The sequence below is a fragment of the Rhamphochromis longiceps genome, linkage group LG14 (assembly GCF_057381845.1).
Source record: "Rhamphochromis longiceps isolate RC_006_pf linkage group LG14, R_longiceps_female_GT1.1, whole genome shotgun sequence".
Classification (NCBI taxonomy): Eukaryota; Metazoa; Chordata; class Actinopteri; order Cichliformes; family Cichlidae; genus Rhamphochromis; species Rhamphochromis longiceps.
In genome coordinates, this window is record NC_140570.1 from 24,569,018 (window position 1) to 24,641,106 (window position 72,089).

At 40.6% G+C, this 72,089-nt stretch overlaps 1 protein-coding gene and 1 long non-coding RNA gene across 2 annotated transcripts; one reads left to right on the plus strand and one right to left on the minus strand.

Annotated features, from left to right (window-relative positions):
- Nucleotides 1-29,451: 29,451 nt before the first annotated feature.
- LOC146654106 (uncharacterized) lies at nucleotides 29,452-35,447 on the plus strand. The gene is made up of 3 exons (XR_014907277.1): nucleotides 29,452-29,597; nucleotides 30,253-30,459; nucleotides 34,524-35,447. It is a non-coding gene; the product is annotated as an uncharacterized LOC146654106 (long non-coding RNA).
- A 1,797-nt stretch (nucleotides 35,448-37,244) lies between these two features.
- Nucleotides 37,245-57,547, minus strand: LOC146654107 (uncharacterized). Its single transcript, XM_085380540.1, has 12 exons — nucleotides 57,294-57,547; nucleotides 55,620-55,774; nucleotides 54,308-54,439; nucleotides 53,827-54,027; nucleotides 48,619-48,720; nucleotides 48,243-48,443; nucleotides 44,911-44,987; nucleotides 44,186-44,412; nucleotides 42,450-42,609; nucleotides 40,389-40,551; nucleotides 40,212-40,265; nucleotides 37,245-40,101 (listed from the first exon to the last, which is right to left on the minus strand). Exons 1-12 carry the CDS (start codon nucleotides 57,545-57,547, stop codon nucleotides 39,848-39,850), a joined length of 1,980 nt encoding a protein of 659 aa, XP_085236666.1. The 3' UTR covers nucleotides 37,245-39,847.
- Between the last annotated feature and the right edge of the window lie 14,542 nt (nucleotides 57,548-72,089).

A 72,089-nucleotide genomic window follows, 5' to 3' on the forward strand; every position in this document is an offset into this window, starting at 1 on the left:
AGTTTAACACTTACTGTGACCAGGCTGTCAACAACCTGAGGTTACTGTGCTTCAGGTAAAGATCCACCAGCAATATTTCCACAGTGCTGGTTGTTTTTGTAGTACTAGTTGGTAAAAACTGAAACACCAAATTTTTTATCCTAAACAAACAAATGCCATACATTATTCATTCTTTTCCCACTACAATATCTAAAGTTGAGTTAGATAATTATTACACCAATCTGTACAAACGACTCCAAAACATGAAGTCTCCATGGCAGAGGCAGGGCTCCATGCCGCAATGAGGCAGCCCCGGGAAGACTCTTTTCAGCTCAGAGGACACAGACAATGTGACTGAAAGTGACCTACATGGCGAAGCAAGTGGTGTGACAAAGTGGATGAGCAGTTGCAATGCTCTCCATTTGTCCCATATGTGTTGACCTTTTTTTGCACATTATACACATTATTCTGTTTCTAGGTATTTGCTATGATTTGCTATTTGTCAAGTAACATTGCTTCACTCACTATCCCGGGTTTGTTTGTGTAAGTGTTCTGTTGCCAGCAAATCAAACATTCTGCAAATTAAGGCAAATACTCAAGTTACGTTTCTTTATATTTTATTATGTTACAGATTAAGTAATTTGTTCATACTTTGTTTGTCTTTTCAGTCTTCAGCTTTCAAATTAGAAAGGATGAGAGGGGATGTGCACAATAATTGAAAAAAACTTTTTTAATTTCTTCGTGCATTCCCTCACATCACAAATATCTTTTTGTTTCAGGGAAGATAATGAAAAAAATGACCACAAAGAGTGGGAATCCAGCAGTGAAAAAAATCCCACAATTTTGTTTGTTTCTATTATCCTTGGCCTTACATACACACCAGAACATGACTACAAGGTAATTGACTAGGCATGAGCGTCAGTAATTTGGGTTGTGATGGTGTTGTGATCACTACAAAGAGTCACTGCATGAAAATGAAAGCAGTAATTTTTTTTGTCCTAGAAATGTGCAGGCAAGTTATAATTTTATGTGTTGACATCAATTGAATGTCTGCTGAGTTCAGTGTCTACCTTAGCTTTTGTGTAAAGGAGTAAACATAAGCTTCCATAGTAATTTTATACATACCACACAAGCATGGATCACCAAGTCCTTGTGCATATACTGAACGAAGACTGCAAGACTGACGGAGAGATTCCGCAGGTCTTTCCTTCCTACTGCTGTCAGACTCCACAACAAAGACTTTACAGATGACCAAACACACACATCCACAAATGTGCAATAACACTAAGTGCAATTCTCTTTTTCCTGATAATGTAGTATTTTATTCTATTGCATATAGCATCTTATTCTTAATATCTTATTCTATGCCAGTATTTGTATTAATTTTTGCTACTATAACTTTGCACTGTCCATTTTCTGCTGTGACACAACAAATTTCCCACGTGTGGGAATAATAAAGGTTATCATATCTTATCTTATCTTAAGAAAATTGTACAGGATAGCATAGTGACTTACTGAATAACTTCAATTTTACACTTTCATAGGACTACACAACTACTTTTTTAATATAACTTTTTTCTTTCTTAGTTTTTTTTTGTTTTTTCAAAACTATTTCTGGAACATACAAAGCTTCAGGAATGCCCTTGCTCAGCACAATACAAATTTGTAGACTAAGCTTAAGCTTGAACTGTGTCGGGAAACCAGCTAATGTGAATAAATTCCAGTTCCCAGAAACTTGCTGCTGACTAACAAAACCATCTGGTCAAAGTACAGTTTGCTAAAAGACATTTAACCAGATATTAGTGGAAGTCTGCATATACTTTTGACACTGTATGTACACTTTTATTGTATACTTTTAATTTTCTTTGCAGATTACATAAAATCAGGATATGAACAAAACTAAGCTGCAATGATAGCAAACCTGTGACTTGTAATACATTTTAAATAACCTTCAAGCCAGGGGTTGGCAACCCTAGGCACGCGTGTCACAGTTGGCACGTGAAGGGTTAACTGATGGCACGACTATAGCTGGACTGGCCATCGGGCATACCCGGCATTTGCTCGATGGCCCAATGATTTTTTTTATTTTTTTTTATTTTTTTGCAACAGTATAAACAATGAAAGGTGGTGGATTGGCCAGATGCTGGTTGGTGTGTAAAAATAACTTAGTTGTTTGGTGGTGGCTATGGTGTAGCTTCCACAGATTCAGTGACATTAGCAAGTGATGGGGGCCAGCAGGTGGATGAGGGAGAGGGGAGGCAGGAGGAGGAGAGACCCAAGGCAGTCGCCGGTCCGAGTGTCAGGTGAACTGAACTTCAGGTAAGAAGTTATAACCTGCAGTCTATCTGGGTCATATATAAACCAAGTTTAGGTGTAGTTTATTTTCGTTGTGCTGACTTTTTACAGTCAGTTACAATAACTAGCTAGCTAGCATGACAGAGTTTCTATACAGCTGGGTGGGTGCTATGATGTTACTGATAGTGAACTTTATTTTATTCATAAGGTTAGTTAGTAGAGTTGCCAACCGTCCGCGCTAAACAACAGCAGCACGTTTAAGCTTGATCAGCTGTTGTTAGCATGTATTTAATATTACTTTCTAGTGTCAGCTGATGTTTGCTGGAGCCACAGCTGTAAAAGCTGCTGGTCATGATGTCTGTTTGGTTATCTGGTGAGAGGGAAACATGAAGATTAAACCAGGAGATGTCCTTACTGAACAGGTGATGGAGAAACAGGTTTACCTGTACCTTAGGTGACATTAGGGTTGCCAACCGTCCCTTAAAAAACGGAATCGTCCCGTATTTAGAAACAAAAGTACACGTCCCGTATTGAGCTAATAAGGGACGCACTTTGTCCCGTAATACAGTGAGAATCAAAAGTAGTCTATAAATGTTTATGGAATTAACGCTTTGTTTGAAAACATAATTCCCAGCCCCTCTCCTGCTTTGTGACCAATGAGCTGACAGCACACTTATGACAATTCGAGTATGACAATTCAGATTACCGCTCATCTCATTGGTCGAGGAAAGGTCGCTTGCGGAGAAAATACCGGAAGACAACAGATGATCACAACAAGAAGCATGGCCAACAGGGAAACAAACGCTGACACTGCGGTGCAAGTCTCGGATGACAGTACACCTAAAGCTGGGCAGACACTGTGCGATTTTTTCAGTCACGTTATTCAGCTCCTGCTCAAACTGCACGATTGACTCGCAGGGGTTAGAAGTTGGAAGGTCACGATGCAGGGTCTCACACTATACCGCCCGATGCTCTGATGCGACCTGAGTGCTCACACTGTGCCTCCATAAAATGAAGGTTATAACAGAAAATCTGTCGCTCGCTCTCTCTGTCTTTCACTCACACAGACACACCACCACCATCAACTTTGCTAAATTGCTAATGAAGAATCAGAATCAGAATCAGAATACTTTATTGATCCCTGGGGGAAATTATTTTTTGTTACAGTGCTCCATTTTAAACCAACATTAAGACAAGACAGACAATACGCTAACTAAGAATAGTACAATATATACATATATATACATACATACATAAGTCACTTATAAATAAATATTTGGAAAAGAAACATGTGTAGCTGTAGCAGCAAACAGTGTGTTAAGTGGATGCGTTGTACAGGGAGATGGCCACAGGCAGGAATGATTTCCTGTGTCGTTCAGTGGTGCTTTTTGGTAATCTGAGTCTCTCACTGAACGTGCTCCTGTGACTGACCAACATGTCATGGAGTGGGTGGGAGGTGTTATCCAACATTGTCTTTATCTTGGACAACATCCGCCTCCACAACACCACCTTGAGGGAGTCCAGCTCCATCCCCACAACATTGCTGGCCTTACGGATCAGTTTATTAAGTCTGTTGGCATCTGCGACCCTCAGCCTGCTCCCCCAGCATGCAACAGCATAGAGGATCGCACTGGCCACCACAGACTCATAGAAAATCCTCAGCATTTTCTGGCAGATGTTGAAGGACCTCAGTCGCCTCAAAAAATAGAGACGACTCTGGCCCTTCCTGTAAAGTGCTGTGGTGTTTTTAGCCCAGTCCAGTTTATTGTCAATGTGTACTCCAAGGTATTTATAGTCCTCCACAATGTCAACACTGACCCCCTGAATTGAAACAGGGGTCAAGTGTTTCCTGGTCTTCCTGAAGTCCACGATCAGTTCCTTAGTCTTTGCCACGTTGAGCTGCAGATGATTCTGCTCACACCACGTGACAAAGGAGTCGACCACAGCCCGGTACTCTGTCTCATCATCCCTGCTGATGCATCCAACCACCGCAGAGTCATCAGAAAACTTCTGAAGATGGCAGGTCTCTGTGCAGTGGCTGAAGTCTGTGGTGTAGAGGGTGAAGAGGAAGGGGGAGAGGACAGTCCCCTGTGGTGCCCCTGTGTTGCTAATCACCTTGTCAGACACACACTGTGGGAGACGTACATATTGTGGTCTTCCTGTCAGGTAATCAACAATCCAGGACACCAGAGAAGCATCCACCTGCATCGCTGCTAACTTATCACCCAGGAGGGTCGGCCTGATGGTGTTGAAAGCACATTGATCAGGCAGCTGTGATTGAGCAGCAGTGTAGATCCAACTATTTTCACGGTTGTTGTGATCGTGATAATTTTGTGATGCCACATCGAAAAGGCTCGGATGAGCTTTCCAAAGTTCTACAAGTTGTGCCTCCATCGCTTGTGTCCGGATCACACGCTGCACAGCCGTGCTGCTCTGTCTTTTTCACCGACGTTTACATGTTTGCGCGTGGGCAGTGTGAGCGGCTGTGTTGACACCCTCACGAGCGATTGATGATCGGGAGCTGGTCGTGAGGTGTTAATCGTTTCTCGTTACCCCACGTATACTACACGATGCACGATGAAGGCCAAAATCGGGCCGATCACCAAATCGGTCACACGACTCAAAAATCGGCTCAAAATGGGCCTAAAACCGCACAGTGTAAGCCCAGCATTAGAGCAGCAATGTTAGTTCGCTCAGAGAAAGAAAAAAAGGCTGCAAAAGTACGGGGAGGAATGGGAAAAGGAAAACACCTGGCTGGGAAAATGCACGATAACACCTATAAAGCGCACTGCACTGTGTGCCGGCGCACTTTTTCCATAAGCATGCTTCTAATGGTGGGCACATGAAGAACATGAGGGGCGTGAAAGCTCGGGGAACCCTTTACCAATTTTTTGTCCACCAGGCCACGGCAGAAGCAGATATGGTATTTAAACACTGGTTTGTTTTTTTAAACCCTCTGGTTAAGGTTAATATGGGCATGTGCAGTGGATATCAGCGCTATGTGGCCAGAAGTGTGATAATATAATTTATTTTGTGTAATAAACAACTGCAAGGATAGATGATTACAACAAATAGATGACTAATACATAAAAGTAATACATAGATGAATAATGATGATGAGTTAAGATGCGTAATCATGGGAACAAGTGGGTTTACAAACAGGAGCAGCTGATTAGCATTAGAAAAGCTGAAATAATACTTCAACTGAAGCCAATTGTACTAAATGCACTATATGTGCACTGTTACAAGAATATTTTTCGTTCTATTGTTTTCTATTAATTTATATAATTTTAAGTTAGGCAGGACAGAGTTCTTTTAAAGAAAGATTTACTTATATTCTCAAAAGTTAAGCATGACAGGCTTCTGTTTAAGAAAGAGACCTGTTTTATCGTGTTAATGTTGTTATTTGTGAGCTAAAAATAAATGGCTAAATGATCATTTGTTTCCCATATGGTCATATCACAAAGAATATGCATCTGCTTAAATCAAATTCAAGTCAAATGGTTAAAAAATAATTTCACACACAAAAAAAAGAGCTACAAAATTCACCACACTGGGAAGGGTGAAGTGGGTTGCCCGGCCCTGGCCACGAGGTGTCCCTTATTTATTTTTCAGGGAGTTGGCAACCCTAGGTGACATGAATGAGTTGAAGGGAAGTTATGAACTGTTTCTGAGAGACAAATAACACCAGGATCCAGTTAACACCAGTTACCAGCTGACAGCTGGGAACTGTGCAGGGGCAGGTCTAGCAAAGTGTTGCCAAGGGGCCATGAAGGACATTAACAGGGAAAGGGGGGCACAAAGAAATACTTCTCTTTCTTATTCTCATTTAAAATGTCTGGTTGTTATTAAATAATTATCTGAAGCTTACAACCAAAGTTTTTATCTGACGTAAAATGTATAGAAATCATACATATACCAACAAGACACCGTACATCACTGTCACAACAGCATTTTCATTCAAAGGCTTTATGGCTGTAATACCTGGTGCTCAGCGCAGCATCAGCACCATGGAAATACACGGATACATCCGTAGGCTCGAGATAGAATGCACAATGCGTTTTTGGGACTTTCAGGTGTATGGACCAATGTTTTATTTTCTGATCAAACCAGAAATCTTTAATGAGCAGTTAGATTTGTCTCGTATTAACTGGCTGAGTTAATGCCAGTTAATGCAACATCGAAGCAGCTGGAATCCACAGCTGTGCGTGAGCTTGCATTTTCACCTGCTGGACATCACTACCTGACAAGTTTAACTGTCTTCAGAACATTGCAGAGGCCTTATTGACAGTATTTGGCTCTACATATCTGTATGAGGAGATTTTCTCTCACATGAAGAGAGTCCTCAGGTAGCCGTCTGAATGCTGGACACTCGGAGACCTGTGTCTCTGAGTGGGAGACCAGAGTGTCTTTTTTGTGTTTCAAAATAGCTAATAACCATTCACTGATAGCTGCTAACATCTGCAAACAAATAGAATTCTATAAAGTGGTTCTATATAGTGTGTAACTGTTAATATAGAGCGTTATTAAATTTATTGCTAATGCAATCATATGGCACACTGACCTCTGAGGAAATGTTAAATGGCACTCATCATCAGAAAGGTTGCCTATCCCTGCTTTAAGTTGCACAATGAGTGCTGTCTACTGGCAGATGACAGGATCATTGACAACTGTGAATCAGAAGAAGAATGCATATTTCAGTGTGCCGCACACTGACCTTCAGTATTTTTTTAACCAAATTGCAGTATAGCTAGACGCAGTGCTTTGACGTGCTACTTTGCTTCTTTATGTCTTTCTTGTTGCTTATTGCTGTGATCATAACAACTCTCCTTTTTAAGGGTACTTAAGGCCAGAGAAAGGTTAAACTCAAAGTAAACTTTATTGTCATCTCTGCTAGTGCCAGAGAGCTTTGTGTGTGTGTGTGTGTGTGTGTGTGTGTGTGTGTGTGTGTGTGTGTGTGTGTGTGTGTGTGTGTGTGTGTGTGTGTGTGTGGAGCTCTGTGCTCTATGGAGAGGAGTGTTTTAGTGACTAACCCTTTTTTGACTTACTTTTCAGTTTATTGACTAATGCCTGGGTTTGTTGTTTTCCTTCTCTAAAAGGTGGCAGTGGTTTGTCTGTCTCTCTTAGTTTAGTTAGTAATAGAAACATTAATAAAACCCTTTAATTAAACCATTTTGCCTCCCTATCTACTTTTTCAACCTGGACATCTTTTGTTACTTTCCCCTCATCCCCTGGACCTTTTTGAGCAGGCGTTGGCAACCTGCGTGCGGCTCTTTCAACCTTATACTAAGGCTCCGGGTGGCTTGGGAAAGTATATTACAAGTATTTAATTAAAGTGTATTGATTTGTGTTTGTTCTTTTATGAAAATTGTAGTTTTAAATTGGGAGATTACTGTGATCTAGAAATATTAAAATAAAATTATATTTTATTATTTTTTGTAGCTCAAAATAAGTGTCACACTTTACATCAGAAGGCCACTGTTGTTCAGAATCACAATTGGAGGGATATTGAGAACCCAAGACCGGACAAACTCGTATTTGAAACATGGAATGCCATCCCCGACACATAAACAGGAAGAAATATGTATTTGGAGTCATGTCGATCCTCTGATCCAAGTATGTATGCGAGCAGCTATTCTCCACCATGAACTATGTTAAAAACAAACATCGCTCACGCCTCTCAGATGACGGCTTACAGTCCTGCGGAAAGATGAAAGTGACTTCGTACAGCCCTGATTTGCAGATGCTGTGTGCAGAGGTTCAGGAGCAGACGTAACATTAACCAGGTAGAATATATATTTATGCCGATATTCTGCAAATATTTATTCTTCATTGTTTAGTGGCATAGTGCCTTTTTCCAGTTCATTTTTAAAATTCAGGTCATTGCTCCCCTACATACTGCAAAAGCCCAAAGGCGATATAAGGATGATGGCTCACAACAGCTTTTGTTTGCTACATGAATCATTTAAGTATAGCTTTTTAATTGTTTTTCTTTTTTGTTATTATTTATTAAAAGTACAAAATGTTCAAAATGTGTTTATTTCATAAATAAAATTCAATTTTCTCTGTAGCACTTCATGGATTTCATAAGCAACACGCTATAGTTGTTTATACAAAGTGTAAAGGTAAAAAAACAAAACAATATATAGTGTTACCTTCATTTTAGATGTCAAAAAGTGTTTGCTACTCCCAGTGGGGTTTTTTGGGCTTTTTTCGTGGAAACCGGGTCCAAATGGCTCTTTGGGTGTTAAAGGTTGGCGACCCCTGTTTTAGGAGATAGTAACAATCATGTTGGCCCAGGCATCTGCACTCAGGATGGGCACTGCAAACAAATACAGTTGAAATATAAGGACCCTGACAACACTGAAAAACTGAGCTACACTGTAATGATTCCAATTACTTTTATATTATTGCTTTTTAACAATTGTGGTAATGAAACATTCTCAACTGAAAACAAAACTGAAACCTTAAAATATGCATAAAGAACTGCCAAGCAAAGAACGAATTTTGGAGTGCCAGTTTGTTAAGCTCTTCCAGTTTGGATAATGGTAAATGGCCTGTATGGTAAATGGCCTGTATTTATATAGCGCTTTACTAGTCCCTAAGGACCCCAAAGCGCTTTACATATCCAGTCATCCACCCATTCACGCACACATTCACACATAATAATTATTTTACCATTGCACTTGACAAACAGAAGTCTTTCACATCTGTTTTGTGCTACACCTTTTCAGAATGTCTCAGCCTGCACTGGCATTCTTCATACGATGGATTCATTGTAGCAGGGTGTGATCTAAACAGCAGGTTCAAAATCGGCAGAGGAGGTAATAGTGAAGGGAGCCAACACCCACCGGATAGCCAAGCACTGTTTTACAGGTACTGCTGACGTTCCTGGGCCTGCAGCAAATTCTCCCATCATAACCTCCCCAATATTTGTAGCTTTGCTCTCAAGTCTTTTGAATTTCATTTTTACTTATGGGCTTGGACCTTCCTCCTAGTTTTTTTTTTAATTTTTTTATTAAGTCTAACACCCCCTGCGGCTTCCTGCCAAACAACAACTCAAAGGGGGGAAAAATCCAGTGGAGGCCTGGGGCACCTCCCACACTGCAAACAACAGATGGTCTAGAGCAGTGGTTCTTAACCTGGGTTCGATCGAACCCTAGGGGTTCGGTGAGTCGGTCTCAGGGGTTCGGCAGAGCCTCCACTGCGGAGGTCGCAGAGGTCCAGCCACGCCCGAATTATCGTGTAAATTTGTGATGACACGCCCCCTTCTGGCCATCACTGGCTGCAGACGATCATGCTACACTGCTTGGCCAATCAGGGCTGCGGGGAATGTAGCGCGCGCAGTAGTCAACATGTGAATGTCGTGGTAGTACTTCGCGTGATTTTTTTTTTAACATTTTAATCCATACTAACTATGTCGGGCAAAAAAAGAAAGTGGTTGGACGAATATGTACAATATGGATTTACATGTATCACGGAACGTGATGGGAGTGAGCGTCCTATCTGCATGATTTGCAACGCCAAGTTGAGCAACTCTAGTCTCGCACCGGCAAAACTAAAGGAACACTTCTTGAAGCTGCATGGAGACGGGGAATACAAGAACACAACACTTGCTGAATTCAAGGTGAAGAGAGCCAGATTCGATGAAAGGCCCACTCTGCCTGCTCTTGGATTTGTACCCGTTAACAAACCGATCCTCACAGCATCGTACGAAGTTGCTTACCTGATCGCAAAGCAGGGCAAGCCACACACCATTGGTGAAACACTCGTGAAACCAGCCGCGTTAAAGATGGCAAATCTGATACTCGGAACAGCGGCCGAAGGTAAATTATCACAAATTCCTCTTTCAAATGACACCGTCAGCGACAGAATAGAAGACATGAGTAAAGACATCTTGGCTCAAGTAGTCGCCGATCTGATTTCAAGCCCGGCAAAATTCAGTCTTCAGCTCGATGAGAGCACAGACGTTGCTAATCTAAGCCAGCTTACTGTTTTTGTGCGCTATGTGAAAGATGACATGATAAAAGAAGATTTTTTATTTTGTAAGCCTCTTACAACAACAACTAAGGCAGCCGATGTGAAGAAGCTTGTGGATGACTTCTTCGGAGACAACAATCTTTCATGGGACATGGTTTCTGCAGTTTGTACAGACGGAGCTCCCGTCATGCTGGGAAGAAACTCTGGTTTTGGTGCGCTAGTAAAAGCCGATGCACCACACATCATTGTGACTCATTGTATTTTGCACAGGCATGCATTGGCAACAAAAACCTTGCCTCCAAAAATGGCAGAAGTATTAAAAACCGTGGTGGAATGTGTGAACTATGTGCGAAATAGTGCTCTGAGGCACCGCATCTTCAGTGAGCTGTGTAAAGAAATGGGCTCTGAATTCGAGGTACTTCTGTACCATTCTAATGTTCGGTGGTTATCCCGGGGACAGGTGCTGAATCGTGTTTTTGCCATGCGTGTGGAATTAGCCCTGTTTTTGCAAGAGCACCAACACTGTCATGCAGATTGCTTCAAAAATCCTGAGTTCATTCTCATTTTAGCGTACATGGCTGATATATTCGCAGCTCTCAATCATCTCAATCAGCAGATGCAGGGTGGTGGAGTCAATATCATAGAAGCGGAAGAACACCTGAAGGCTTTTCAAAAAAAGCTAACGTTATGGAAACGACGAACAGAGAACAACAACTTTGCAAACTTCCCCCTTCTGGACAACTGTGTAAGTAAGGTCGAAGATGTGTCTGGAATCGGAGATGTTTCTGTATCCACGGAACTGAAGCAAACAATTGCAACGCACTTAGATGAGCTTGCAAAGTCTCTCGACAGATATTTCCCTACAAGAGAGTCATATCCAGCATGGGTGAGACAGCCGTTCACGTTTGCTGTTGAGACAGCAGATGTCAATGATGAATACCTTGACGAAATCATTGAAATTCAGCAGAGCCAGGTTCAACAGCAACTCTTCAGACCAACAACACTCTCAACGTTTTGGTGTCGACAAATGGACAAGTATCCAATTATTGCTAAGAAAGCCCTGGATTTTTTTATACCATTTGTTACAACATATCTTTGCGAGCAATCCTTTTCGACGATGCTGGACATAAAAACGAAGAAAAGGAACAGACTTTTCTGTGAAAATGACATGAGACTGGCACTTGCCAAGGTGAAGCCACGCATATCTGAACTGGTCTCTCAAAGGCAACAGCAGAAGTCACACTGATTTGCAGGTATGTAATTTGTTGTAAGTTTATGCATTGTGTTGGTTTTGTTCTTTGAACAAGGTGATGTTCTTGTACGGCTCATTTTGTGCACCAGTAAAAAAACATATCTATGTCTTGAATTTGAAAAAAAAAAAAAATTTCACTAAAGAGGGGTTCGGTGAATGCGCATATGAAACTGGTGGGGTTCGGTACCTCCAACAAGGTTAAGAACCACTGGTCTAGAGGATGAATTGTGTTCATCCTCACGAATTAACTTAGAAATCATGGGCTTTGATTAAAGTCTTATTCAGCCCACTCTATTAGGGAGTAATTCTCTGGTAGCCCAAGCAGAGGACCACCAGAAACAGCCAGATCCTTCCCTAGAGGTGTCCTTGAGAATTCACCCATTCACACCCATTCGCACAATCACGTTTTCCTAGGTGCTTTCTAACTGACATTCATAATAATAATAATAATGGATTGGATTTATATAGCGCTTTTCAAGGCACCCAAAGCGCTTTACAATGCCACTATTCATTCACTCTCACATTCACACACTGGTGGAGGCAAGCTACGGTTGTAGCCACAGCTGCCCTGGGGCAGACTGACAGAAGCGAGGCTGCCATATCGCGCCATCGGCCCCTCTGGCCAACACCAGTAGGCAAGTAGGTAAAGTGTCTTGCCCAAGGACACAACGACCAGGACAGAGAGCCCCGGGATCGAACCGGCGACCTTCCGGTTACAGATACGCTTCCCAACCCCCTGAGCCATGGTCGCCCACGGTCACACACATTCATACTCCGATGGATGCATCGGAGAGCAATTTGGGGTTACTTTATGTGTAAGTTCAATAAGGAAGAATTATGGTCTCACATCTGTCTGCTTCCAGGTGCTGCCGGCTAAATCTAAGCTTTATCACTCATGCTTTTCCATGATGTTAAAGACTGCAGCAGACTGCATCAGTGTGCTCTAAAATCATTGGCCTGCCTGTCAGAACTCTGGCACAGGTTTTCAGTCTACAGGCCCTTAGAAAGGCAGCCAAAAACATCAAAGACCCCTCTCACATTTCAATGGCTCCCCTCTGGCCTCCGGCTCCGCTGTATTTCCTGCAGGACTGAGAGAAGGAAAGCCACCTTTTCCCGAAAGCCTTTTTAACTCCAGCCAATAAGACCATCTCACACACCCATAAACGTAAACACTCTTTTTATACTGCCAACACTTTACTCACTTACAGTTATTTATTAACCTTTCACTCAACTTAAATTTAAAACTGTGTATATACTGTATATTCTGTGTATTTATTATCTCACTCTTATTGCCTGTTTATACCCTGTCCTTATCTTCAACGTCATGCTGCTCTGTTGTATCTTAATTGCCCCTTGGGGATAAATAAAGTCTTTCTGATTCTGATATAATTTAAATCACTCAGTGACCAGACGTGCAGAAAAATACAAGAACTTGTCTTTTGAATAGCTGCTCAAGGAGTCGGATGCTTTGCTAGCTAAACTGCAAAACCAACAAGAATTTTTTTTTACAAAACTACACACATCCAGGTTTGCAGCTGGCAAGTTATGTCATATCCCACAAAATCTTAAAAGAGGAATTGAACCATCTTCTGATGGAAAGTTTATTAAAGAGTGCTACGTGGATTCTGAAGTGTTAATTTGTCCAGATAAATCAGTGCACTTGTTGAAGCCCAAAACAGACTTTAGTTTTCGCACTGAATGAGGAAAAATAAACTTCAAGACTTCTTTATCACTTCTTTTATTAAGTTGATTAAATACTTACATTTTCAAAACAACTATTCATTTCTTGTTGTGTGTTAACTAAAAAGAAATACTGATATAATTATTGTTTTCCCGTTCATATCTTGTATTTTCGACTATATCCTTAGTCTTTTGATTACCAATAGCATAATTAAAATTACATAAATATATTAGTGCTATCAAAATTAGCGCTTTAACGCAAATGAATCCGCCATCACGGTGAATGCGATTAAAATTTTTAACGCATTTAACGCATCTGGAGTTCTGTCAACGCATTTTGGGCAGTTTGTCCAAGTAGAGTTAACTTCGCACATGCAAACGGGCAGTTGATCTGAAAGCGACGGGCAGCTGAACCAATCAACTGATGATGATAAATGCACTGGCCCTCTCGATGGGAAATTTGAGTATTAAAAAAATAATAAGACAGAACAATCAACTGACATAAAGTATTGCACATTGTGCAAGAAAGAATTTTCTTTTCACCGAAGCACTTCTAGCTTAAAATATCACACTGACGCCAAGCATACGTTAGTCGGGGATGCTGCTAGCAATTTGGCTAACGCGTCACCCAGCTTGCGACAAACCACTCACGGAGCATCAGGGACTCAGTAAGTCTACATCGGACATATTGACTGACACAATTGCCAAGTGGATTGCAACAAACTACTTAATTTCGTTGAGAACATGCGCTTTACATAGCTTCGGTTCCTCGTTTCAAGGACTTGAAGTGCCTCCCCAAGTGTGACAGAGAGAGACTGTATAAATGTTTACAGAGTTTTTTGTTAACATGAATGTTCAAGATGTTCAACAAACATGTTAAGGGCGTATATTTTTCTTTTTTTCTCGAGTCCGTTCGCTTATGCAAAATGAAATGCGATTAATATAGAATAAAAATAATTGATATTTAATCGTGATTAATCAGAATTAATCCACAGTAACCCTGTGATCAATCGGATTAAACGTTTTAATTGTTTGACAGCACTAATGAAAAAATGTAATTACAGCCAAGATATTGATCAACTAATTGCGATTAATTACAGAAAATTGTGAGATTAACTAGTTAATTTTTTAGTCTATTGACAGCACTGAAATATATAATTTACTGCACTTTCCAGTTCTCGCTTCATTCTTGAGTTATCACATTCACAAACTTGAGTATCCACATCACCGGTCCATCCAGCAGGGAACAACAATACCCCATGAACTTTATACGGCTGAAAGCCTGGCCTATAACCCTCTTTTAAATCATTACTGGGTTTTTATTTATTTTTTTGTCAAAGTGCAAATAATCACTGTTTGACAAACTTTCAATGGACTGATTACAATTAGTAGACTGCATCTCCTTTCTGCCATTCCCCCACCTGCATAATAAAATTTCCACTGGGAAAGATTTTATTTCTCACAGCTGTTTAAGTCATTTCCTGTTGCTGGTCAGCAAGATACTGTGCCTCCCACACATTGGGTGGCACATTAATAAAGGATAGCTGGATGTTTACAGTACACAGCATTTTTGTGATAAATAAGGGATCTGGAACCGTTTTAACAAGAATTTGTCCTAAACATAAGTAGAAAGTGCCTATTTAAAATGCATGTGTTTGGCCATTTGATGCTTTACAGTCCCCAAAAGTGTAATGTTTTCTTTTGCCCCTCCACCCACTCATTTGCTGCCTGCTCTGGAGCCTGATTGTGCAAGAGGTTTCTTCCTGCCAAGAACTAACTCACTGAGCATCTTGTGATCAGCAGTATAATGACATTCTGAGTCAGCTGTAGCAGACTCAGGAGCAGTGGGGCGAAAAGTAAGGTAGTGGGAACTTCAGGAAAGAACACATAATGTCATTTACAAATAGGAAGGTTGGTGGTTCTGTCCCTGGCTGTTCCAGTCTGTATGTCAAATATCCCTAGGCAAGATACTAATCCCATGTTGGATGGATCGGTGGGTGTGAGTGTCAGATAGAAAGTACTTACACAGAAGAATAGAATAGATCAAAGTGCTTGTGTGAAAAGGAAAATGTAGCAAGTTGTTTTGGGAGCTCTTCCTGAACAATCAAAGTCCAATAATATTAAGAAAAGTCCTATACAAGCACCATTCCTCTTTCTATAGAACCAAAAAGTATTTCCTTTGAATCTTTAGCTGTCGCCACCTCTCCAGTTGTCACTTGGTGTTCGGTCTCTCTGCGGTAGAGTATCACTTCCTGTTCCAACACACAGTGGTGTTTTAGCTCAGATAATTAGTGACACGGTTTTGTAGATGGACTCAGGCGCAGACCAGGAGACCTTTGCAAAAGCTGACAGTCAGTTTATTTACAGTGATTTCACCAGGTGATAATATATACAAAGTGCTCGGGAGAGGGGTCCGGGGCTCCAGGGTCCGAGGGGAAGGGTCCAAAAACACACTCCACTCTCTCAACAACAATCCCACTCAAAGATACAGGGACAGGTCCAGGGAGAATCTACACACACACAGAAAAATCCAATTAGTTCAAGATTGCAAGAAGACTTATAGACTCAGACTGATCACAGAGGAACTAACGCTGGTGGCTGAACGTTCTCGCGACGAGTAGCGTAGGTCTGCCATCTTAAGAAGCCCTTCTGAGTGTAGCAATCAGCGACAGGTGTGATGATGTGCACAGGTGCGTGGGCCAGGGGCGGGAGCCTGCAGTGAGCACCGCCACGGCACGGGGAAGAGGGAGAGAGAGAGAGAACAAGAACAAAAACATGTTGCCTAACACGGAGTGAGGCACGGGGACCGTGACAAATAGTTATTTTGGGTGATTTTAACATCCATGTAGATGCTAAAAAACACTGCATTTAATCTGTTATTAGACTCAATTGGCTTCTCTCAAAATGTAAAAGATCCCACTTCAGGTACACGACACTAGGCTGAAGACACTCAACACAAGTTGAGTTGCCTGAGATTCACAGAATTTACAGAAAATGCACTATTTTGTGATATATATGATTATAAGAATGAGAAATGTCTTATATTGGGATATGAGATTTTGGTCATATCGCACAGCCCTATTTTGTAATCACACAATCGAGTGAATAATTGTTTAGAAGCATTTGAAGATTCTCAAAATGCAGTCAGTAAAGTGGCAAGGTACTGCAAAACAACATCAGTCTCACCTAAAGAAATCACTTGGATATTTAGTGTTTTCTTGTAAATAATTACATAAGTACTGGTGGAACCGTGAGTCACACAGCTGCCGTGAGAACTCTGCAATCTCAGCAAAAATAAATAGTCTCCTTTTGGGCATTAAAACTGTGAAAGACTGTGAACAATCATGAAGTAGCTTAACTATAAGACCAAACAAGTACAGTTTAACACACAAAAAAATTCAGAATGCCACTCATTATCTTCAGCTTGTGTTTTTTCATGCTTTTACATCAACCAGAAAATCTAATAACCCTTTATTTCGCATGACAGCATCATAAGCAAAACAACTACAGACATTGTTTTAGCCATTGCATTAAAAAAAGGACCTCAGTCTCTACTCATATATGTTTGTATGAATAAAAGCCTTAAGTATATGAAAGAACTAAGCTTTTGTAGCACAGAATGTAATAGTATTGGCATGCTAATGAAGTTTAATTTTCCTGTAACAGGTTAGTCAAGTATCATAAACCACAACTGCCATTTGCTTTGACATATTGTCACGGCCGGGATGGCCAGTGTGTTTGCGGAGCAAAATCAAAAGCAGACACGGTAGAGAGAAAACTAGGGCATAACAAAAAGCGAGACGTTTATTTGGCTGATAAGGAAAAAGAAAAACAAAAAACAAAGGCAAGGCGAACTGGGGCAAAACTAAACTAGAAATTAAACTGGGAATATCTAAGACTAACTGTGAAAAATATGACATGAAAACGAGAATATATATATATATATGTGTGTGTGTGTGTGTATATATATATATATATATATATAATATTCTGTAACTCTGTAACTTCTGTCGGTGCTGTGCTTTTTTGGAAATCGAATTTCCCAGAGGAACCCACCCGAGGGATTAATAAAGTTCTATCTAATCTAAGAACATGAATCTGAACAGAACCATGAAAAAAAACAAGACTTGAGTAAAAAAAAAACATGAACACGAACCTGACGTGACATGAAGCAATACAAACAGATGACCCAACACTGAACAGAGGGAGACGTAGGACTTAAATACACAGGAGGATAATGAGGGAAGTGGTGGTGGTGTGTGTGTGTGTATGTGTGTGTGTGTGTGTGTGTGTGTGGGGGGGGGGGGGGGGGGGTACAGCTGACACAAATGAACATGATGCCACAGGGGAAGCAAAAGTGAACACACTGAACAGGGAAACAAGACTTTCAAAATAAAACAGGACACATGAAGCAACATGAACTGGGACAAGCAAGCTTGACACAAGAGACAGAGAGAGGGAGCGAGAGAGGAAAAGGAACAGAAAGGGGAGAGACACAAGGGGAACCTACATAGACAAGGTGATAAAACATGACGCACAGAAAAAGACTCATAAACAAGGAGACATAGACGATAACGTAAACTAGACTAAACTTCAACTAAGACAAACTAATAATAACCCCAGACCTTAACATTATCTCATAAGTAATCAAAAAATACAAAATAATTCAAAATGCTGGGTCACAGACCCGGCCCCCTGACACACTTACTGATCCATAACGATTCTTGTGCATGCGCTGCATATCCCCGATGTTCACATAGCTGATAAAAAAGAGCACACTAGGTAATTCATAAAAGAATACAAAGATAAACCAAAAAACAATCTCAAACACATCGCAAAGAGTGTCCTACTGTTATTGTGCACTGTGAGCATTTGTATTTGATTTTCTTTTTGCCTCTTGCAGACAGACGACTGCGAGGATGTTAAGAGGACTACATAGAATCCTATACAAATCTAAACACACACTCATTTTTCCACGGTTTCCCTGTCTGGAGCATTCAGGTAGATGTGTCTTTCCAGAAGACCCTACAAAACTCAGAGAAATTGAAAGAAAAAGGCTGAACATGTATGGCTTGTTTGGAAGGGTTATCAGGATAAAGCCTCTTCTCAGTATGACTTTTGTAATGACTTCCAAAACAGCTAGACAAAACTAAAATGGAGATGTTTGGGTAAGATGCACAGCGTTATATTTAGCAAAAACAAAACACAGCATATCAGCACAAACACCTCATACCAGCTGTCAAGCATGGTGGTAGAAGGGTGATGTTTGGGCACGTTTTGCACAGGACCAGGGCACCTTGCAGTCATTTCATCAACCATGAACTCCTTTGTATATCAAAGTAATCTGGATTAAAATGTAACGTCATCTGTAGCTTGCATCAGCTCTAAATTTAGCAGAGCATAAAAGCATACAATGAGAAAATTATATTTTATTTGTGCAATATTGCTAGACCCCTTTACTGGCCCTATAAATCTCACAGGTTCCATTTTTAACAAGTTTTTGTTTAAAAACATCTGTTAAAACCCCCTTAAACCTAAAAATCAAATATTTGTAAAGCATGCCAAATGTCATGTCAAAGGTCTGTGATCTAGTGCTTGTGTTTTTCTGGTTTAATTTATACTTTAATATTATTTATGGTTCAGTTTCCTTGTTTTTTCTAGTTTAGACAGTTGTATTTCTAGTTCTGAGTTTCTTGTTTCATTTAGTCTGTTTCCCTTTGTGTGCCTCAACAAGACAAGACAGGCTACACGTGAAGTTCTCCCTGGTTATTCATTTGTCTGCCAGTCATTTCTCTTGCTCCATCTGCTCCCCTTGTTCGGTTAGTCCATGTCTTCATGTGTGTCTTATGTTTCCTGTTTTACTTTGACAGTTTCACATCCTTCCTCCCTTGTCATAATGTTTGATCTCTCCCAGCTGTGTTCTGTGTTTCTGCATTCCTCATTAACCCTCTGTGTATTTAAGCTCTTTGTCTTCCTGTGCTCGTTGTCATGTCGTCCTATGTTGCTGTGTGTTTCCTCCATGCTACTTGTTTCCTAGTTGGCTTCTAGTTCCTGTTTCCTTGTCTCCCAGTTCTGAGTTCCTTGTTTTTAGTTTTCAGTTTGGGGCTTTGTTTACCCTTCAGTAATTTTTGTCACAGAAAATAAAAGCTGACAGAATAAGAGAATTTGATTAAAAAACAAAACAAAAACATATTCACTTTACAATTATTATTTTCACTACTTGTTGTTTTAGTATAGCAAATGCACACATAGCAAGTTTAGCAAAGGGAGCACATTAGAAGTCTGTGGCGAAGTCTGTGCGAAGTCTGTGGTCCCCACATGCTTCAAAAGATCCACCATCATCCCTGTGCCCAAGAACAGCAAACCCTCATCCCTGAACGATTACCGGCCAGTTGCACTGACCTCGGTAGTAATGAAGGTGTTTGAGAGGCTGCTGAAGAACATCATCTCCTCCTCCATCCCAGACACCACAGATCCGCTGCAGTTCGCCTACAGATCCAACAGATCCACAGAGGATGCCATCGCCCACGTCCTACACACCACTCTCAGCCACGTGGACAAGAAACAGGGTAACTATGTGCGAATGCTGTTTGTTGATTACAGTTCAGCGTTTAACACAATAGTGCCCTGCAGACTGTTCACAAAGCTGAGGGATCTGGGACTTAACAGCCGTCTGTGTGCATGGGTGTTGGACTTCCTCACTGGCAGAACTCAGGTGGTGAGGGTGGGCAGGTGCTTCTCCAACAGCATCACCATCAACACAGGAGCACCTCAGGGATGTGTCCTCTCGCCACTGCTCTACTCCCTCTACACTTCAGACTGTGTGGCCACCCATGGCTCCAACACCATTGTGAAGTTTGCTGACGACACAGTGGTGTTGGGTGCCATCTCCAACAACGATGAGGCGGCCTACATGGATGAAGTGAAGAATCTGGCATCGTGGTGCCAGGACAACCACCTCCAGCTGAACGTCAGCAAGACCAAGGAGCTGGTGGTGGACTTCAGAAGGGGTCAGCACAGAGACTACAAGCCCATTATCATCAATGGAGCTCCAGTGGAGAGGGTGCAGTCCTTCAAATATCTTGGTGTCCACATCTCCTCAGACCTGACATGGGCTGCCCACATTCAGGTCCAGACCAAAAAGGCTAGGCAGCGCCTGTATCACCTACGACAACTGAGGAAGTTCAGGGTCTCTCCAAAGATCCTCAGGATTTTCTATACAGGCGCTGTGGAGAGCATCCTCACACAGAACATGACATCGTGGTTTGGGAACAGCTGTGTGAAGGACCAAAAAGCTCTCCAGAGAGTGATCCGTACAGCAGAACGCTGCTGCAGGATTGCTCTCCCCCCGCTTCAGGACACCTACACCAGGAGATGCCGGACTAGAGCAGCGCAGATACTGAAGGACCCGTCCCATCCTGGCAACAAACTGTTCCAACTTCTGCAATCTGGTAGAAGGTTCCGCATCTTCCGGGCAAGGACAGAGAGACTCAAGAGGAGCTTCTATCCCCAAGCCATCCATGCTCTAAACACACACACCCGCCCTCTCACATCATCTATAATTGACTGAGTCAGGACTCTTCCAGACACTAAACCAAGGCTCAATGTACATTTCAATTCCTTTAATTTTAAATATGTTTATATTGTCTATCCTGTAAAATAGTCAGATGTCTATTCATATTAATGTACAGAATTCACCTGCTTGCTGCTACTACTGCACATTCACCCAATGTATATACTACATATATATATATATATATATATATATATATATATATATATATATATATATATATAACTACCAGAAGGCAACATTGCAGACATAGAGGACAGTTACAAGTACTTGGGGATCCCGCAGGCGAATGGGAACCATGAAGAGGCCGCTAGAAAAGCTGCAACCACCAAGTACCTGCAGAGGGTCAGGCAAGTCCTGAGGAGTCAGCTGAATGGTAAGAACAAGATCCGGGCCATCAACACGTACGCCCTGCCCGTGATCAGGTACCCTGCTGGGGTAATAGGCTGGCCAAAGGAGGAGATAGAAGCCACTGACATAAAGACAAGAAAGCTCCTTACCATGCATGGAGGGTTTCACCCCAAGTCCAGCACCCTGAGGCTGTACGCTAAGCGGAAGGAAGGGGGCCGGGGACTGGTGAGTGTCAGCACCACAGTCCAGGATGAGACAACGAACATCCAAGAATACATTGGGAAGATGGCCCCAACTGACCGAGTGCTCAGTGAATACCTCAGGCAGCAGAAACCCAAGAAAGAGGAGGGAGACGAGGAACCATCATGGAAGGACAGGCCCCTGCACGGTATGTACCACCGGCAGATAGAGGAGGTGGCTGATATCCAGAAATCCTACCAGTGGCTGGACAAAGCTGGACTGAAAGACAGCACAGAGGCACTAATCATGGCAGCACAAGAACAAGCTCTGAGCACAAGATCCATAGAGGCTGGGGTCTATCACACCAGGCAAGACCCCAGGTGCAGGCTGTGTAAAGATGCCCCAGAGACAATCCAGCACATAACAGCAGGGTGCAAGATGCTAGCAGGCAAGGCATACATGGAACGCCATAACCAAGTGGCCGGCATAGTGTACAGGAACATCTGTGCCGAGTATAACCTGGAAGTCCCGAGGTCAAAATGGGAGATGCCCCCAAGGGTGGTGGAGAATGACCGAGCTAAGATCCTGTGGGACTTCCAGATACAGACGGACAAAATGGTGGTGGCTAACCAACCGGACATAGTGGTGGTAGACAAACAGAAGAAGACGGCCGTAGTGATCGATGTAGCGGTTCCGAATGACAGCAATATCAGGAAGAAGGAACACGAGAAGCTGGAGAAATACCAAGGGCTCAGAGAAGAGCTCGAGAGGATGTGGAGGGTGAAGGTAACGGTGGTCCCCGTGGTAATCGGAGCACTAGGTGCGGTGACTCCCAAGCTAGGCGAGTGGCTCCAGCAGATCCCGGGAACAACATCGGAGATCTCTGTCCAGAAGAGCGCAGTCCTGGGAACAGCTAAGATACTGCGCAGGACCCTCAAGCTCCCAGGCCTCTGGTAGAGGACCCGAGCTTGAAGGATAAACCGCCCGCAGGGGCGTGCTGGGTGTTTTTTTTTTATATATATATATATATATATATATATATATATATATATATATATATATATATATATATATATATATATATAATGTTTTTCCTCTACATCCCCCCCAATTTTTTTGCAATTGTCGAGGAGCGTGTCAGGCTACATTTCACTGTGTGTTATACTTGTATAACTATGCATGTGACAAATAAAGAACCTTGAAACCTTGAAACCTTGAAGAATTAGGAAGCTTCTACCTTATTCACAAGGAGTAACCACAGCAGACAGCACCACATATATGATTTATCAGAATTTTCTTTTTAACACCAAATGCCTTTCCTGACAAACCACTAAAGGGATTTGTATCTTCTGCTGCCAGGAACTCTTCAAACCTTTTTAAGTTAACATGCTAGCACTACAGTTAGAGTCCATAGACTCCTTGGGTGGCAGCAACTTGGTGTGGTCTATTTCTTAAGTTTCTCTTTTCACATACCAGGCCAGATCAAGGGAATATCCTTTTAGACTTACTGGCTGTAAACAGTAAGGACCCAGGACACAGACAGCTGTAGTGAGAATTGTTTTGTTTTTCCTTAGTGTTTGGCTGAGTTTGCAGGTGGTGACTTTCCAACTGTCACCACCCACACTCTCTCCAGATCCCAGCGTCAATGAAATGGACGATTCAAGCCGCAGACTGTACCACCACAGGGGTTTTTTCCAGAACCAGAGGGGGGAAAAAATACTAACTACCACAATAAGTACAACTGGGACTAAAAACTCTGGCTGGGCATTTCTTTATTTTTATTTTTACTTGCAAATGATTACAAAAGCAGAACCAGATTGATGCTAAAGCAACGGGAAAGTGGATTTTGTTAGTGATGCTGTGGATGATGTTGCAGTAGAGTCTATAAGAAGAGAGATTGTAATCATTTTTACACATTAATTTCATCTTTATTGTGTGCTAGTTTGTGAAAACTATAGTTGGCAAAACTAAACTCATCAAAGTGGATGCATCAAATACAAAAAACAATCAGAGATCACTGCTATGCTATGCTATGTTATTACACCTCAGGGGTAATCAGAGATTAACATGATCGAAGCAGCAGCATTTATTGGACATTAGAATTGTTGGAGGTTATTAAATCTCAGGACCAGAGGTCACCACCATGCTTAGACACTAATCCTCACCAATAGTTATCAAAAACCAGCAGTATCAAGTTCAATTCACCTTAGCAGCAGGAGGTCACCACTGTGATGGACATTGAGCCTCTTGTGCAGTTGGTGTTGTCTAATCCAAGGAAAGACAGGAACAGGAAATGCGAAACTGGGGAAAGAAATACATTTTCAGTGCGCAAAGAAGAGAGAAGCTGAGTCAGTGGAAAATGGTAATGTATGCAGGGGAAGTGGTGAGGTTTCATTTCCTACCGATGGTGGAGGATGTGGTCTACCAAGACAGATTCTTTTTTCTTTTTTGTTATCTCTTCCAACCTCTGTTTTGTATTGTTAATTGCATTAATCAGGTTGGTTCTCCCAAGTTCATGAGAACATTGGATGGTGATTATTGGTCATACCGTCTAAGAGGGCACACAAAATTAATTATTAACTAATACTATTAACACAGCATTGGGGTAAAGACATTCTTCGTCTTTGGTTTTTATGCCCATCAGTTTGAAAAAGTATGCTTGGCTCCAAGTGACATAAGGTTTGCATCAGATGGTCAGCAGAGCTAATCTATAGGGTGGGCCATTTATATGGATACACCGTTATAACATGGGAATGGTTGGTGATATTAAAGTCCTGTTTGTGTCACATTAGTATATGTGAGGGGGCAAACGCCTCAAGATGGGTGGTGACCATGGTGGCCATTTAGAAGTCGGCCATCTTGGATACAACTTTTGTTTTTTCAATAGTAAGAGGGCCATGTGACACATCAAACTTATTGGTAATGTCACAAGAAAAACAATGGTGTGCTTGGTTTCAACGTAACTTTATTCTTTCATGAGTTATTTACAAGTTTCTGACCACTTATAAAATGTGTTCAATGTGCTGCCCATTGTGTTGGATTGTCAATGCAACCCTCTTCTCCCACTCTTCACACACTGATAGCAACACCGCAGGAGAAATGCCAGCACAGGCATCCAGTATCCGTAGTTTCAGGTGCTGCACATCTCGTATCTTCACACCATAGACAATTGCCTTCAGATGACCCCAAAGATAAAAGTCCAAGGGGGTCAGATTGGGAGACCTTGGGGGCCATTCAACTGGCCCACGACCACCAATCCACTTTCCAGGAAACTGTTCATCTAGGAATGCTCGGACCTGGCACCCATAATGTGGTGGTTCACCATCTTGCTGGAAAAACTCAGGGAACGTGCCAGCTTCAGTGCACAAAGAGGGAAACACATCATCATGTAGCAATTTCAAATATCCAGTGGCCTTGAGGTTTATATACCACATCAAACTATCACTTTTGTTGTTCCAACAGTCTTGGAGGGATCCATCCAATGTGGGTTAGTGTCAGACCAATAGCGGTGGTTTTGTTTATTAACTTCACCATTCCCATAAAAGTTTGCCTCATCACTGAACAAAATCATATGCGTGAACTGAGGGTCCTGTTCCAATTTTTGTTTTGCCCATTCTGCAAATTCTGTGCACCGATCTGGGTCATTCTCGTTGAGATGCTGCAGTAGCTGGAGTTTGTAAGGGTGCCATTTGTGAGTAGCTAATATCCGCCGAAGGGATGTTCGACTAATGCCACTCTCCAGTGACATGCGGCGAGTGCTACGCTGTGGGCTCTTGCTGAATGAAGCTAGGACAGCCACTGATGTTTCTTCATTAGTGACAGTTTTCTTGCGTCCACATTTTGGCAAATCCAACACTGAACCAGTTTCACGAAACTTAGCAAGCAGTTTGCTAACTGTAGCATGGGAGATGGGTGGTCTCGTAGGGTGTCTTGCATTGAAATCTACTGCAATGACCCGGTTACTGCGTTCGTCAGATATCAACACAATTTCGATTTTAACCTCTTCGACATGTCAATGGAAACTTGTAAATAACTCATGAAAGAATAAAGTTACGTTGAAACCAAGCACACCATTGTTTTTCTTGTGACATTACCAATAAGTTTGATGTCACATGGCCCTCTTACTGTTGAAAAAACAAAAGTTGTATCCAAGATGGCCGACTTCTAAATGGCCACCATGGTCACCACCCATCTTGAGGAGTTTGCCCCCTCACATATACTAATGTGCCACAAACAGGACTTTAATATCACCAACCATTCCCATGTTATAACGGTGTATCCATATAAATGGCCCGCCCTGTATAATCCACCAGGTTTCCTGTCTGATTATTTTAGTTCCCTTTCATCTCCAGTCTGCCCTAGTTTCATCTCTGGTTCTTGCCCCCACCATCTCCTGTGGAAATCAGTCTTGTCTCCATATTTGTTTACCTTCTGTCTCACCAGTCATGTTCTCTTGTCGGTCTGTTTGTGTGTCTCAATCTCTGTCTCAGTGTTAGTTTCCTGTTTTATTGTGATACCCCTTGTCTCAGGTGCATTATGTTTAGTTTTGCTTCCTGTGTCTTGTCAGTTAGATTCTGTTTAGCTGTGTTCTCTAGGTGTGTCCTTGCTTTCCTGATTCCCTGCTGTGTACATATTGTCTGGGTATCCCTCCGTTCTTTGTCACATCAACATAATTCATTCCCCGAGGTTATGTGCTCTGTGTTCATGGTGCCTCGACTTGTTTTTAGTCATAGGTCCTGATCCTGGCCATGCTCCTTCATAGTTTTGTATTTTGTTCTTAAGTTGATGAATTTCAGCAATAAAGCTGTGTTGGAGGTCATGTCAGCCTGCACGTGGGACGATCTTTCTGCTTCCACACAACCACCCCGGGACAATTTTATTCTTTGGAGCCTCGCAGGAATAATGCATGAGAAACAGTAAATCAGAGGGTGAACATGAAAACTTCACACAGATAGGCCCCAGCCTATCTAAGCCCAGGACCTTCTTGCCACAAACCAATAAACACACACAAACAGTAAAAAGCAGAAAGTTAAGACATTGCCATCTTAAATGAAAGAACCTGTGAATACTGTCACGGTTCTGGGTCTGTTGGACCCAGTATTTTGAGTTTATTATGTTTTGGTTTAATTTTGCATCATGGATTATTTTCTTGTTCTCTTGTTGTGGTTGTGATGATTATTATTTGAGTTTCATGTTTCTGTTATCCATGTTTTAGGAATTGTGGTTTCATGTATAGTTCAGTTCCAGGTGTCATTTTCTGTCTCTCTGTGTTGAGTCCGTGTCTCTGAGTTGTGATTCATGTTTCCTGTTTTATTGTGAAAGTCTTTGTCTTATGTTAGTGTGTGCAGCTTTGTTCCCCATGTCTCGTTAGCCCTGATCTCTCCCAGCTGTGTCTCCCTCCTGTTGCCGAGTCCCCCGTTACTACCCTGTGTATATAAGCCCTGTGTTTTCCCATGCTCGGTGTTGTGTCGTACCCTCAGATTATGCCTGTGTGTTCCTATTCTCCGGATTCAGTGGTCACTTCATGTTTTGTTTTCGTACCAGCAATAAAGCTGAGGTTTTTGAGTTTCACGTTAGTGTCTGAGTCCTGCATTTGGATCCTCCTCTCCGCCTGCCCGCACACAGAGCCCTGACAGATACTAAGGAATAGATTTTTGAAGAGTCATCCCATCATGGTTTGTATATCCAATGCGGGCGCAGAGGTACAAATTAGAGAACGGAGAAAAGCCCTTGGTTTTCTAAGGGGTCACTTCTGCTGGCCACAATTTTAATTTTTTGCCTGACCTTTGATTTTCTTTGAAATTTTAGTGTGAGGTTACTTTTACATTTGTTACATTTATGGCATTTGTTAAATAAAGCTTTTAACTTTGTTATTCTCCTGAGCATTTTCTTTTCCTGTTCTTTGAATTTTTTTGTTGTTGCTGTTAAAATAGCCATTTATTTTCTTAACTGTTTATTCAGTTAAAATGGTGCAGGATACTAGGTTCAGGTCATCAGTATATCACAGCGACAAGACACAGAGACAGGCAACCTTTTACACTTGCAACCATGCTGTTATATCTGTTGTGTAGTTCATGAGCACATACTGAGAAGGTTGACTGTACATTTAAAGCACCTGTAACACCTGTTAAGATGTAAAGCTGTAACACCCTCCCATCAAATTTGACCAATGTAAAAGTTTTATGTCTGAAAAATGTTGCGCATTTGACTAGACTGACCCAAGATTCCATGATTTTATCTACAAAGAGGATTTCAACACACAAAATAAATTGTATTAATTTTAACACAATTGCGTGTGTGTTTTATTCAACATTCGTACACCCTTGATGTTACTGTTGGCGAGGAGGAGAGAAACCAACTTAAAAAAGTAAAACATTCCTAAAAGTAAAAGTAAAATATTCCTCGTCAAAAGTGACACAAGAGGTGTTACTTCATTTCACTGTATAAACATTTTAAGTGGTTTCAAAACAAACGTTCTTAGTAACTTTCACCCAAAGTAGTATCTGATAAACAGTATACTATGGATCACCTCATTATTTCTTATTGTCAAATTAATCCAGAAATTAATTTGAATTAGAACTTGACTTCTAGGTGTATAAGCTCTGATCAATGAGACATACAGGTCATAAATAACAAACAGAAGTTCAAAAACAGCCAGTTTCACTGATCTGTAGTGCTTTATTGCCTAAATATAGAACAGTGTATCAATTATTTAATGGTAAATGGCCTGCATTTGTATAGCGCTTTAATTAGTCCCTAAGGACCCCAACGCGCTTTACACTACATTCAGTCATTCACCCATTCATGAGTGGCTGACCTGCTCTGCCACCTGAGCTACAGCCACCATATTTTATCACCAATGTGGCTATTGTTGTTTGATTGATTGATTGATACTACTTTATTTATCCTGAGGGAAATTGTTTTAAAGGCTGCCAGACGATCTGGCACCATCATAAGCACCCCTTCCGACCATACATAGAGTACACAAACATAACATTGGGAAGACAGGTCAGAGAGGTACGAAAAAACAATGGAAATACACAATACTTGAGGAAAGAGGAGGAGAAAAAAAGAAGTCCTCCCAGACTGAGCTCCTAGGGGAGAGCAGTTTGAGAACAGAAAAAAAACACCTCAGCACAGAAAGCACATAAATCTTCAAATTCAAATTCAAATTTTATTTGTCACATACACAGTCATACACAGTACAATATGCAGTGAAATGCTTACACAACTGCTCGTGACCTAAAGAAAAAAGAAAAGGCTATGAATAAGATAGGAAATGAATATGAAAATTAAAAAGGGTAAATTTAACTAGGAAGGAATAAAATAAAATAAAATATAAAAATTAAAGTTAAAAATGAAATAACTGTACAACACAAATTAGAATGAAGGGTAAATTTATCTGGAAAAGAATAAGATAAAATATATAAATTAAAGTTGAAAATAAAATAACTGTATAGAAATATATAAGAATGTAAGAAGAAATAAATATATATATAAATATATTTCTTATAAATATATATATACACAATAACAGCAGCTGTACAAGTATTAAATGGAAATGAAGAAATATAATGTCCAGTGTTGTGCAATCCACATTTGTAAGTGTCTTGTGCAGTGCAAATATGCTTAAAGTGATTTAAGTGATGAAGTGAAAACAATGTCCAGAATGTTCAGTGTGTGTGTAAGAACCATATGTGTGGGTCAGTACTGTGTGGTGGTGTGATTGAGAGACCGTATCGCCTGCGGGAAGAAGCTCCTCCTCAGTCTCTCTGTGTTGGTCTTCAGGGAGCGGAATCGCTTTCCTGACCTCAACAGAGAGAACAGTCTGTTGTTGGGATGGCTGAGGTCCTTCACGATCTTTTTGTTTGTTTGTTGGTCTGTTTGTTACCCATCTAGTGTCCACAGTTTTCAAGATCTCATTTTCAAATTTTGTGTGGTGATTGTCAAGGGCGGAAATTTGGCATGGACGGAAGGGACATGTCCCCACCAATATCCAGCGATTATTGAATTGTCCCCACCAATAATTTGATCTCTTCGAGTAAAGAAAGACAAACCCGATAGAAAGAAAAAAGAAAAACGATCTGTCTCATTCACCCAGCGGTGCAGAAAGAGTTAAATTACGTCCTCTAGTGGAGTTCTACCTCATGTGACAAATATGGCCAATGTGATTGGCTGTGCCTTTCAGGGAGCTCTGTTTAGTTTTAGCAGCGGCAAACCTGCGCTGCGAGGACCTGCAAGGAGGAGAGGACGATGGCAGCAAAAAGGAAGAACCTGGATATAAGAAAGTCGTTTTCAAAGAAACCTGTAAGTCACTTAAAGTCAAGTTCATTCATAAAATGTGTCCGTCATGTTACAGGCCATGCTAGGCCATACATGCCAACACTCCTGATTTTTCCGGGAGAATCCCCAATTTCAGTGCCCCTCCCGAAAATCTCCCAGAGCCACCATTCGCCCCAATTTCCCCCGATTTCCCACCTGGTCAACAAAATTGAAAAACCATATCCCAGACTGGCCCAGCCATTTCCAGTTTCCAACAATGGCTACTATTACTACAGCTACTTAGTTTTAATATTACTCTTATTACTCTTTCTGGGTCGCAAAATAAACTTTTAACGTATTTTCAAGCGAGAATGTAGCTGTGTAAACTTCAAATATCTGAGCCGACGAGAACAGCAAACTCCTGGCACATCGTTTTCAAACCCCCGCGGTCTTTCGCTAAAGTTACTTAAATAACTTAAACATGTTATTGTTTGGCCTTTTTCAGCGTTTTATTTGTTCGTGAGTAAATGGGTTTGGCTGAGATTAAAGTTATTAGATTAGATTAAATAAAACTTTATTAATCCCTCGGGAGGGTTTGTCCAGCGGTTTTCACACAGCTGAATAAACGTCAAACAGAAAACTGATTAAACAGAAGTGTGAGATGGTCGAGAATTTACGCCAGTGTCCTGTTATATTTTAGATAGCAAGGAGCAGACGGCAGAGGGTCACTCCACTGAGAGAGCTCGTGACGTAATTCTGAAGGCTGGATCATCGCAGTCGCTCACTTCCGGCCCACCCGGCTTTCGGAGGACCCGGCCCACTTAGACCGCGAAGGCTGGGTCCTCAGGTGGACGCAGCTTCTGAATTTGGACACCCCAGGCCTGTTTCCGGCCGGACAATAATAACGGTGACATTTTACTTATTTTATCCGATAAATAAACATTGTAAGATTAAAATTTTTGTACATATATATATATATACATATGTATATGTATACGACTCCCACCCCCCAACCCCCAACAGCCCTTTTGAATTTTGAGGTCTCAATGTTGGCAAGTATGTGCTAGGCTTGGCCCACATCAGTCTAAAATTGTATGTAACCATGTAACGTGACGCCATATCCACCAGGAGAGACTGGACAGTATAGATGTAAAACAAATATGCCAGCAGTTCATCTCAGCTAACGAGAGGAGAAGGCATGTGTTTGGATCCTTCACATAGTGGACATTGAGTTGTTGTGTGGGGCACCAGTAGTCCATGTCTTTTGCTGTAACAGTAGTTCATGTTTAGAATAAAAAGTCCCAGCTCACTGACTTGATAGGGGCAATAGTGTGCCTAAAATGTTGCATAATTTTGCTAATCTTTTACTTTGTGGTGATCTTAGATGAGTAGTTTTGTATAAGTAACTGAACTAATGTTGTTAAGTCCTTAAAGTCATATTCTTTTATTGTCATGACTGTATTTGAAGCTAGTTTTATTTTTGTATGATACCTATGGAATATGGCTGAAGTAAACTAAAGTCTAAAATACTTAGTCATTTGTTTAAAAGTAATTTAACATTATGTAATTCACATATAAAATTATGAATTGTAATTTTAAATGGTTTAAAAGCATGCTGAATAGGAGATGTAGGCAAGTGTATTTCTCCTCATTTTATTAAGAAGCAAAGACAAAAAGAAAAAAAAAAGAAACAGGGCAGGGTTCAGTGGTTGAATCATCCGTCCCCACCAATGCCAAAACCAAATCTACGCCCTTGGTGATTGTTATCAGTATATAACAACTCAAGCTGATTTAATTTAGGTAAAAAAATTGGATGAAGGTCAAGGTAACACCAAATCTTAAAATCGTTAACATTTTATATAACCCACGATGATCTGTAAAAACACAACAATTTTTATGTATCGTCCTTAAAATACAAAATAATATTACAGGCTTTTCGTGGACATGAGTAAGTATGTTGCCTAAACATATGACATTGACCTTCATTGACCCAAGGTCAAAGTTGACCTCGAAAAAAAATGTCAAGAAACCATATGAAGTATTATATAAAACACTTTTCATTTTTTCATTTTGACACCCTACAACGTCAAAGCGGTGCCATAAATTGTTGCAAAGTCACAAACTGCAAGAATATATCTTAAAATCTCAAGTTTTTTATAGTCTTTAGATGCCTATGTTGTCAACTAATTCTGCTCCAATCATATACACTCCTAGAAATTCCTGTAAATTGATGGCAGAATTCTAGCAGTAGCATGCTGTTTTTCCAAATTACGGTAGAATAATGTTAAGTCTAATGTTATTCTGTTGAATGATGACTGTTAAAAAACAAACAAACAAAATACAATTTCTTTTAGGGTACACTTTGTTTTGGCAATTGCAATTTTAGCAATCAGTGTTCATCCTCTGAATTTAAAGCATGTAAAGGGTAAAAAGATTCACACTTGAAAATGTAAATTGTGGTTTTGCATAGTATAAAGTCAATTTAGACCCGACTGTTATATATCATTTGTCATACAGTTTACTTATGACACATGACTTAGTAAATGAAATATGTCTTGGGCCATAGTCAGGTTAGGATTTTATGGTGGAAAGTTAAATATTGATTTTTACTGATTGGACACTTAAGCATTGTCTAATGCAAATGCCATGTAGGACCACATTTTTGTCTTTCATCTGTGAATAGTTGTAAACTCATGCTAGGGTTAGCATCTGAACTAGACCCCTGAGCCCACAATTCGCTTTATGGGGGTACTATATACACCCAATGCATGAAGTTATGTGTTACTTATGAGCCACTTGACCTTGCTCAAGTCACTTCAAAATAGTATTAGCTATGGGCCTCTGTGCCTTGCCAATGTGACAATGAGCTCCCTTAAATAAAGTAAAGATTAACAACATTTACAGAGTGGGACATATTACCCACTCTTAAAATGTTGAATCACATTTGCATCAGATCATTTAGCTGCCTTGATCAGTTAAGAGCCTGTCAGTTTCTTCTCATTACTATGTGTAAGTAATATGAGTTGATATTAAAATATGTAATATGCAATAGTGAAACAGTGGTATTGTTCATTTTTCTCTGAGTAGTTATACCTGTGATTTTAGAATATTTTTCCAAACATTTCTGCTTGCACGTAGATAAAAATCTTCAACACTATTAACCAGTGATGGGAATAATGGTGTTACAAGTAACGGTGTTGTTAACGGCGTTACTTTTTTCAGTAACGAGTAATCTAACTAATTACTATTTCTATTGTTTCAACGCCGTTACCGTTACTAACAAGAAAATGCAATGCGGTCATTTATATAAGTTTATAAATATGTAAACTTATACAAATATAACTTTTTCTACCCTAGAGGGCTAAACATTTTTTTCAAGGTAACTCAATAGTTACTTTTCAAATAATTAGTTACTTTTAGAATCTTGTAACTCAGTTACTTTTTTTGAAGAAGTAACTAGTAACTTTAATTAATTACTTTTTCAAAGTAACTTGCCTGCTAGTAACACTGCTATTAACAAAGAGTGTACTTTCTGTTTTTTCACATAATCATCTTACAGATAACAACATAGTAACATTATCTACAGCTACTTTCAGTATCATTGATATTTATTTTGAGTCTTTTTCTCCAGCTGACTTCAGTAATTATTTATTATATAATTGTATATAATATATAATTATAAGTAATTATATATTATTTTAGACCCCATTCCCACAAGACTCCTCGAGGAAGTCCTACCATTAATTACTGCTTCAGTCTTAAATATGATCAACCTGTCTCTAATAATTGGCTATGTACCACAGACCTTCAAGCTGGCAGTAGGTAAACTCTTGACCTAGCGGTCTTAGCTAATTATAGGCCAACCTTCCTTTCATCTCAAAAGTTTTTGAAAGAGTAGTTGTAAAACAGCTAACAGATCATCTACAGAGGAATGGCTTATATAATGTCACGGTTCTGGGTCAGTTTCCACCCAGTATTTTGAGTTTATTATGTTTTGGTTTAATTTTGCATCAGGGATTGTTTTCTTGTTCTCTTGTTGTGTTAATGATGATGATTATGATGGTTATTATTAGAGTTTCATGTTTCTGTTTGTGTTTAGGATTTGTTCTTCGGTTGTGTCTGCTTAGTATATGTCTAGTCCCATGTGTCATTTTCTGTCTGTCAATGTAGAGTCTGCGTCTTAGTGTGATGGCTTCTTGTTCCTGTTTTATTGTGAAGGTCTGCGTCTCATGTGAGTGTGTTCAGTTTTACCTCTCGTCTCGTTAATGACTCCAAGCTGTGTCTCCCACCTGTGTGTAATCTCCCTGTGATTCTCTGAGTGTATTTAAGTCGTGTCTTCTGTGTTTGTAGTTGCTGGTCCGTCTGTGTATCCACCATGTCTCACCCGTGTGGTCTCCCTACTGTCCATCTCCTCTGCTCGTTCTCATTCTTGTCCAGGTTTGTGCTCTGTAGTTTAGTTGTTTCCAGTCTAGTTTAGTTCGTGCTCCATTTGCTGTTTGTCCATATTTATTTCGTGTTCAATAAACCACCTTCACTTCTCCACTACTGCCTGCGATTGGATCCTCATTTATTATTTTCACACGGCTCTCCTCACCCGCCGTGACATATAAGGAGTTTCTCTCAGGTTTTAGAGCTCATCACAGCACAGAAACAGCTTTAGTGAAGGTTGCACATTATCTTCTTATGGCCTCTGACAGTGGACTCATCTCTGTGCTTGTCCTGCCAGATCTCAGTACAGCATTCAATAGCCTACTGTTGACCGTAATATTAGCGCGATGAGCACATGCTGTAGGTATTACAGGTACTGGAGTCATTTTTTCTTACCAGGATATGTTCTTCTAGGCTGGACTACTGTAATTCATTATTATCAGGGTGTCTTTCTTTTTCATTCACATTTCTCACTCACTATGTGTTAATAGACCTCTATGCATTGATTCTTACTTGTTATTAATCTCTGTCTCTCTTCCACAGCATGTGGTCATGGCAGATGACTGCCCCTCCCTGAGCCTGTTTCTGCTGGAGGTTTCTTCCTGTTAAAATGGAGTTTTAAGGGTCTATCTTATGATATAAGGTTTGAACAAGTAATAAAAGGCTTTTATGTAAGTGGGTTAGCGCCATTAAAAATACATCAATGCATCTATGACTCCTGAATAGTCAATGCAACACTTTAAAAATCAAGGCTACAAGTCCACAATTTAATCATACCTTGATAGCTCAATTTAAAATACATTATGGTAGTGGAAGACTGTTTGATTTACTTTTCTGTGGTTTTAAAATCTCCAGTTATTTTTTAGTTATTATTTATCAGGAGTTTAACTTCATAAGACCAAGACCTCGTCCGCTATACATTAATTGGTGGTGTGCTAGCCAAACATTACTCGTTTCCCCAACAAATTATATATAGATTTGTACAAAATCTGTGCATTTGTGGTAAATATTATTAGGCACCCAGTCAATGTTTTAGTTGCGTATTATCACTCATTGTACTCATGCTTCCTTGAATTATAACTCGACCTTGATTAAGAAATGCCACAGCATAGGCAGGCCTTCCTCTGTCCTTCCTTTTGTTTGCCTTTAATGACTTAATGATGAGACTGCATTGGAATTTCTGTACTCCCATAGGGAAAGAATACATGTTGATGTTGGAGTCCTTTTAACCTTTTGTCCCACTGACTAACAGCTCTACAGCATCAATCAATTATACAGTTGGTACAATTTTTTTTTTTTAATGTAAGATGTGAAATGGATTTTGAACATATTGGTGCTGGTTTAACTCACTGGGCCTAAGGCTAATGTGTCCCTAAAAGCTGCCAATTTTTTCTGTAATATGTTTGGTATTTTCCCTCTTGTATAAAATCCATCTCATGTAAATACTGTAACATTTTCCATTGGAAAATCTGGGACTAACTGGAATGTAACAAAATGAGCATGAGTGCCAAAATTAAACATAAAAGGCGCCAGGGTAGAGTCTCATACCATTGGCTTGGAGCCTTCCTGAATTCTCTTCTACACAGTCACTTACTTGCACCAATAACAATAACCAGAAAAACACCCCCAAACAAACAGAATACAACAAGAGAGAGCAATTTTCATCTTATTCTTTTTAAAAAAAAATTATTTTAGTAATTACTTCATGTCTGTTTGTTCTTGCAAGGCATGCTTTTTTTAAACCCAGCAACAACTATCTTTATATTTTGAATTCTAATTTAAAAACCTTTCCATAAGTGACCCTGAATGCACAAAAATGAAAATATTTAAACCGTTATGCTGTTGTAGCTACTGCACATTTTGTACATCTACTGAGGACTGTTGGCTTCCTCCGACAGTTAAAACATGTGCATGTTAGGTAATTGGTGATGCACATTTTGTACCTCGAGTCTTAATTATTATTGATAATTAATACTGATAACAGTAAAGTTTAGTGATGAGGATTTTTTTTATGATATATTAGTGAATAATTATTGAATAAGCGGAAGAACATGAGTGGATGGCTGTTTGTTTTTGTCAAGGTCCTGGGTCGGTGACCCATTGTTTAATATTTTGAATTATTATATCTTTGAGTTCATTTATTATTTCTAGTCTCTCAGTTTGTTCCTGTGTTATGTGTTCCTGTTTATCCTGTTATCCTGTTTATCTTTGCCAACCTGTGTCCTACGTTAATCCATTTTGTTTTGCTTCCTCCCTGTCTCGTCAAGTCTATTATGTTCATCTGTGTCTCCCTCCTGTTGTGCATTTCCTTACCTTGTGTGTGTGTGTATATATAGTGTGTGCTTTCCTCTGTGCCTTGTCAGATTGTCCATTTGTCATCCCCGATGCTTCATCTGCGTACCTCTGCTCTTCATCACGTGCGTATCCTCTCTTGTTCATCATCCACTGCTGTACTTCTTGTGTTTCTCTGGGTTTCAGGTTTCTATAATGTGCTTTCTGTTTATCTCATATGCTTATGTTTAGCTGTCCCCAATTTAAGTTTTTGTTAGTTTTTTTTCTCAATTCCCTTCAACTACACATTCCAAACATTGCCTGTGACAGTTTTCATGTCTTAGGTGAAATGGGAGATGGTCTTATTTGATAATAGATGTATTTGTTCACAAACAAGTATTGTAAAACCTAAAAAAATCCCCTTCTTTGCTCTCTGAAACACTAATGAAGGATTAATCCTCCATTAATGTCATTTGTTGTTAAGAAGTCAACGTAAACAACATGGACAACATGCAACACCTTAAATGAGAGATTTAGGAACAAAGTTTTGATGAAACACGTCCTCCCCATGAACTAAAAAATACAATAAACTTTGACTTGTCAGTATTATAATGACTCTAACTTAAACAATCCACTGAGTCCACTCAAGTACCTGAAACAAGGGGAATACAGCATGTTCTGTCAGACAGCTGTTACCTGGGGACAAGAGGCCAAAGATTTACAAGAGCATTAATACAGTTATAGCGGGTGAGCACATCTCTGTCATTCAGAGAGGCGACAAATCCAGTGTTAGATTTTTAAGCTCACATACTTTGAAATCTATATTTCAGGGGATTTTTGGCACAAGAGTCACAACTTTGAAAAAGTAGCATATTTCTGTATTCATTTCATCTCCAGCTGGAACTATCTTTTGAGCCATGAATAATCTCAAGACCAACCTTAAGACCATCAATTCAATAAGATAAAACACAACATGCTGTTATATTTATTTATTCAAAGCTTTATCCTTAAAAGAACAGTACCTCCTACAATTTCACTCAAACATGCAAAATGTAAAATTGTGTGCCTTCAACGTTTCCAGGGTTTCTCTGGGTTAAAGGTGTGTCTTATATATTGTGAAGAAACATACAGTGAAATACATGCCAAACATATTCCAAATAAAAGAAATGTAGCTTAAACCAAGGAGAACAAAAATTTGTAGTTACAAGTAAACAAACACAAGACATTTAAATGTGACCTCTGGGTGGTCTTTTGGGTCCTTAAAGCATATTTCATGATAAATGGCAAGTTGAGTACATCTAGTAGCTTAATCAATAAAAATAAAACAATGCCATTAATAGAACATGTATACATTCAGTTATATGGGTTAATGATGTGCAAACAGTCACCATTTATAATTTAGTTTAGTGCAAGAATCAGAAAATAAAAGCATAAAAATAATAATCCCCAATTTTTAAAAAGATAAACTATATTAGCTAATAGCTGCTTTGAGCACAGAGCTGCATGCTATTCTTGTGTGCTACCTGCTATAATGACTGCTAAGGTGTCAGCTACTGCTGATCACAGACTCGCACAAGCTTTGATATACTGTTTGCTTCTTTAGCTTCATGGGGTGGCTGTAGCTCAGGTGGCAGAGCAGGTCAGCCACTAATCAGAAGGTCGGTGGTTCGATCCCAGACTGCCTCCTGGCTGCATGCCAAATATCCTTGGGCAAGATACTAACCCCATGTTTGCCTACTGGTGGTGGTCAGAGGGACTAGAAAAGCGCTATACAAATACAGGCCATTTAGCTTTTTCTTTTTGTTTCAGACTTTGGCAGTTGGTGATCATATTTCATTATTGCATATATTACAGATTTAGATTTCAACAACACTGTGTACCAATTGGCTGTGTTACACTCAGTAATTACTTTAAGTTGTGTGACTGACTACAATATGAAGTTCAGTAAATATTACACTTTGAAGTACATTGTTCTTACTTAATGTACTCTAATACTGTAATGTTTTTGGAGATGCCTGTTACCAATTGGCTAATCCACCACCTTTTATTGTTTATACCGTTTTAAAAAAACAAACAAACATAAAAATGAAAAATCGCCATCGGCCCACCAGGCAAATGCCCGGTATGCCCAATGGCCAGTCCAGCTATGCGGTCAGCTGGTGGCTATCAGGAATCTCCAAAAACATTAGAGCACTTTTGTAAATATGTGAATGAATCGAGCAGATATTTGAAGTTTACACAGCACCATTCTCGCATGAAAATATCTTAAAAGTTTATTTTGTGACCCAGAAAGAGTAATATTTCAAACTCCGCCACTCTGTGTTCCTCCGCCACAGCCTCGTTTGAGTTTTGGACGAAATGGATTCTGGGATATTGCATTTCGACATTTCAAGCTGATTGGAGACCAAAACAGCCAATCAGATTTCGTTGCATCCAAGTCTGTGATTGGCTGGTTTTGTGGCACAAATATAACGGTGTACAGAAAGAGTTGAATGTGCACGGGCAGAAATGTTGAGAGCACAAGCAACACATTGAGAGCAAGCGCAAATGCAAAAACTGAGCGAGAGGGGCTGCTATAATAGCAAACACTGAAATGCATTTTTTGCATGCAGCAATTAAATTTTTTCACTCAAGTTTAGCTTTTCTCCACTCAAAATAAATTTCTCCTCAAAATGCAACACTTGCACCTGCATTTTTTTTTAACGTGCGCTCAGAATAGTGGCACAAAAATAACCCCATATTTTTGGGTCATCTTACACCAAAGAGGAACATGGTTTGGCTGAATACAGGCAGAGTAAAGTAAAAAGTGAAGCAATATTTGAAAAACAATGTATAATATATTGATAACAATGTATAACTAATATCACTAATAACTGATACTGCTGTTTTGGAAACACAATGTGATTTTCTTAATGAAATAAGTATGCAGTGTGGGTGTGATATAAAAAGTAATGCATTGTATACTTACATCACATTTGTCTGTATTGCAGTAATATTGTGCATCATAGTCTCTAAATAAGGTAAATGGTTGCCTGCTACTGGCAAATTAGCTTTGTTTTTCTTTTTACTCAAGTTACATAATCTGTATAATAGAAAATTTTAAAAGAAACAAACAAAAAACCTCCAACTGTTATTTGTGCAACAATAACTTATCTCACCTTGTAGAAAAAAAAGTGACTGGCCTAAAATTTTTGGCAGTGCAACACTGCTGCAAATGCAAACTCAAACCTATTCAAAAATCTGAAAAGGTAAAATAAAGATCAGTAAAGCTCATGAAGATCCGTGGGATCCAGAGCAATGTTCAAGGTGAGTGCATGCTAATCCAAGCAAACAGGTCATATTTTGAGCCTGAATGAGTAAGAAAAGCAATGATGAACTGAAAAGATCTCTTTGGGTTGGTTTTCACCAACTTTGCTGCTGGTATTGCTGGTAAAACGTCAGGTTTAATTTTTTTATGATGATGAGTACCTTTACGGTTGATTGTTTTAGAGGTAACAGACCGTTATGTGACAACGCATCTCTGTAATAGCTGTTGTGAAAAAATGTAAATCAGTGTGTGAGTAAGAAGTAATATGTATCCATCAGTGACTGGTGATCTAAGCTGAACACTTAGAAAAAATGAAGTGGAGTGACTGAAGAACAGTGTCATGGTTGGAATCGGTGAAAACATTAACTTTGTTAAAGAAGTAGGTCTTCCCAGGAATCAGTTTGGGTGAGCTGCAGTGATCATCTGTTTTCAAGATATAAGGGAAAGGCAACGCTTTCACTTTGGCCTTCTTTCCACGGATCTTCAGCACGCTCTTGAACACAATGCTATGCAGAGAGACACTTTCCACTGTCCCGATGCGCACTAAACAGAGACGCACACAAATACATTGCATTACAAACCCCCATAAATTCCTAAACAGCATTTGCTACAATGTTTTGTTTTTTAAATTTACATATAGACTGATGTCCTACTTTTTTTGCAAAGATCAGTTTTGTTCATATTATTCACTGATTGAAGTCTGGATTCTGTAAAAGAACATTATAGACACAGAACAGGTGAAATACATGATCTAAGCTGTGCTATTAAGTTCAAATGACACAAAATTTAGTTCTACTTTGTGAGAGGACTTTTAAGTAGAGATGACAGACCATTATTCATCTTTCTCCGATCCTGTCCTGGTTCATGGATTGATCTCAGCCGCTCAGCACAGCATGACCACAGGGTGGTGTTGAAGTAGAGGTGACCACAGCATCTGAATCCCGTCTTAGCAGAGTATAGCACTTCTCTGTCCTCACTTGAGCAGCAAATGTCCTGGATTTAAAAAGACAGTGTTCTTTATATACATAATTATACAATTATACATAAACATAATTGTTTGGAGTTTTTGAGGAATGTGTTAGTTAATGTCAAGTTCACCCAGTAATGTTGCTACATAAGCTAAAATCAGCTTTGTTTGTCTGTGTAGATTCACAATTCAGTCCATGTTAGTCTTAAGTGACTTCAATAACAGCAAATATGTGCAAATCTAGCAGTGTCATTATGGTAATTAAAGCCAAAGTGTGAATCTCTTATGAGACACTACCCCACCATGCAATCATGTGAGTTATTAAGATCACATGGTTCAAGGTGTGCTTCAAGTGTGGTTTGAAACACCAGGGAAGGGATTTCAAGACTGTCTGATAGTTGGTGTCATAGACCACCACCTCTATTCAGTGATCGTCATTGGACTGCTTTGCTCCTCTCTTAAACCAACTGTTTTTCTGGTGGGATTTTCAAATGAGTGTCTGTTCTCCTTTAGTTATAAATGTACAGCTGAGTCTTATCCTGATGACTTGGCTCTCCTGTGTTGTACCATGCATCTGGGGGATTTTTAGGTTTCTCCTATGTAACAATCTGAGCACTGTAATGCACAGCACATTTTTTAGCTTTTGTTTGGATGTTTTATCCCTAAACTATGGAGGAAATTCTTGTGAGGGAAGGAAGTCTGGTTGGCATAAAGACTATCACTGGTTTAAAGCCAACCAACGGCAGTGGAGTTGAAAGCAGTTTGGAGTGGGCCAATGAGCGAAGTCAATTTTTTTTTTTTACGTGTGACTCAATAACTCCTTTTCCATTAGTACCTACTCGGATCAACTCTCTACGAATCGAAACAACTTGACTCGGATTGACTGGTTTTCCATTACAACCCACTAGTTCCTTATTTGTGTGCTTGTTGTCATAGCAACATATCTGTGCATTGCACATTGCAATTGATATGCGACACGAATGCTCCAACAGGTGGACTTAGGTGAACTTCGAAGCAGACTATGGATTTTCGCAAACGAGATACTCTCATGACTCATTAAGTGTTGCTACCTACCACCCAATTCGTGGCAACCAGTCTGACGACGTCATATTTTAGTACCTGTTTGGATTGCTTGGAATCTGGGCTGAGCAGCTACTAAAAAAGCACCTGGACCTAATGGAAAATCCTGGAAACTGTGACAAACCATGCCAAGTCAATTAAAGTAGGTACTAATGGTAAAGGGGCTTATGGGTCCAGCTCACTGACACCATGAAACTTCTTGTTTGAAAGCTTTGGTTTATTATGGTCCATGTGTACTAGGAACATCTGCAGACAATGTACTGACTCATCATATACCCAGATGGGAGACATCAAGCGGACTTCAAAGATGTGTAAGAGGAATGACCACTATTAGGTCTCCAGGTATCCATGTCCATCTTTGTAACATATTATAATCAAGGCTTAAACCTGCAACAGCAACCACCCTTTCATCTCTCCCTCTCCTTCCTCACAGCAGCCAAGCCTCCTGTGAAAGTATTTTGCACATTTCCTCCCCCAAAGTGTCCTTGGATCATTGTCCACATGTCACAACATAGGAAAGACAGTACATCAGAACAAGACTCAGCGGTGCATTGGCACGCGCCTTCAAGGATGTTAATAGTTACATTTTTAGCTAAGAAGATAGATGGGTTGAGGACTGCATGGGAGCACATTTGCACTGGTTGGAAGCCCCTCTCCATATTTTGCATACCTCCTCCCACAGAGTGTGCTTGGATCATTGCATGTTGTAGGAGAGACAATAAAGTTGAATTCTATTCTATTCCATTCTCTTCTACTCTAAGATCTTATGACCTAATAAGGTGTAAGACATGATTACATAAACAAAGAGTAGATCTTGAGATAGCATCAGTAATATTAACTCTACCTGTTGCTTTTGCAGAAGGGATCCGCAACACTGTGCGTCCTGTCCATGCTCATCTAACAGTGTCAGATTGTACAGTGTTCCTGCACAGCACTTCATCTGTGGGTCTTTAATGTTGTAGGCTTTAATCCCACAGCAGTGAATATTTTCCAATCTGGAATGTCTGGGTGGAAAACAGAGGTAACCGTTATGATTCAATAAGGACAGTGATAAAGATGTATGCCAAAAAGATTCTGAATTAGATGACTCTTGTCTTATGTATTAACTGGATCTCACTCTGGAAGATACCTTCTTAACTTCTTCAACAGAGTGTTGGCAGGAAAAAAAAGATTTTCATCTATACTTAACTCAGATGAAAATACTGAAAATTTATAATGAATTATAATTTTATCTCCAACAATATTGATACCAAAAGTGCTGTCTGTGCCTCCTCCAGTGAATGTGCAACTTCAGACAGCACTGCTAAAGATAGGCTTACATAGATGCTCCCCTCATTAGCAGCTGAACATAAACTGTTGATAATGTTCACATCATGGAACATCAATTTATTTTGTGACATCAGTAATGCTTCCGTTTCATAAACATTAACATGCTATGGAGTTATCATATTAATGTCAGCCATTTAACTCTTAGCAGTTACCCTGCAGCTACATTAGCTGCTTGCTTAGTTATAATTAAGGTAGTGGCTGCTGGCTATGGCTATGTGTAATGCTGCCGCTGTTAGTAAGTAAAAGTAAAATGTACTTATTAAGCAATTTTACAGATGAAAATCAATTTATAATAAAACACAAAAAACAGACATAACAATGTAACAATCTAATGGATAATAGAATAAAACATAAAACCAGAAAATAACATAAAGGTGTTGTCACTTTGACAGCTACTCCAACTGGAAATAAGCTTGATTAGAGCAGCCAAGACTCAACCAGTTCATCTTGTAAAGAGCAAACTATAAAAAGAAAAAAACTGAAATCTTAATGCTATTTGCTGCTGAGTAGGGCGATAATTTAAATAATAACCTCTAAAAAGAAAGCCAAAGAACATAATTATGAAAAGACATGCACACATGAACATAGCCCTTAACAATAAACTTTAACTAAAACAGGGCCAAACCCAGTCAGAGACTACACAGACTGAGACAGAAATTCTCTGGCACAGTAGCTCAGTGCATTTTAAAGTGGGGATAGGGTTTGTGCACAGCTGGAGCATTTGCGTATCGCAGACACATATACATTCCATGAAAAGTAATTTTCCCATGCCACTCCTTTCTGAGTTTTCCTCCACCCTCTCTCAGAAAACATTAAATTAAGTGGTTCCCTTTAGCACAGCTGTCCTGAGAGACAAAATGCAATCCAGCGATACATACCAACTAAATTTAAAAAAAGAAAGAAGTTTGTTTCACCAGATTTCATCAGCAATACAATACAACTCGAAACAGATTTCTTCTTTCAGCTGATCCCTTTAGAAGTTCCCACACTGGATATTCCTTACCATCCTCTTTTTTTTTGCACCAAATCTTTGCATGTCCTCTTTAGTACATACATAAATCTTCATGTGAGAGTAATGTCTTTCTCTTGCCTGGCAGTTCCAGATTTAACATTCTTTGTCCAGTATATCGACAATCCCTCCTATGCACATGCCTAAACAGCCTCACCTCTCTAACTTTGTCTCAAAAATGCTTGACTTGAGCTGTCCCTCAGGACACACACACACACACACACACACACACACACAATCACCTGTGTCCGTTACAGCAGATCTCAGCATCAGGCTGGTAAATTTCTGTCCCACAGCAGTGTTGTCCCGGGCTGCCATGAAACTGAGAGCAACATATGGTCCCTTTAGTTGGGTCATAAGGAATACCCGTCTCTGAACATTCCTCTCCATCATTTCTGTTCTCATACAAGGTGTTATTACAACAGAGAACTCCACGTTGTGCTGAGCCAAACGGTGTGTCCCCACAGCACTTGAAGAATCAGAAATAAAACAGTAATGTGTGCAGCAATGCAGAAACATCCTATATATCAGATAGAAAACACCCTGAGTAACCATGTAAAAGGAGCGGGGTGGAGCTCCGAGCTTTCTCATCAAAGTGGTACAAAAACAGCTCTTTTTTTTCACTGGGATCACTGGGTTCGACTGCCGTTAACTCTACATTGTATTGTTCTTTGCAGCAATTGAATCCTGCTCAAATTTACCTTTAATTCTGGACCTGTGCTATCCAGAATGCTTTCTAATCAATTATCTCATTAAAAATCTTGCCAGAATGGACTTATTATATTCTTCCTTTTTCTGTAAGCAAAAGAAAAAGAGCTGAAAGCTGAAAACAGTGCTTATAGCTCATAGCCTTCACTGGAAACAATTAGATTTTTCTAGAGATTAAGCATTTTGACTTGCATTAATAGAAAAAAGTCAGCCAGCTGGGCAGGCCTGGGAAAAGCAAACAATGTATTGAGTGCATTACTTGATTGATCCAAGGCTTCTGCACAGATGAACAGCCATCACAGCAGACTTGGTTTCCCACCTTGGAATTGCTTTGACCTAAGAAGGGGTGTGAGGGTGGAAAGGGTAGATGGGAACATTTGGGGATGAATTATCTATGGAAAAGATGACTCAGAGGATTTGCGGTCTTTTGTTCTGTTTTTAAATTTGTTTTTGCCAAAATAACATAATAAACACATCCATCTTTGCCATTCTTGTGCACTGCATGTAGGAATTCAGTATAAATGAATCTGAAACCAAACCCAGCAAGAAACCACTGTGACTTCCCATCCCTAGTTTACACTATACACCCTTTGGATGGGTACCAGAAATTTTGACTGGGCCTTGTAAGTTAATGTTGGAATGCTACTGCTTCTATTTAAGTGGCTACATGCACATTTATAAATTAAGAAAACAGTATATGCCATATTATTGTTTTTACTGTGGTTTGTGAGGCCCAGTAAAGCCTATAGTAATAAAGACTATAAAACAATCAAATAAATCACATAAATGCTGTTATTTGGATGATTACTGTCACATAGATGACAAGGAAAGAGAAAGACTCTTGGATGAGGAATAATGACTCTCATAAACAGAAAAAGAAAGAGGTGCACTACACAGTAAATTCATTAACTTATCTCGATATAAAAAAAAAACACCTGTGCTATCAAGAAGAAAACAAATAAAGCTGAATTTTTCAGCTCTAACTCCCATCTTGACTATTGATCTATAAGATTTTCTGAGATAATGTATTTGGACCATTAAGTGACTTCAGCCTTATTCACTCTGGTGGTAGGAATGTATTTTTTTTTAAAAAAAAACAGTTTTTTCAAACATTACATTTGCTACTAAAAAGTTGAGTAAGCACAATTTTTTGACAGAACTAATTTTTAAGTTTTTAAAATGCAAGACCCATTTAGCTTTAGGTCTAAAACAGATTTCAAAGATTTAACTTTGTAAAATGCCTTCTCATCTGGTTTGTAACATTTTTTTTTCTTTTCTCCTGAATGCAACTTTTGTTTTAAATGAAGTGAGGAATGTCTTTCATTGACATGACACCCACTCCATCCTGCCTAACATCTGTTTTCCAGGACATAACTCCAAGTCTCCAGCCTCTTTTCCTCACTCTCTCACTACAGAGCACATATTTCACAGCACTGCCTGAACTCAGGCTGACCTGTTGTCCTGTCTATAACCATGGCCAGCAAGAAGGAGCTAAGAGCGGATCCCTGCTTTTTTTGGCACGAAGCAATAACTGCAGCTCACTGATCATCACCTCTCCTCTTAACCTCTTTTCCACAGCTAGATGATATAGCTCATCAACTTTATCCTTCTGTAGTTGCTATTTAATGGTTGTGGTTTACCTTTGTTCTTGAAAATTAGTGCCTATCCACTTCTTATCCTTTCCTCAGGCCTCCAATCACTCTCTAGGATCATACTGTCAGTCTGTTTAAAAAAACAAAACGCTGCCCTCTACCCTAGACACCTCCATACAACTAAAGGAGTTATGGCTCTGGGATGGTGGCCCAGTGTTCTGTGTTTTGTATTATTCTTGTTAATCTTTGATTTCCTCATGATTTATCATTGCTAGTCTCTCAGTTTCTGTGTTTCTAGTTCCTTAAGTCTCCCTGTCTCACCACGTCTAATTAGGTTCAGCTGTGTCTCCTATCTGTTGTGCATTTCCCTCATTACCTTGTGTGTATATTTAGGGTGTGCTTCCTTCAGTTCCTTTTCAGACTATCTGCTTGTCATCCTTTGTTTTACCTGAGCTCCCCTTCTTCATCCTCTTCATAGCTATCTTCACTTCCTCCTTACCAGTCTGCATTCCCTGGTTCACTAACTGCCCTCCATTCATCTTTATCTCTCATTTTCCATTTTAATCCTTAATACACTACTACCATTTAATCATTAGTAATTATTAAACTCTGGCTTTCTCTCTTCTCTATCCCCTCACCCCAACCAGTTGTGGCGGATGGGTGCCTCCCATGAGTCTGGCTCTGCTACAGAGCTCTTCCTGGTAAAAGTACCACTGTTGCCAAGTGCTTGCTTATAGGATAATGTGTAATTGTTTGGGGTTCTTTCTAATATTATAGGTTCTTTACCTTGCAATATAGCAACCTGATAACCCCAACCGATTGGACAGGCAAACCGCGAGTGGACATGGTGGACCCAACGTCACATTTTGCCATGATGGTGGGTTAAACATAACATGCCTTGAAACAAAGGTTGATATGAATTGATGCTATATAGAACACTGAACTGAATTGATGACCAAACCATTTTTCTGGTCATTGTAGACTGGTGGCAGTGACCACATCAAGAACCTGGAAAGACTCATCCTTGATCAGCTCCATATATGAACCTCTTTCAATTCGCTTACCAGCCCCGTCTTGGAGCTGATAACGCCGTCATCTACCTGCTCAACCATGTCTATGCCCATCTGAATCAGCCAGCAAGGACTGTGAAGGTCATGTTTTTTTTTTACTTCCTCAGTGCATTCAGTACCATCAGGCTGACCATCCTGTGTGAGAAGCTGACAGCAATGCAGGTAGATGCCTCTCTTGTGTCCTGGATTGCTGATTACCTGGCTGAAGGTTCATGTGTGTCTTCGAAACTGTGTCTGACGAGATGATCAACAACACTGGGGCTATTCACCCTCTACACCACTGATGGGAGACACTGCACAGAGACCTTTAGAAGTTTTCTGATGAGTCTCCGGTGGTTGAATGCATCAGTGAAGGTGATACATTGACGTAGAGTACCAGGTACTCGACCACACATGGACTCCTTTGTTATGTGGTGCAAGCAGAATTATCTGGAGCTCAACATTACAAAGACCAATGAATTGATTGTGGACTTTAGGAGGATTATGAAACCTGTGACCCCTGTTTCAATCCAGGGACTCCATGTGGACATAGTATGTATAAATACGTTAGAGTACACATTGACAATAAACTAGACTGGGCTAAACACCACTGCACTCTTCAGGAAGAGACAGAGGTGGCTGAAGTCTGTTAATAATTGCTGAACAATGCTCAGGATTTTTTATTGTTCTGGTTACTAGTTAATGACTTGGATCAACTGTGACCACATCATTTCCTCGAGCCGTCATAAAGTATTGTGATTCTGATTATTGGATTTAGCAGTCCATGCTGCCATCCCAAAATCACAACAACAGCTCCATATCATGGAGTAAATGTAGCCTTTTTCCACCAACTAGAATTTTGCAAAGATACAAAATGCCAACTGAAATTCAGTTGAATATCAAATGTAATTTCTAAGATGTGCATGAAATTGTATTAGACAAGTTCTGACCTTCAAGCACAGCTGACTCCTCTGAACAGCAAGATGAATTCTTCAATTGTACTTCAGCACTTTCCTTTTTCCAACAGCAGCACTCGGTCTTTGTGTTGAACTGGTCATGATAACAGCACTGGTGATCTGTAGAGTTCCTTTCAAGGATCTTCTTATCATTAATTGGACCACAACACAGCTGCTTTTCCACATCATATGTCTCTGTGGAAAAAGAACCAGATACTAGAAAATGAAATGCATATAGTGTACTTTATGCATAATTAAGTTAATGTTAAACTTTTTTAAGGAAACGGGTTTTATATGTTCCTCATACAACAGATCATTTAAATACTTTTTTTTATAGTGAAATACTTGTATTTTGATTAGCTCTGCTTACCTTTATCACAACATCTGTGTTGTGGTGAAGATTTGGCAACAACAGTTGACTGACAACATAAATGCTTATGTATGTTGAAGGTTGTATTTCCACATAAAGGAGCTGTAGAGTCAAAGACCAGGTCAAAATACACACATCATTCATAGTAACCAGCATAAATTTCCTTTAGAAGAAGAACAATAGGAGGCAGAGCCTTCAGCTTTCAGGACCCTCATATGTGGGGGACAGATTTGGGAGACAGACACCCTCCCTGCTTTCAAAGATTAGGTTGAAAACTTCGTTTTTGATAAAGCATATAGTTAGGGCTGGATCAGTTGACCTTGAATCTTGCCTTGAGTAGTTCTTCTTCAGTCACATTTTCCACTACAGGGAGTGCAGAATTATTAGGCAAATGAGTATTTTGTCCACATCATCCTCTTCATGCATGTTGTCTTACTCCAAGCTGTATAGGCTCGAAAGCCTACTACCAATTAAGCATATTAGGTGATGTGCATCTCTGTAATGAGAAGGGGTGTGGTCTAATGACATCAACACCCTATGTCAGGTGTGCATAATTATTAGGCAACGTCCTTTCCTTTGGCAAAATGGGTCAAAAGAAGGACTTGACAGGCTCAGAAAAGTCAAAAATAGTGAGATATCTTGGGGATGCAGCAGTCTCAACATTGCAAAGCTTCTGAAGCGTGATCATCGAACAATCAAGCGTTTCATTCAAAATAGTCAACAGGGTCGCAAGAAGCGTGTGGAAAAACCAAGGCGCAAAATAACTGCCCATGAACTGAGAAAAGTCAAGCGTGCAGCTGCCAAGATGCCACTTGCCACCAGTTTGGCCATATTTCAGAGCTGCAACATCACTGGAGTGCCCAAAAGCACAAGGTGTGCAATACTCAGAGACATGGCCAAGGTAAGAAAGGCTGAAAGACGACCACCACCGAACAAGACACACAAGCTGAAACGTCAAGACTGGGCCAAGAAATATCTCAAGACTGGTTTTTCTAAGGTTTTATGGACTGATGAAATGAGAGTGAGTCTTGATGGGCCAGATGGATGGGCCCGTGGCTGGATTGGTAAAGGGCAGAGAGCTCCAGTCCGACTCAGACGCCAGCAAGGTGGAGGTGGAGTACTGGTTTGGGCTGGTATCATCAAAGATGAGCTTGTGGGGCCTTTTCGGGTTGAGGATGAAGTCAAGCTCAACTCCCAGTCCTACTGCCAGTTTCTGGAAGACACCTTCTTCAAGCAGTGGGACAGGAAGAAGTCTGCATCCTTCAAGAAAAACATGATTTTCATGCAGGACAATGCTCCATCACACACGTCCAAGTACTCCACAGCGTGGCTGGCAAGAAAGGGTATAAAAGAAGAAAAACTAATGACATGGCCTCCTTGTTCACCTGATCTGAACCCCATTGAGAACCTGTGGTCCATCATCAAATGTGAGATTTACAAGGAAGGAAAACAGTACACCTCTCTGAACAGTGTCTGAGAGGCTGTGGTTGCTGCTGCACGCAATGTTGATGGTGAACAGATCAAAACACTGACAGAATCCATGGATGGCAGGCTTTTGAGTGTCCTTGCAAAGAAAGGTGGCTATATTGGTCGCTGATTTGTTTTTGTTTTGTTAATGTCAGAAATGTATATTTGTGAATGTGGAGATGTTATATTGGTTTCACTGGTAAAAATAAATAATTGAAATGGGTATATATTTGTTTTTTGTTAAGTTGCCTAATAATTATGCACAGTAATAGTCACCTGCACACACAGATATCCCCCTAAAATAGCTAAAACTAAAAACTACTTCCAAAAACATTCAGCTTTGATATTAATGAGTTTTTTGGGTTCATTGAGAACATGGTTGTTGTTCAATAATAAAATTATTCCTCAAAAATACAACTTGCCTAATAATTCTGCATTCCCTGTAATGTATTTATATTCTACTCTGCTTTCGTTATTATTAACGGCTCTTTTCCACATCATGTTGTTACGATTCGGTGTTGTCAGTGTTTTGTTTTAGACGTGACGGTTGTGTTTCCTGCTTTACTTTGAAAGTCTGTCTTATCTCAGTGTGTTCAATTTACGCTTCCTTGTCTCGTCAGTTCTGATTTGCCCCAGCTGTGTTTCCCTCCTGTTGTCCATTCCCTGATTGCTCCCTCTATGTATTTAAGCCCTGTGTTTCAGTTTGTCATGTTTGCGATCTCCCCCCCCCCCCCCCCCGGTTGTAAATAGTTTGGTGGTTTGATGTAAATAAATGTCTTATTTTGCTTTGATGTAAGTAAATGTCTTATTTTGCTTTGATGTAAGTAGTTGTTGATACTTTCGTTTTGGGACTTTTTTTGTGGAGACCCGTAGTAGTTTGTTTGTTTTGTTTTTTTTCCTTATTTTTATTTTTCGTGTGTTGCACGCCGGTTGCCTAGGCCGGGGTGTAACAATGTGTTTTGTCCTGTCTTCCTCTCCTCACCCCATATGGTCACGCCAGATGGCCACCCTTCCCTGAACCTGGCTCTTATGGACGTTTCTTCCTGTTAAAGCAAAGTTTTTAATTCCCAGTGTTGCCAAAGCACTTGCTCATAGGGGGTTATATGACTGTTAGGGTTCTCTCTGTTTTCTTTTAATTATTTTAGGGTTTCACCTAACAATTTAAGCACCTTGAGGAAACCGTTGTTGTGATTTAGTGCTAAATAAATAAAACCTAATTTAAAATTAAATCGAATGAGTCCGAATAGAATAAGACACAGACCCTCTAAAAATTTGGTTAAAAACTTTTCTTTTTAAATGAAGCATATAATTAGGGCTGGATCAGGTGACCTGAATTCTTTTGTTGTGCTGTTATCTGCCTCTTAAGTCTGATGTCATTAGCCATTTCCTTGTCCATCCATCCATCCATTTTCATCCGCTTTGTCCGGGGCCGGGTCGCGGGGGCAGCAGCCTAAGCAAAGAGGCCCAGACCTCCCTCTCCCCAGCCACCTCCTCCAGCTTATCCGGGGGAATACCAAGGCGTTCCCAGGCCAGCCGAGAGATATAATCTCTCCAGCGTGTCCTGGGTCTGCCCCGGGGCCTCCTCCCGGTGGGACATGCCTGGAACACCTCACCCAGGAGGCGCCCAGGGGGCATCCTTGTCAGATGCCCGAACCACCTCAGCTGGCTCCTTTCGATGTGGAGCAGCAGCTGCTCTACTCTGAGCCCCTCCCGGATGGCCGAACTTCTCACCCTATCTCTAAGGGAGAGGCCAGCCACCCTTCGGAGGAAGCTCATTTCTGCCGCTTGTATCCGCGATCTCGTTCTTTCGGTCACTACCCACAGCTCGTGGCCATAGGTGAGGGTAGGGACGTAGATCGACCGGTAAATTGAGAGCTTCGCTTTTACACTCAGCTCCCTCTTCACCACGACGGACCGGTGCAGCATCCTCATTACTGCAGCTGCAGCCCCAATCCGTCTGTCGATCTCCGGCTCCCTTCTCCCATCACTCGCGAACAAGACCCCGAGATACTTGAACTCCTCCACTTGGGGCAGGAACTCATCCCCGACCCGGAGTGGGCACTCCACCCTTTTCCGGCTGAGAACCATGGCCTCAGATTTGGAGGTGCTGATCCTCATTCCCGCTGCTTCACACTCGGCTGCGAACCGCTCCAGTGCGAGCTGGAGGCCCTCACCCGATGAAGCCAACAGAACCACATCATCTGCAAAAATCAGAGATGAGATTCTGAGGCCACCAAAGCGAAAGCCCTCCGCCACTTGGCTGCGCCTAGAAATCCTGTCCATAAAAATTATGAACAGAACCGGAGACAAAGGGCAGCCCTGGCGGAGCCCATCACCCACCGGGCCATTTCCTTGTACAAATTCTATTTCAGTTCCCAAACTTAAACAAATTTCTTCTGTGGAATGTGAGGAATGTGCATATTTGATCTGTCTCCAAGAAACGGTACAACTTATTTGAGGGAATAATTTGCTCCCATGCTCCCCGTTTCTCATGAAAGAAATGTCAATGCTTTGGAGGGAGAGATGAGTAAGTACATGCATATTTGGCATTTAATGACAAAGAACAAAGGACACTTTTTAAACCGTGTGAAACACTGCTAAAATCACAGCGAATGTCACAGTCTGACGAGGGCAGACTGTAGGGGTTGACAAAAGGACCCAAAACGCAGACTCCAAGGAACAGGGAACAGAACTTGAAATGTTAACAAAAAGCGAGCCGTTTAATATGGCTGGTAAAAAAGGTACAAACAAAGGGCAAGGCAAACTGAAGCAAAATTAACACAAACCTAAACTGGGAAATCTAAACAAACAATAAGAAAAACCTAGACAAGAAACTTGGAAGCGAAGCATGGCATAGGAAACATGGCGTGGACAACAGACGACCTGACAATGACACACTGAAAACGGAGGACTTAAATACACACAGGAGGATAATGAGGGAAGTGGGAACACATGAAGAAACAGCTGACACATATGAACATAATGACGTCACAAGGAGAGAGTAACACTAAAAACATTGAATATAGGAACACAGGACCCCTTCAAAATAAAACAGGAAATATAATGAGACGCAGACATGACAACATAAGACACACAGACATGAAACACACGAAGGGCAAGGGAGACTTCACAGGGGTTGAAAACACAAGGGGGAACTAATAAGCAAATGAACATAGGAAACCTAATAAGCATAAACATACTATAAACATCAAAAGAACTAAAACTCAAAACACTGGGTCATAAGACCCAGGATCGTGACAGCGAACTTTTACACTTTGTATTTTAGTCATAGTTTACTACAATCTCGTGATGTTTAGTTGACTAAAAATAGGCTTCCAAATTCTTTTACTTTTAGTCTAACTTATAACTAAACGTAAATGACAAGACAACAGACTGATTAAAACAAAGTCAAGATTTGCTGTCAAAATTAACACTGGACTTCCAGTGTTAATGACCCATAGAGCTTTTGGTTTAACATAACTACTGTATAATAACTTGCATGAGGGAAAACAGAAAATAACACATTGCTCAGGAAACGGTTCTGTTTGTTTGTTTGTTCTTGAATTGCAAGTTAGGTTGGGGCAGGTTTACTAATTTGTCTTTGCTTGCATACTTTCTAGTCAATCATCCCCCCCCCAAGACTGCCCCCCTTAAGATTGATTTGTACAGTGACTCAAACTGCATCAACTTTCATTAGACTGGTCCCACACAGTGTTACATGCAGTTAAGTCCTGAACTGACCTGCAGATACACCAAAGTCCTTGAAACAACAGGATGAATCCTTCGATTGTATCTCCACGCTTTCCTCATTTGAACAGCAGCACTGAGTCTCTGTGTCATACTGGTTGTGACCACAGCACTGGTGGTGACTGGAATTCCTCATCAGAATCATCTTGCTCTCATTCGGACCACAGCACAACTGCTTGTCCTTATCATAAGCCTCTGTGGAAAAGACCATGGTGATTCATTATATTTCTACCTCCTACAAATGTTGTACTACTGAATTATTCTACTGAATAAGCAATTGCACTACATTAAAAGAAAAATTTTCTGCTGTTTTCCAGAAAATTCTGTGATAAAACCACATTTATTATATATTATATTTAAGCTTCTCCAAAACAATTTGTATATTTTCATAGGTTTCTTTTAACTGGACAGTTAACTTTCCTTGGTATAGGGTTATAATGTGATGTTTTTCATCAATGTGTTCAGTTCTGCTCACCTTTACCACAGCATTCAGCCATTGGTCCAGGTTTTGCTACGATGGTTGATTGACAGCATATTTCATTGACTGGGTTGTACGCCTTCAGGTCACAGCACTTGGACACCTTTTCACTTAGACCCTGTGTAACAGCTGGAAGTGTGTCATGGTAAGTGCATTAACTCAGTACTAGAAGGTTCACAAGTTCCATGAGTCACAAAGCTCAATCTAAAAATAGCTAGGGGGTGTTTCACTTTTACGTAAACCAACCACAACAAACACAACCACAACTCTTGAGGGTTTAAAATATGTTTTTGATGAAGACTGTGGTGGTTTTGCACCAGTGTTTTTCGCAGTGTTTAGTCATGCACTGGAGCCATTAACTCTTGGGAGAAGTGAATGACTCAGAGAAAATTTCCTCACTGACATTTTTTAAAAGCCCTTCATCTGCTTACTGCGCAGAATGTCAGTGTGAGTGACGTACACAGAGCAGTAAAAAAGGACTGTTGCAGCAGCTTTGAATAAATGAAAATACCTAACTTAGTTTAAGTGCTAACAGATGAATCCATGGACGAATCATATTTATTAGCATGGTCTTTTTAAAAGCTCTTTTTTAAAGTTTTGTTTTAATCTTTTGTATGTGGCTGTTTCTAATCTCCATGAGGCACTTTGTAACCCCAAGGAAATTCAAAGCATGATCATTGCACATGGTTTATTTATGTTAGAAGGAGAGTAGCTGCAATAATTTTTAAGTTTCCAGTTTATTCGGTTAAGTATTAAGTTTTCTAGTCCAATACAGTTCAAATGTTCCACAAACTGCAGTTCCAACATTGGAGTAATATCTTGTTCCATAAATGGTAAATGGCCTGTATTTGTATAGCGCTTTACTAGTCCCTAAGGACCCCAGTCATCCACCCATTCACACGCTGGTGATGGCAAGCTACATTGTAGCCACAGCTGCCCGGGGGTGCACTGACAGAGGCGAGGCTGCCAAACACTGGCGCCACCGGGCCCTCTGACCACCACCAGTAGGCAACGGGTGAAGTGTCTTGCTCAAGGACACAATGACCAAGACAGAGACTGTCGAAGCCGGGGTTCCAACCGGCAACCTTCCGATTACAAGGCGAACTCCCAACTCTTGAGCCACATCGCCCCATAAGTGAAGCTGCTGCTTTAAACCTTTTTATGCTCATCACACCATTAACTAATACTTACATTATTAAATTCTCATTTTCACCTTGTTAAGGTGCCCAATTTCTTGCAAGATCACAAAGTCAAATTTCCACTTTGAATTTTAATTATTCTTTTGTTAGTTGTTTTACAAGTTGATTACCTGTGGTGCTGTGTCCATGTTGTATTTTACAACAAGTGGCTGTTCCAGGATTGTAAGGCTCCTTTCCACAGCAAAATAGACTTACACCAGGGTGAAGCTTATTTTCACAGCAAACAGCCTCTTGGATGTCATACTGTATTCCATTGCAGTCTCTTCTGAAAAGCATAGAAGACAAAATCCAGGACATTATCCCTGACACTCATTTGTATTCATCTGACATAAAAGTACATAAATTACGTATAAATATGAAAAACATTTTACAGCTAGACCTATGCGTTCCTTCATAGTCCCATGCAATACTGATCTCTGATGGACTGATATGAAAACACTGTAGTTGGACAGAACAGTTGGGTCCAGGTTTTGTTTTTTAAGAAGAGGCTGAACTACAGCTTGTTTAAAGCATGATGGGACGCAGCCTGTAGCAAGGGACGTATTAATTAATCTCAGGATAAAAGGCCCAACAGTATTAAAAGTGCTTTTAAGCAAGCTCGGGGGGAGTGTGATGATCTTAGGTTACTAACTACCGCGGTCAAGTCCTTAAGGGAGACGGGATCAAACTGCTCTAAGACAGCTGAGCACACAGGAGAAGGACTCTGATCTGAGGCAGCAGACAACGAGACAAGGGCCCTAATCTATAGGATCTTGTCATTAAAAAATGCTAAAAAATCATCGCACATACTTGGTGAAGAAGTGACTCCAGAATTATCACATAAACTAAGAAAGCGATTAAGAACATTAAAAAGTACCTGAGGCCTGTGACTGTTTACTGACACTAAGTTTGAGACAAACTGTGTCTTTGCAGTTTTTACAGCTTCTTGGTAAGCAGAAAGACGAGTCCTTAAAATCTGTAGGGAAACATGCAATCTGTCCTTTTTCCATCTCCTTTCAGCGCGTCTGTAGTCACGTCTGAGGGAGCGTGTATGTTCATTCAACCACGGCTCTGATAAATGCTTAGCGCGCACAGTCCTGAGCGGAGCAATAGAGTCTAAGATATCAGTGCAGGTAGAATGAAGAATGTCCGAAAGGTCCTCAACACTTTTACAGTTGGAGTTCATTATTCCAGAGTCCATAAAGGCAGCAGAAAAAGCGGGCGCTGTTAGTGCATTAAGCGCTCGCTTTTTGCGCGCTGGGACGTATGGCTTATCCACCGAGCAGCGCAGGATTAGAGTGAACAACACAGGAAGATGATGAGATGCGCAACTCGGATATTTCCGTGATGCACACCTCCAACCCGTGGGAGCGCACCAAGTCCAGTGTGTGACCTTTTTCATGCGTGGGACCAGTAACCCACTGGGTCAAGTTAAAAGAGTCAATAATATTTAAAAAGTCCTTAACCAAAGGTTTAGAGTCACAGCAGACATGGATGTTAAAATCACCAAGGATTAAAAAACTGTCAAATTTAAGAACGATTCCAGCCATAAAACCTGAAAACTCTTTGATAAAATCCTTGTTAAACTTGGGAGGGCGATATATGAGGGCACACAGCAAAGGCGCAGCAGAATTCAGGTGTAACTCAAACAGCTGGAGTTCAAAACTAGAAAATGAGTCGTGCTGTAATGTTTGATGGCAATGAAATCGAATGTTGAACACGGTGGCTAATAAAATGCTGAGAGCGGGGGATCAAGTGTCGTGGGAGCTCCAGGGACAACAGGCAGGATCCATCTAAAGATGCACTCTGCTGGTCCAGTAGTTCCACGAGAAGCACGGAGAAGAGATCGGACTTTGATGAGTGTACCAGCCCGCTTTCCTCGTTTCCTCGGGCGCTTCTTCCAGGAAGTGGTGTAGGAGTGTTGGCACAGATAAACCAGGATACAGGGCTCAAAAAGTGGTGGAGGAGGCCCATAATCATCTCCTGTCTCAGTTTGCTTAAGAGCCAGGTCATACGATGCTTTGATTTCTAAGAGTAACTGGCGATTGTACACACGCATGTTAAGATGTTGTTAAAATGAACGTCTTACCAAAATGTTTCTTTTTATTTCAGTCAATTCCCTTATTTTTGCCAAAACATTTTTTGTTATATTTTTTGTTACAAACATTATTTGTTCTTTCATTTGGGGAGGGAAGCCACCTAGGGTTTCTAAAACTTTGCTGCAGCGATGCAGATTTAGTGGAGGACTTGCATTACCTAATTTTCTAGCCTACTACTGGGCCGCTCACATCCATAAACTTTGCTACTGGCTAAAATCTTCTGGTTCCTCGTGGTGTAAATTGGAGCTATCATCATGTAAGGGCTCTTCTTTACCAGCTTTGCTCTATTCCTCTTTACCCGTAAAACCCTCTCTGTATACTGATAATCAGGTGGTTCTTAACACACTCAAAATCTGGTTTCAGTTTAGACGTCACTTTAAATTTGTAATGCCATCTTCCTCGGGTCCTATAAGCGACAACCATTTGTTTCCCCCATCACTTTTTGACTCAACATTCTCAGTGTGGTGTGACAAGGGTATAAAACAGTTCAAACATTTATATGTGGATGGTGTTTTCGATAGTTTTCCCAATTTGTCTTCTCATCTCTTACCCATTTGTTTCGCTATTTTCAAATTCGAAATTTTGTTGCCAAGTGTTTCCCAAATTTCCCCTCTTTACCTCCAGAACAGCAGTGGGAAACTACATTATCATTTGGTCCTCATCACAGAGGAACCATTTCGAAACTCTATGATACTATCCTGTCTTTTAGTAACCACTCTAATGTTAAGCTTAAGTGTACATGGGAAGGAGAACTAGGAATTCAAATACATGAGGAGTCTTGGGAACAGGCTATAGCGAGGGTACGATCTTCCACCTCCTGTGCTCGTCTTGGATTTATTCAATTTAAGGTCATACACAGGGTGCATTTCTCTAAGTCTAGACTTTCTGAATTGTATCCAGAAAATAAATGTGATAAATGCCACGGTTCTCCTTGTCACCTTAGCCACATGTTCTTTCTGTGTCCTGAGCTAGAAGGTTTCTGGACAGGGTATTTTGCTATTATGTCAACTGTTCTTGGGGTAACTCTTCATCCTTGTCCTCTGATTGCTGTATTCGGGATTCCTGATTGCTCACTTACACTTGATTCTACACAAAAGGATATTATAGCCGTCTAATATTGTTGCATTGGAAGTCTGTTAAGTATCCTACTATTTCCCGGTGGCTTAAAGATGTCATGTTTTTTTTAAACTTGAAAAAATTAAATACACGTTGAGAGGTTGCACAGCCAAGGAAAGGTCAATTGTATTTCAGTAACTGCAAGTACTGTGTTGTTTTCATTTTTCAATAAAAATATTTGCAAAAAAATAAAAAATTTGTTTCAATGTCCAAATATATATGGACCTATTTGTATCATTGGAAATGTGCACTGTAGCAGCAAACAGTTTGCAACCACGTGACATTGCGATATGATAGCTTTGTTGTATGTACAAGTCAGAAATAAACCAGGACAGATCACATTAACAAGTGGAAGAAATATTTTTTCAAATCTTGGGAGACAAATTTGCCACTACAGGTTTATTTGGAGCAGCGGTTTTGTCTTTGGAGCTCCACCATGGATGCCACTTTTTCACCCAATTTCTTTTTTATTGTTGGATCATGAGCACCAAACTTAAGCGAGTCAAGTGAATCCTGTGGGTCTTTAAATGTTGTCTTTTATTTGTTGTGACCACCAGATATGCTCTAGGAATCATTTTGGTAGGCCAGCCACTCCTGGGAAGGTACACCACTGTTTTGTCCTTTTGTTCATAATGGCTCTCACCATAGTTTGGCGGAGTCCCAAAACCTGAGAAATTGCTTTTTAACCCTCTCCAGACTGATAGACTACTCAGTTGCTTTATTTTGCCTCTGTTCTTGAGTTTCTTTAAGTCTGACATTAAACAGGTTGTGTGTGGCTAGTGAAACTGAATTGAGCATTCTAAAAAAGAAAAAAAATATCTTACTGAGAACCAGCCTAATTTATGTCCTATGTAATGGACATTTGTTTTTAGTCAATGTCTTTTGATTTATTTGAGCTACCCTACTAAGTCCTGTTGTACTAAATAGAGGACATCCTGGGCTTTCCATTGATATACTGTGTGTCTGGGTGGATTTCCAAAAAGGCAGGAAATCCCAAAACACTTTCAATGGGAAGTTCCTTTTTTCCTCGGGGCTCAGGCATTTTTTCCCCATTATAAAAGGAGAACACCTCTGCACATGCACACAGTGAGTGAAGAGGGAGTGACCTACCGATTACAGTCCCTTCTGGAGGTTGCATTAGCTCCCACTGCAGGCTCTGTCAGCAAGCACAAGATCAAAAGTGTGAGTCACTGGAAATTTAATTAGAGTAAACTCTGTTCACATTTCAACAATCATATTTCATATTTCAACAATCATCTAGATTGATAGTAATTTTGTTAATCTGAAAGTAACACTGGGATTGCTTAAATATTGTATAGTTCATTGGTTACAGATGATTCACTGTGCTTTAATGAACAGCACAAGAGTGAGCTGGGGTTTCTTCACATGCGAGCATTAGCCAAGCGCCTCCACCCACATGTCACCCTAACAAAAGGATTGCCCTTTTTCTTTCCCAAAGCATCATCACTGTAAAATTCTACGTCAGGGCAAAATGCACACCAGAGACATTAGGAGGAGGGTTTCAGGCAAGAGAAGAAAATAATACCAAAGGCACAGTTTCCACGAACTTGGAGTTGTTCTTCAATAAATTAGTAGATAAAAGTATCATGCACGTGACAGTGCTTATTGCGTCATCACGCACATGAGACTTAAAACCACTTATCTGCTCTTAAAAACAATGATGCCAAATTGACATGGCGCATTATGTATAAATACATGCAGCCTTAGAACCTATAACTCGTATACAGTACTTATATAACTCCATCCACCGTCTGCCTCTTAAACACAAACATATATATGCACAGACGTACAACAAAGCAGTCGTGGAAATTGAAAAAAATAAATAAAAGAATCTATATCAGCTGTGTGGAAATAGTGATCAAGTGACCCTTCAATCAAACTCTCTCTCTCTCTCTCTCTCTCTCTCTCTCTCTCTCTCTCTCACACACACACACACACACACACACACACACACACACACACACACACACACACACACGAAAAACAAGAGAAAAAGAAAGAAAAACTCACCAGAATTAGTGGTTAAGCCAAAAACCAGCCAGGCTGAAATGGACATATAAGCATTATTAAAAGTATATATATATATATGTAAGTAGAGAATCAAATAAATTAAGAATTTATCTCAAATAATCCTAAAGTCATTTTGTAAACGATTTCAACCTACCAAATCCTAGACCCCAAAGAGGAAACATTTGGAAGCCTTTTAGTAGAATCTGAATGCCTGAATATGAGAATGAAATTCAAGCAGGGAAAAAACTGAAGAATTTAAGCTGTTTTAAAGCCACACCCCCACGTGATATAGTCTAAAAATATGACATGTATAAAGACACAATCAGCGTGCTTGCCCAACACGTTTAGACCCAACAAGCGCTTCGTCAGCAAGAGGTGTACGATAGACACGCCATCGTGACTTTAATATTTTTGCTCAGGTGAAACTTAAAAAGAATTTAAAACTGGATCACCAGATTTCAAAACTGGTTCCAGCACTGACTTTTCCCTTACCTGAAATAGTTGACGATGTTTTTCACCGACTCTGATTAGTGGCTGACCTGCTCTGCCACCTGAGCTACAGCCACCCCGATATATGTTATTTATTTATATATTATTCTTGATGTTGCCCTTAAGACACCCGTGGGAGTTAGCTTGACATTTTTTGGAAAGTGTTTGTGAAGGACATCTCTTATAGTTAACATGCCATACAAATATGGTCCATATTTTGCCGACAAGAGCTTGTTCCCACCTGCAGTCCTCCGACCGCTCTGCCTCTCCTAAGAGAATATATTAAATAGCTTAAAAACAAACGAACAGCATAAACACATCGTTAAAAGAAACAGAATCTCCATTCCACATTGTCCAGTTTCAGTTAATATCTTTGTCGACAGATTTGTGCTTTTCTCGTTTTGCTCGTCCTCAGGGCACAATTGAAAATTAGTTTGTTAAAAATTTTAGTGAAGCAAATTTTCTAGTACTTATGGGACTTTGAAGTGGTTTTCTGGTGAAGATATCGTCATCGTTAACACCATTTAGAAATCAAACTACCATATCTTATTTCGTGGGTGCTTAGTTAAAGAGCCTCAAAAACCTCTATAGCAAATTGCAAACAAGTGGAAGTACACATAAAAAGTGCAAGAAACGCAGTCTATCTATCTATCTATCTATCTATCTATCTATCTATCTATCTATCTATCTATCTATCTATCTATCTATCCAACCTGTGAAGACACAATGAAGAACGAGGCTTCAAAACGCCCAATATCATTATCAATAGCGTAAAATAAAATTTAAAGAGTTACAACGATTTTTCATGATGATTATCCGAGCTGGATAAGCAGAAATGATGTCTGCAGAGATAAACTGGGCATGGGGGGTACGCCGAAATTTCCCGGTGGCTTGCGGGTCGTTTTGGCGTGTTATGATCTGTCACATTGACCAGCAAACACATTCAGAACCACGGAGAATTCAAGCTGCAGGTACGGCTCTCACAGCCAGATTTACCAAGTGGTAGTAAGTTAGATACATTTGCATGAGGCAGCAATCACAAAAATGCTAAATGGGAGGGTAAAGTTATTCAGTTGATCTACAAACAATGCGCTACTTTATGTGTTACAGCCAGGGTATAACTTGTTTTAATGCTTTATGCTGTCTTTCATTGGTTTGGTTTTATGGATCTTTGTATATAGTTTGCATGCTTTTATTTTGAAGTTATTGTTTTTTTTTTACTTCCTTCCCACACCTTGATCAAAGCAACTCTCCACAATTGCTCACACACTCACACATAAAAGATGGGAGGTGAGGGCAGTCAGAGGGAGAAGAGTCACAGAGCATGTACAGAAGTGAAGCATGCATTAAGACTGCATAGTGCATAGAGCAACAGGATAGAAAAGCCACACAGATTCCAAGGACACTGGCCCTTGAACAGGCAGACATGAGCAACCATCAACCTACCAAAAAAAACCAACCCCACTCTGGTTTTACCCATGTATTTTCCTCCCAAAGCAGCTATATATATGGTAATATTAGCAATTAGTAATTATGAATTACTCTGGGCTTTTTGGCTTTGAAGAACACACAACACTCTTTATTCCATATCCTGAAGAGTTCTCGTGTTACTAAAGATGATTGGGTACCAACCGAAAATAATAACATCATCACATTAATATGTGCATTTTTAAAAAAGAGATAAGAAGATAAGATAAGATAGAACTTTATTAATCCCTCGGGTGGGTTCCTCTGGGAAATTCGGTTTCCAAATAGCACAGCACCAATAGAAGTTACAGAATGTGAGCAGAATACCATATATACACATATAAAAATACAGAGACATATATAAATAAAGCGTATACAAAAGGGATAAATAGAATAAATAGGAATAAGAATACAAGGGAATTGCACATTTCAAGTATTGAAGTCTATTGCACCGTTGGTTATTAACAAAAAGTATTGCACAGTGAAAAGGCACTACAGCTTAGTTGTTCCCCCCTCCTTTGTCCTCCTGTTTCTCCTCCCTCTCTCCTCCAGAGAGGAGTTAAACAGTTTGATGGCGTGTGGGACAAAGGAGTTTTTAAGTCTGTTAGTTCTTGTCTTTGGGAGAAGCAACCTGTCACTGAACAGACTCCTCTGGTTGTTTATGGCCGTGTGCAGAGGATGCCCAGCATTGTCCATAAAAGTATATATCAGCCAACATGACATGTGGCAGCACAGTAGAAAAAAACAAGCCCTCCATACAAAGCCCTACATTAAATTCAGTCAAGGACATTCCATGGCTGGCCTCTAGCGAGGTTGGCTGCTTGGTCCTCTGGGACTCTACCCTCTGGGCAGATGTCACCAAGATGTGTGGTTATGTGCACCCTTAGGAGTTGCAGATGGTCCGGTTCTCCTGGATCCTTTTCTGTCTTCATACAAGAATGTTTCAACATTTCTCTCCCAAAAGAAATCAAAATGATCTTTTTTTTTTTGTTTTAAAATATTTTCTATGTTGTATTGTGAAGAAAATATGAGCTTATAACATTTGGAAATAACTGAATTCTGTTTTTCTTCTGTCTGCACCTTATGTGTGTACTTTGTGTCTGCATGGGAATCTTTGTACCACAGATATTGCAGGTATTCATTTTGCTGCTACTACAGCTGTGATGAAAAGTTGATTTTAAGTCCTGCACAGGAGTAACTGCCGTTTGTGTTGGACTTGGTTGCACCACATTGACAGCCATTTAAGTGACGGGTTCCTTGGACAAGAGGACCATTCAATTCAGTTCAATTCAATTTTGTTTATACAGCACCTAATCACAACAACAGTTACCTCAAGGTGCTGTATATTGTAAGGTGGACCTTACAATAATACATACAGAGAAAAACCAAGCAATCATATGATGTGATCATATGATGTTCCAGTTTGTAAAGCCCATTATAAATGAGGACTGTTTGGAGGAGAGCCTGTTTGAGCCAGGTGACAGGTAGCTCAAAAGACTGACAGAAACATTTTTCCTCCTGTGTACCCAGCAGTGCAATTAGCTGATGCGATCAGCACTATTTTAATCAATAAAATAATCTTTCCCTTCACAAGCACATTCAGACAACATAACAGCCCACTCCATGCACATCACACCACAAACGGAACTAAGTTTCTTACTGAAGCACGCTCAGGAATACCATCAGGAAGTCTGCAGGAAGAAGAGTGTAGGGTTTTTTAAGAGAGACAAGACAAATATGCTCAAATTATAAGTTTTCCCAATTTATTATCAAAATAGTTCGAATTTCAGATGAGTTTTACATGGCACCATGGACCTCCTCTCTGCCTCAGACAAAAAGGCTGCTGCACCCAGCCAGTAAACGCTTTTTATTATATGTGATAATAAACAGGATACTAAGGTGATTGGTCAAAAGTTGGAGAAAAGCCACTCCTTATTTGACTGGAATCCAATACTTGCATTTCTTCTTCTGATGCTTTCTGGGCATCTCCTTATTTGGCGACACCACTTCACACATCACCATGGCAACGACCGCATCTCTGCCCTCAGGCATGTCAGACCTGCTTAAAGAGATAGGGATGTGATCTGCTTGTAGTAACCTGTGATGCTGTAAACGTTTTAGTTGTGTTTGGGAAATGAGAGAACATTTTATTACATAAAATAGCGCTGATCGCATCTTGCCAACATCTGCTTTGCCTGCTGATGGCACATTTTCACCTCACCCTGGCCTGGTGAGGAAAAGCTGGAAACCAGCTTATCTGTCTGGTGACTCAAACTGGTTCTCCTCCCTAAGGTGCTATACAAACCTGAACACTATGGCTAACAGCTGGATTTTGAATGCAGTTAGCCAATCGGTGAACAGCCACTTGCTACTAAAGAGACAGACAGTGAAAGTGAAGTATATCCTCAGTTTCTTAACATAAAACTCATTGTTGCAGCCAGGGGCAGCAGAGACGTTATCCCCTTACATTTTTAGTTTTAGTGTTGTTATTTTCCTCTGAGTTATCAAGTATGCGACTACTTAGCTAACATAAATTAATATAAGTCTTTCATATCAATAAGGCAACCAAATCTTGAAACTGATAAGCTTCTACACGCCGCTTGACATATGCTGATAATGAAAGTACTTTGATTTTTCCATGTTCTCTATGCAAATAGTTTTTGGGTTGCAAGGGCATGTGTAAAAGCCCCATGCTAGGTACATCCCTTGACAGTGTATACAGTGAACAAACTGTTTACTGTTTTTAGTCTTCTGTTTTTTTTCTTTACTTTCAATTGGTCCCATCCTATCCAAAACTTAAACACTATTTCTGAAATTTCTCAATTTTCTTTCTTTATTTGTGAAGCTCAATTTCAATTTTGATGAGCCTGTTATGGAATTTGTTGACTGGTTTTGCTTGGCACAATGGGGCTTGTGTCCAACCAATAAGATGATCCAAGATCAGGTACTAGTGGTTTTAAGACTGTCCACTTTCTAACTGACTACACCCAAAGGTTATGCTTGCATCTGAATCTTGATAATCCTTGTGGGACTCTGGCATGTAGTTCTCCTCTGTGATCATCTTTTCATCCAATATTTGAGTTCTGAATGTGATAAACCGTTCTTCTTAAAACATTACATTTACATAGTGATCAATACTTTAGGCTGGTTAAAAGGAAAGGTCTATTCGAGCCCTGCAGTAGTTTTCAATACTCAAACACAACTTTCCACACTTTAGATTGGAGATAATTTATCTGAATTTCTGGAGCCACTGCCACTCCAATTTGAGGCCTTCTCCAGAATGCAGCCTAAATTCATGCTCATGCTCTCCACTATTTTCTAGTAGAAACCTTGTTGAATCTAAATGAGGATGTGGTCCTAGCTGGTGCAATGTCTTTAACTTACTGCTCAAGTGTTACTGAATTGAGAAAAATCCTAAGCATATTTTTGCAAGTTTCTTTAGCATCAATGAGGGGAAAAATAAAAGACTAAGCAATATGGCGCGATCTCTCACTGAACGAAATAAGCAGTGTTAAACTTTATTTGGTCATCTTTTTTACTGTACTGAGACATTAGATGTCTCACCTTTGCATTCATGGCCAAGCCACTTGAGGGAGGATATAGGTCCCACACACTGCACTTATCTAAACAGTACATTGTTGTGCACACCAGATGATTATTTTTCCACCATCAGCAAAATGTTGTAATATTTATTTGTGTTGAAAAGGCTACTTATAATCCCCTTAATTCCAGGATCAAAGTTGAATGCAATTTATCTTTTAATGTTTTCAGCTGGGCTCATCTTAAGTGGGACTTTAAAAGAGCTTTTTGTGGTTATGTAGTTGTCTTTCAGCATTTCTTGAAACTATTAAAACAATAATAAATAAACAACTTTTAAAATTCTTTAATGAATATCCATGTACACTTGGTGTATTTAAGCTCTGTTTGCTTGGATTTTTGGGCTTCCCTGTATTTTCTATTTGTTCAATGAAGTTTGTTTTATTTGTTTATTCTACTCAGTATCCCTATCTCAAATTATTCCCGAAAACTTTTAATTGACAAAATACAAATGCAGAGCAGCAGAACTGATCATTTTAAAAAATTTAAATGAACTCACTATCAGTGGACCAAGAATACGAAGGAAGTGAATTATTTCATCTTGGCAGTGGGAAACAACTTCCCACACTGTCATTTAAGCATATTTTCTGAACGGCTGACCATGCTCTTTCCCCTCAAGGATGCCTGAGGATGTGTTATCATTTGCTTGGAAATGGAAAAGGCATCCGACTGGTTGTGGTCTGTGAGGTATCTTCAAGAGTATGTCACGATCCGCAGTGGCTGACCATGGTTATTATGGCTGAGAACATTGAGTTCAAACAAGGCAGAAGCACAGTGTCAAACACTAAACTCTAACTAAACCGGGAAACTAATACTATGATAAACTATGAAGACACAGAAAGCTATGACTACACTGTCATGGTGCTGGTCTGTGACCCAGTGTTTTGAGTTTTGCTCTGATTTGATGTTTAAATTCTTCTTGGTTATCTTTATTAATCAGTAATTTTCATTCTCAGGGTTTCCAGTTCTTAGGTTTTCTTCCTGTGCCTCCTTTGTTTAAGGCCTAGTTATCCCTGTCTGTGTGCTCTCTCTGTGCCCTGTTTTGTGTCCCTGAGTTTGTGTTGGTAAGTTCAGTCTGTGGGTTTCCTGTTTTACTTTGAAGGTCTTGTCTCATGTTAGTGTATTTTGTTTTACTTCCTTGTCTTGTCTTGCCTAATTAGTTCCACCTGTTCCTCATTCCCTCATGTTTCTGCCTGTGTCGAAGGCTGTCCCAATTCGAAGGCTGCTCGAAATGCGGCCCTCAAATGCGTCCTTCATTTCCCTGAATTTTAAGGACGTGGCGGTGTAGACTTCGTGGCCCAACATATCCCAGAATGCATAGTGCGGAGGTGGGTGTGGATAATTTTGCCGAAAAAAACGGCGGATGAGGGGCGCCCGAAGAGTAAACTTTAAGTACTGAATATTATGTCACTTATTTATGTGCAAATGTTTAATAACGAAGAACATTAAAACATTACTGTTGGCCACATGTCGGCAAAGTTATGTAACATTAGTGACGTTTGGACTAACTTGGTTTTAAAGCCTTTACTTTAAAATATACACCGTTCAATAGCTGAGCTTAATCTTACAGAGAATGATCAAAGCTCATGTAGAAACAAACAAACAAATGAACAAAAGATTTTCTCCTTCATTTCTGTCAAACAAAGCTGTATGAAACGTTTCCAGCTGTTAGTATCATGGTTGCTAGGCAACCTGGGCAGCGCAACGGAGGCTAGACCGTCCCATTTCACAAGTTTCGCACTTCTGGCCTTAGCGGTCTAAGTACGCGGCCCTTGAGGATCATTGAGGCTGCGTACTTTAAGGCTGCAGACCCTGAATTGGGATACAGCCATAGTGATTCATGTTCAGGGCCTAAAAACACATTTACATCTATGGATTACTTCCAAACAGCTCTCATGCCTCCAAGCACGTAAAATGCTAACAATTTGTCACATAGCGTCGGTATGTGATTAGTTGGGTTGAGAATGTGTTGTGATAGTTAGGTGATGAGCTATATGAAGAATTCCTGAAATCAATTCTTTATATGTCTTTTGTTTTTGGCACATTGAATGAAAGGAAGGACTCATCACATCAAACCACAAAATCTTATACACCCTGCCCATAGCCTGTCCCGTCACCCAGAAAAAGACTAACGATCACTGTGTCACCAGCAAACTTCAGGATGTATCATTGAAATTACTGCGACACTCATTCGTATACAGAATGAACAGAAGGGGTGAGAGGCAGCAACCCTGAGGAGATCAAGTAGAAAAGGAGAGCATTTCAGAAAGTACACCGTTCACCTTCACACATATGACCTACTAGTCAAAAAGTCTAGCACCCATCTGATCAGACTAGGATCATTCTTTTTTTTTTTTTTTTTTTTTTTTTTTTCTTTTTTCTAAATGACATCAGAAACAGCAGTATGCGACATTACGTGATGGCAGAGCTTCAGTTCATCCTTTGTCATTTTTTTTTTTTTTTTTTTAATAAATAGGACAGGGGGAATGAATGAGAGAGAGAGGGGGAGAGAAAGAAAGAAAACCCAAAGGGGAGAAGAGACGGTGAGAAGGGGGGGGAAGAGAGAGAGAGGAAAAAAAAAACCTCCTGGGTCACCTGTATGGAGAAAAAACAAACAAACAAACAAACAAAAACAAACAGAGGAGACAGCAAACAACAAAGAGCAACATAATAATAGAGAAAACAAAGCACCATCACAATAAACTAGCTAGTCATAGATATCAGTATTTACTAAGTAATAAACGATATTGTGCAGCACGCAAGATAGACAGCGCACAGTGTGCTTTGAGGCAGCAGCCAAGAAAGCTTTAGTCCGCGTCTGTGAATACCCATGTGTGCATACCTGTGTGGATCAGCATGCTTGCATTCCAAAGGTTTCTCCATGTAATGATCTGCTAGGGAGTGTGGGGGGGCCACAGCCCCGTCCTCCAGGGTGTGAAGCGGGTATGGAGGAGATCAAAACTCCAGACATCCAGAGGCCCCCAGAACACAAGAGACCATGGAAGACCAACAGAGGGGCAGCCGCGCCACTGTTCCAGTAAGAGCTGAGGAGAGTCCCAGATGAGGGCTCGCCCAGCAGCCGCGGAGCAGAAGTCAGGGGGAGTTGCAGTGACGCGCCCGTGAGCTCCGCCGGCCCCCAGCTGCGCCTGAGTGACCGAGCCCTAGGCCGAGAGGCCGGGGGCACCCCACCTCCAAAGGGGCCCGAGCGAGCCCCAGGCCCCAGGCCCCGACAAGCGGCCGCCAAGGAGTGAGCCGGTGTGCACCCGGACACCCACCCCCAGACACAAAGAACCACCAACACACCGACACCTGAGGGAGTCCGCCACCGGCAGGGGAAGTGGTGGTGGGTGGAGATAGGCCTCCAAACCTTGGAGGGCCTGAGGTGTCCCCAGAGAGGTGGCGTCTGATACCCAGCCTGACATATAGACACAGACATACAGGCACACACAGACACAAACATCCATTCCCACCCTCATGCTCTCATATGCACTCACTCCACACTCAACCAACGTGGAGACAGACATAAAGAGACGCTGTACACACAATCACACTCCCCAAGCGTACTCTACAAACCGGGTCTAGGTACCCTTGCCCCTGGAGGGGGGAATTGCACCCAGACCCAGGTGGTGTTACCCTTTTCCCTGCGGTGGGGAGAGGCAGACCACCCCGACTCCGCAGCAGCAGGGAGGCCCCACACCCCAGACCGCAGTCGGACGGCCAACTCCTCCTACTAGCCCTCCCGCTCCAGCAGGCCGCAGAGAATGGGGGTGGGAGAAGACTCCAAACCTCCCTCCACCCGCTCATTGTAGTGTTGATGCATATGTGTTCTAAGGTGCAATTAAAACCCAGGAGGGCATGGAGCTACCTGCCAAGGAGCAGCAGGTAAGCGCATAGTCCCTCCTGCTGGGCAGCGCAACGGAGGCTAGACCGTCCCATTTCACAAGTTTCGCACTTCTGGCCTTAGCGGTCTTTAAGTACGCGGCCCTTGAGGATCATTGAGGCTGCGTACTTTAAGGCTGCAGACCCTGAATTGGGATACAGCCATAGTGATTCATGTTCAGGGCCTAAAAACACATTTACATCTATGGATTACTTCCAAACAGCTCTCATGCCTCCAAGCACGTAAAATGCTAACAATTTGTCACATAGCGTCGGTATGTGATTAGTTGGGTTGAGAATGTGTTGTGATAGTTAGGTGATGAGCTATATGAAGAATTCCTGAAATCAATTCTTTATATGTCTTTTGTTTTTGGCACATTGAATGAAAGGAAGGACTCATCACATCAAACCACAAAATCTTATACACCCTGCCCATAGCCTGTCCCGTCACCCAGAAGAAGACTAACGATCACTGTGTCACCAGCAAACTTCAGGATGTATCATTGAAATTACTGCGACACTCATTCGTATACAGAATGAACAGAAGGGGTGAGAGGCAGCAACCCTGAGGAGATCAAGTAGAAAAGGAGAGCATTTCAGAAAGTACACCGTTCACCTTCACACATATGACCTACTAGTCAAAAAGTCTAGCACCCATCTGATCAGACTAGGATCATTCTTAAAGTGATTATAACGCCTACGAGGAAGTAAGGAGGGCTATATTGTATTGCAGATGAACAGTCAAGAAATAATAATAAGTGTTAGGGCCCTCAAGATGCTTATACAGCATCCTCCACACCTATTCCTGCCCTATAGGCAAACTGGAAGGGGTCAAGATGATGTTCAACATGCATTAAAATCGCCTTTTTAATTAGCTTCTCAAAGGACTTCATCACTAAAGAAGTCAGAGCCACAGGTCTAAAATCATTCAGTATGTTAGGGGAACTGCCCTTGGCAGCTGGAACAGTGACAACAAGTTTCCAAATATTAGGTACTGTCAATATTAGGCACTGTCAATGGAAACCTCAAGGCCACTGGATATTTGAAATTGCTACATGATGATGTGTTTTGCTCTTTATGCACTGAAGCTGGCACGTTCCCTGAGTTTTTCCAGTAAGATGGTGCACCACCACATTATGGGTGCCAGGCCCGAGCATTCCTAGATGAACAGGTTCCTGGAAAGTGGATTGGTCGTCGTGGGCTAGTTGAATGGCCCCCAAGGTCTCCTGATCTGACCATCTTAGACTTTTATCTTTGGGGTCATCTGAAGGCAATTATCTATGGTGTGAAGATACGAGATGTGCAGCACCTGAAACTACGGATACTGGATGCCTGTGCTGGCATTTCTCCTGCGGTGTTGCTATCAGTGTGTGAAGAGTGGGAGAAGAGGGTTGCATTGACAATCCAACACAATGGGCAGCACATTGAACACATTTTATAAGTGGTCAGTAACTTGTAAATAACTCATGAAAGAATAAAGTAACGTTGAAACCAAGCACACCATTGTTTTTCTTGTGACATTAAGTTTGATGTGTCACATGGCCCTCTTCCTATTGAAAAAAACAAAAGTTGTATCCAAGATGGCCGACTTCTAAATGGCCACCATGGTCACCACCCATCTTGAGGAGTTTGCCCCCTCACATATACTAATGTGCCACAAACAGGACTTTAATATCACCAACCATTCCCATGTTATTACGGTGTATCCATATAAATGGCCCACCCTGTAGGATGGGAGGGAGAGCCTTCAGTTTTCAGGCCCCTCTTCTATGGAACCAGCTTCCAGTTTGGATTTGGGAGACAGACACTATCTCTATTTTCAAGATTAGGCTTAAAACGTTCCTTCTGCTAAAGCATATAGTTAGGGCTGGACCGGATGATCCTGGATCCTCCCTTAGTTATGCTGCAATAGACGTAGGCTGC

Excerpts from the sequence above, each read along its gene's own strand:
- LOC146654107 (XM_085380540.1), bottom strand. The coding sequence starts at position 57,547 with ATGCGTGTGTACAATCGCCAGTTACTCTTAGAAATCAAAGCATCGTAT. Across the intron at positions 44,988-48,242 it reads GGAGTCAGCTGTGCTTGAAG|GTCAAAGCAATTCCAAGGTG; the intron begins GTCAGAACTTGT and ends ACCCCTTCTTAG. Across the intron at positions 44,413-44,910 it reads AGAAGCCTTGGATCAATCAA|TGCTGTGGGGACACACCGTT; the intron begins GTAATGCACTCA and ends TGATTCTTCAAG.